Source organism: Cupressus sempervirens, chromosome 2 (assembly GCF_028749045.1).
Source record: "Cupressus sempervirens isolate cs-2001-9-10 chromosome 2, ASM2874904v1, whole genome shotgun sequence".
NCBI lineage: Eukaryota > Viridiplantae > Streptophyta > Pinopsida > Cupressales > Cupressaceae > Cupressus > Cupressus sempervirens.
Window position 1 is genome coordinate 782,016,583 of NC_143119.1, and position 72,089 is coordinate 782,088,671.

At 32.9% G+C, this 72,089-nt stretch overlaps 2 protein-coding genes and 1 long non-coding RNA gene across 3 annotated transcripts in view; 2 read left to right on the forward strand and 1 right to left on the reverse strand.

Annotated features, from left to right (window-relative positions):
• The window catches only part of LOC149575811 (uncharacterized), a 4,575-nt gene extending 1,934 nt beyond the window's left edge, over positions 1 to 2,641 (forward strand). The window contains exons 2-3 of the mRNA XM_089815612.1: positions 995 to 1,124; positions 1,372 to 2,641. Coding sequence (XP_089671738.1) covers positions 995 to 1,124; positions 1,372 to 2,344 — 1,103 coding nt within the window. The 3' untranslated portion in view covers positions 2,345 to 2,641. The remainder of the gene's footprint in view (positions 1 to 994; positions 1,125 to 1,371) is intronic.
• A 2,114-nt stretch (positions 2,642 to 4,755) lies between these two features.
• On the reverse strand, positions 4,756 to 22,349 carry LOC149575812 (uncharacterized). Its single transcript, XR_016360239.1, has 3 exons — positions 22,235 to 22,349; positions 22,021 to 22,146; positions 4,756 to 5,480 (listed from the first exon to the last, which is right to left on the reverse strand). It is a non-coding gene; the product is annotated as an uncharacterized LOC149575812 (long non-coding RNA).
• Positions 22,350 to 64,255: 41,906 nt separating this feature from the next.
• The window catches only part of LOC149575813 (uncharacterized), an 18,784-nt gene continuing 10,950 nt past the window's right edge, over positions 64,256 to 72,089 (forward strand). Inside the window, exon 1 of the mRNA XM_089816073.1 lies at positions 64,256 to 64,343. Coding sequence (XP_089672199.1) covers positions 64,256 to 64,343 — 88 coding nt within the window. The remainder of the gene's footprint in view (positions 64,344 to 72,089) is intronic.

A 72,089-nucleotide genomic window follows, 5' to 3' on the forward strand; every position in this document is an offset into this window, starting at 1 on the left:
TCTCTTATAGAATTAAATTCTAATAGCAATATCACAATTTGACTTATTGTTTGAAAATATCTTCTACATATCGATTTCTGGTATGTTAGTCTTAGATTATTATGATATTTATTGTAGAAAATATCTTCTACATATCAATTTCTCTTATGTTAGTCTTAGATTTGATCTTATTTGCAACAATTACTTTACACTCAGACCCATTAAAACTTGGTCAGTTACAACTAAAGGAGTGGATTTGGTAATGTTACAATTTACAGTTGCAAATTGTAATTACAGCAATTCTATTGATAGTGAGAGGAGCTAACCAGTCCAACATGAAGACATTCGCTTAAAGTTTAAGATATTTGAAAACTTGCCACTCCATCCAACATAAATGAAGTATCTTTTAATCATTTTTATTTTGAGGACTCATCAATTTAATATACTTTCAAATTTCCTTCACTGAATTGTAGAATAACCCCATTTATGCTATCGATCCTAATGCTGTGTATTATCTATCAGACACTATACTTACATAGAACCTCCAATATAGCACATTATCATATTCGTGAATTGTAATGTGACATAAACAGCCAAATAAACTTGGAAGTTTATTGGCGGTTCCTACCAAACGTATTGCAGCATATAAACATATAATATATCTGATTGAGAGTTTTATATATTCTGCTGATTCTGTATCAGTATGGCTGATATGCTACCTATATAAGGAAATGATCTCTTTCAATTGGAAGGCTAGAAGTCTATGTAGTATTGTCGAAGAAATTGATTGATTTGCAAAATGCTTTTGGGTCTTTACATCATTTTAATTCATTAAAGAATCAAAATGCTAGAAATCTCCAACCAGCATATTTGTTTGATGGAATAAGAATTAATTGGTTCTTTGTTAACTCTTCATTTGAATTATCCATATATGGATGTATTTATATATAGTATTACAATGGTTAAATTGCTTCAAAGTAAATTCATGACCTCTTGAACTATAATTTGCTGGCAGGCTTGCAGAGGTGTGGCAAAAGCTGTCGACTGAGATGGATGAATTACTTACGACCAGATGTGAAAAGAGGATACATTTCACCTGATGAGGAAGACCTAATTCTCAGGTTGCACCGGCTCCTTGGTAACAGGTAATGCATCAAATTTTTCCAAAAAGCCTCAAGAAAGAAAAGAAAAAGAGAACTTCATGGAATCCATATAAATTATTTTCTTTTGAAATGTATATTGATTATACTACAATACATTGTTTTTTCAAGACTTATTTGAAAACTATTTTCACTAACCATAATCAAAGGTTTTAAAATCAATGAGAGGAATAACATGCATTTATTTCAAAACCTACAACTGAATGCATTTGATTTTGGAACAAATATGCAGGTGGTCTCTAATAGCAGGGCGTATACCAGGGCGAACTGATAATGAGATAAAGAATTATTGGAACACCCATCTAAGCAAGCAGCTTATAAGTCAAGGCATAGACCCTAGAACTCACAAACCCCTTTCAAACCCTGATTTCATAGAAAATCCTAACCCCATAGATGGCAGCATTGATAAATCTGATATCTCCACTGTGAAAAGAAACTCTGATCTAGTGGACTTGACAAGCACTCAACAATCTGATCATCATCTACATGTAAGGAAAAGGCAAAAGACGGCCATGAATGAAATGGAAGCTTTCAGGGGCTCTACAACAACCGGTACACCATATCACAACAAGCAATCTGATCAGATATTTGAGTGGAAATATCATTTAAAAGCTGGTGGGCTTGTGGGAGATCATCACATGATGTCTTCAACATTTGATGGAGCTGACAAACAATCCTTCAATATCCCATATCTTGGAGCTGTAGAACCAGGGCTGATAAGCAATGGGTTTTCACCATACTTCATGAACAATCCTGTTCCTTCAACCCAAACTGGTGTCTTTGACATTCAATCGAACCAAAACATGTGTTCAGATCATTGTGATCAAATCAGCAGCAATGCAGTAAATCCTCACTCCATCAGTAAATTTCAATTCAATGAATATGAAGGAACTTCAAACATGTTACAAAGTGCAAGTTTTGATAGACGTTATCACTTGCCAAAGGCAGAAGTTTTTCTAGATGCAAACTGTAGTTCTATCAACAATGGTGTTCATCAGATTTATGTTGGCCCAAGCAACAGCAATCAAGAGTGTTATGGCCAAGCTTACTTTGAATCAGCTGTTCAAGAGGAAATATTGCTCAACAACTTCAATACATCATCTTCAAGCTCTCAGCCTCTACAGCTTCGCTTGGAGGCGGAAAATCCAAACAGTAATCCCTGTGATTTGTGGTCATTATATCAGTATAATCATCATTATACATAAGCTTCAGAAGTTTTTACTTAGATTTTTTTTTTGTGTGTGAGATTAACAGATTGTCATGTAGGTTTGTGAGGCATATCATTGAATGTTGAGAAGGAAAAAAAGAAAGAAAAAGAAAACAATTGTGGTGCTAAGAGTGAAGCATAAATATGAGTCTATTTTAGAAAATAGAGAGGTGATCACCTTTTCTGGTGAATATATAGTGATAATGTTGTGAATAACATGATTTGGTTCAGTCCAAGGACTGATTTATGTAGTGTTCATATATCTGGAACAATAATATATGTTTATTTCATCTTATGCACATTTTCTATGATGTATGGATTGCTTTCTTCTTGTCTGATTGACTCAACACTTGGATATCAGCTTCAGGAATATTGTTTTAGACTTTCAAAAAGGATGGGTTAAAATTTAACTGAGCTTTTGCTTGGATGTCTAAATTATGTACAATATGGGCTTCATTACTAGCAAATACTCATCTGATTTGAAATTTTTGAAAAACGAAGGCTTTAGGCCAATGAATAATAACAACCCATGTCAAACATTTTTCTCAATAATAATCATGGATCATATATTATTGTCAAGGATAATCAATAGCTTTTCACTTAATCTTCTTTAAAATAATTTCAGCCTCTGTCACAGTAATTATCTCACCATCATTTTGTTTCCACGTACATAACATAAAGATTGTCCTATGACATTTTCTCACTGTTCATACTCGATGCCACTGTTTATCTCCAGTAATATTTGTATAATTCACTTATGTCACCTTCCATTTTTTCACTTAAAAAGGAAAATATTATCATATAATTCTTCCTTTTCATATTTCGTAAGAAAAACAAACAATTAAATTGGATATTATAAACTGGAATTTATATTCAATCAGTACAGATCATCTTAGAGTAGTATTTTTTAATTATTTATTATTAGACAAGTAACTAATTATAATATGATTTTTATTTTCATATTTACAGAAACTAAATTATTCTTATATAAATATAATTAAATCATATAACTAAATAATAAATAATGTATTTTTAATATATATTAAATTACAGATACGTACTATAATATATAAACTTTTAATTAGAATTCTTATTTTTTGATAGGCAAAAGTAGTAAATGGAGTGTCAAAACTATTCCTTAAACACCTATATAATAGCTGAAATTGTGAGGTCCTAGCAAAAATGGAATATACTATAGTTCATTATGTAAGAATTAGCAAACCCTAACCTAAACCAAATGTCGAGCTTCGTAAACACAATTAGCACCATAATTTGCATTGTCTTCTAAAAATATAGGCAACCTTGACAAGTTTGATGAGTCTCTATAACACAATTGTCACCAAACCTTCCATCATATTCATTCTCCACACTTTTTATCTTAGACTTTGAGATTTCCTTATCAAACCATCCTCCCTCATATACACTTATAGATGACCCTCTTTTTCTTTCTCTTCCAAACTAAGAATAAGCTTTAACAATGAACCATCACGCCTCATCATTTTCCTCCCATAGGGGGCCATCAATAGATCATGATAGTAAACTATGAGGTATTTAGTTTCCTCTCACTCACATCTATTCACTGCATAGAAATCCATTGGTAGCAGAATGCTCAAGTTCTGATTGAAATTCTCTAAAATATCATCCAATTCACCCAAGACAATTTATTGAACACCTATTTTTACAAACCTTTGTTGAGATCTCTTTCATCTAACTAGTAGATCTAGAATAGAGGCCAAAAAACATCACCTCCAAATTAAAAAATTAACTATGTGCCTATGATTGGCTGAAAGTTAGTCCACGGTCTTCACACGGTCCTAATAGTATGAACATCAAACAATGGCTTCACTTAAAAATATGTTTGAGTTGTCAATGAGCCCTTGGTCTGTTGGTGAAGTTGAATGGTTGAAAATGAGTCCACCAGGAATCAAGTGTTGCCAAGTACAACATCACTAAAATTATAAGGGATGAAATTGAGATCATTCCCTTTTTGGTGGAATGGATACCCTTATTGCTTGGCTCTTAGCCAAAGAGATTTTGAACCTCTAACCAAAAATAAATATGATGAAGATTTTTTTGTAGGAGCATTTAAACTAAACAAAAAATTTATGAATTCAACAAAGAAATCATACCATAATATATCCATCACTATTAAAATCTCCCTTAACTAACAAATTTCACTAGAGACACAAGGCACAACTCTAGGACTGAACTTTTTAAAATGGAAAAAGGTTCCTTTGAGCTCAAAAGTTCCCACTGGTAATAATGACACTAATAGTCTAGCTTCCAATAGTTTATGATTATTTAATTTTCCTATGATGAGGTCAACCAACTTGGCATTTGTATGTCCTTACAGTAAGTGACACTCGATAGAGATTAGTTAGAAAGGTGAACCACATGAGAAAGAGTTAATAACTAGCAAAATATCACCCCAATTTGTCATCTCCAAACATTCTCCAAAAGGAGTTTAAGAACAAATTTTCAATGCCTCACACATGCCATAAGATGAATGAGGCAGAATTTGTAATCACTCACCCTAGACACTCACATCATAAATATTCGTTAAATTCCTATAGTATTAATTTTGACACCCTCTTAGCTTTCCCATCATCCACATCATTACCTTATCTATATATATGGACTGCATGGAATTCCAAAAATGTATCAATTAGCCTCTAAATCTCATCAACCCACATCTAGAGTTTCTAATTTAGATTCTATCTCTTCTTTTTCTATTAGAAATAAGAGATACAAAAAGGAGGAGAACCAAAAAGGTCACCATGAGAGAAAACAAGGAGGCCAAGCCTCACCATAGAGAATCAGAAACCACTGTACATTAAGTCAGAAGAATAATAGAAGAGTAGAGGAACAATCTAGCCAGGAATATCATAGGGCGTATCCACCCACGCTATCCACCCTAAGGGGCCCTCCATCCAAACAATTCTTTTGTGCTCTTGAATGTGCATCAGCATGAATAATTCCTCTTTTCTGGCATGCCCTTTCTCTTTGATCTCCTTGGTCAGCCTATTACAAGCATGTATGAATACTTGCAAGTCATCCAAAGTTCCATGTCATTGGTACCCATCATGTAGGAACCTTCTCAATTTCTCCTGCTCAATCAACATGGTAGCCTACACCTACAAGTAGATTTTAAAATAAGTGAGTTTTTGAAAAAACTCAATAAGACCCCTTTGCTTACCTTGGTACCTTTCCTTGTTCCTACATTTCCAAATCTGCCAAAGAATGTTAGACGACAAAATATTCCAAAATAAATTGGTATATTTAGGAAGACCATCAATATGCCTAGAAATAATATCAAGAATAGTAACATCAATAGGATAGACAAAGCCAAACATATTCCATAATTCTAATATCTCTTCTTGATCATCACATTGATTATTTAGAGAGAATCATCTTCCAAATATAATTCATCCACTTTTAATTTGATCCCAATTTTCACCCCAATCAATTCAGCTTTGAGTTCCATGTCATTGTTCATTGTTACATCAAGGGGTATTGACTTTGATCCCAAAGTCACCCCAAATCAATTTTGTGCCACACAACCAATTTCACTCATGCATGTATTTCCCCTTGAGGTGTTGTCAAATTTTTCATCTCAATCCACCCTTCTTTTAATGAAATTATTTTTCCCCGTATCCTAGGATTCAAACAAATATTAAACTTTTGGGCCTCATTAATGAGGAAATTTTAATTAGACCTCTTATGAAATAATAACATTGTGAATTTTTATAGTCATTTAATATTTTAATTAACATGCATTAACATACAAAAAAAAATTAGTATACACATTATTAAATTTTACTAATAATTTGATGGTTTGAAAACTCTTGAGGATGGCTCTATTACACAACATCCCAAGAACCCTAAGGTTTTCCACAAGGTATGAACTTTGACATCTATTCGAATGTAGTACTTTTCATCCTAGATTTTGATCATGCCAATAAATGGCTTAAGAATTTTACTTTGATAAAGTTACTTTGTTGGGAGGATTACATGCCTCTTTAAAATGTATGCATAGAGATTTGGGTCAACAAGACATGGGCCACAAGTGGAATATATCTTGAGGTTGTGACAAGATTAATAAGGGGTTCTTTTTGTTTCACTTTCCAAAATCAATCTACGTGAAAGTCATTCTTAAACATGGTACAACTTCTCCATGATTCTCTTTAAATCTTCCAACAATAGACTTGAAACCTAGTGGTCCCTGAAAATGGGTACTTTGTTAAATTGTTATTTGGGTAGAATATTTGGGTTTGGTTTTTATATGTTGGAGTTTTATACTCACTATAGCTATCTCTTTGACTAAATTTGTTTGTGTCAAGTTAGAAAATTTCTTCGTATATCATCCTCAAAAATGATTTCATGTCAAGCTTGAGGTCTTTCTAATTATTTAAAGGAAATCATTGATATTTGAATTGGGACAATGCCTCATACATAGCAAGTTCTTTATTGTAACTTACAATAAAATACTTGTTTTATGTCTTTATCTTTTGATCATGAGAGTAGTTTGATGAGGGAAAAAGGCCTAAGTATAACAAAATATTTGAATGGGTTTCAATTTTATTCATTTATTGAGATAGGATTTTTCAACATCTTCCTCTTCCTATTCTAAACAATTGTGACATTCTCATAGTCCTCCTAGGTGACTAGATCAAGAGGAAAATTATATACCAAAGAAAAGGAAATTTATTAGAGCAATTTCCTCAATAAATCATTTTTTAGAATTACTTGTCATTTTTAATGAATTGGACCCTACAGCCTCAACCCCCTTAGTAGACATATTATATTGGTTGGTGGAATAGTTATATCAAGTGAAATTCTCAATTCCTTTAAAAAGATGGCTTCACGTTATCTCAATTCTACCAGCGCTTGTATGAGGTAACTATTGCACTTCAAGATTGTTATTTGCACTTAATTTATTGATACAAATACTCAAGCTTCATTGATAGAAGTAAATTGTTGATATCTTTATAACCAAAGGAGCTTAAATTTGTCAATTACAAGGAAATATTTTCATTTGTATAAGGAATGACACATTAAATTTTATTACAAGTCATATCTTCTTTAGTATGTCCTATTCACTATTACTAAGAATGTTATAAAAGAATATTTATATAAAAATATTCTAGGTTAAAATTTATTCTCCATCAATAACTCTACATAAAAATATTTTGTCACTTCTAAGTTTTTTTTTTGCACAATTGAGAGTTGAAGACCTAAACTTTATCCAACATTAATTATAAGTCTATATTATATATATAGTTTTAAGCAAATTGAATCATGGTAGACATGAAGATCAAACAAGAAAAAAAATCCTAGTCCAACAAAAAAAATTTAAATCTTTTTTGACATATCATATAACTTTCTTTAATTAGAAACACTTATTTTGAAATATTTTGATCAATTGAAAAAGATTGTTTCTAACTTAAACATGTCATAAAGTGTTACAATTTTATAATTTGTATTTTCTCTTTATCTATATTGCATGATATTAATATTGTATAACATACATACTTTGTACATTTTCTTTAAAAGAAATGATGAAACACTAAAGTGGCATAAATGGTTGAATAAGAAGATACAAGTTAAATTATTTCTACAACTTTAGTGACATCCTTTCATCTTCTAAAATTGTATAGTAATATTACATTATACTATTTTAAGATATTGACATAACTTTTTACATTGATGATATGTGGTAAACATCAATCAAATGTTTTGAAATGATCATATTCTAATGTGTATCATCAATGCTTAATGATATATGAATGTCTTTCTTTTCAATGTGCATATGATGATGTTTAAATAATTACTAAACTATTGTAGTTTCTTGAGTTAGATATAGGGTGATCCATCTACCCTTGAGGATAAAGAGGATAGAGAGGGGGAGTATTAATGGAGAGAGGGATATAGGTTTGATGATTAGATGAGTGGTGTCATTTGAATTTTCCCACATAAATACATAGGCTTAAGTTTTCTTTTCTTTATGGCTATGTAATTATTTGAAATATCTTATCTATCTCAATATGAACATATTTTGATCAACTGTTATCAAGATTTGGTTGTATTATACTCAAGTCAAGGTCATTATTCTCTTAGCACGATATATATATATATATATATATGTATATTTACATGTACATGTACATATATATGTACATGTATATGTATGTATGTATGTATGTATGTATGTATGTATATGTATATATATATATATATATATATATATATATATATATATATATATATATATATATATATATATATATATATATATATATATATATATATATATATATATATATATATATATATATATATATATATATATATATATATATATATATATATATATATATATATAAGTATAAGTAAACATGTTTTTATATGTATAATATACATATATACGTACACACACATATATATTTAAGTAAACATGTGTATATATGAAATCGTGTATATGATTAATATGTAGAGATGAATAATAAGAGAAAAAGTTTAATGTATGTAACATTTTGTTATAATAATAGTGAGATTAAATTTTGTGTGGCATAATTGTCTATATGTATTACTCTATTTTTATGTAAGGTAGAACATTTATGACTTTCTATAAATTTCATTATGATATGTAACTCCTATACCAACACATTGAACAACATATTCTATATGGAAAAATATCAAACAATTTTGAGTGTTTAACACTTTTAGCCTCTTCAAGCACTTCTTCTTAGACTAGCTCAAAGAGTTGCAGAAGTAGTGGTTTGGTCCTTCGGTCTTTTGCCTCAAGATAGTTTGTGTTGCGTGCTCAGTGGATTTTAGCAATTGGTGGTGTTTGTTGGTTCATTGCAGTTGGTGTGATTGTCGCTGGTTGGTGCTTATTGGTTTGGGTGGTGGTCTATAAATTTTTGATAGCAGCTTGGTCTATTTTTTGGCCTTCTAGGTGGTTGCTGGGATTTTTGTTTTGGCCTCCCAACCTATTTTGTTTTTCTAAATTTTGGCTAGTTTAGTTATTTTTGCTGTTTTTGTTTTGGTTTTGTATGGTGTCACAGCTCATGACCTTATCTTTGTATCTTAAAGACTTGATGTTAATTTTATTGTAAGAGTTCGGACCCTCTCTCACTTTACTTATACATAACACTTTTAACCTAAAAATCAAAAGCTTAATATGTATAATTTACATTGTTCACACAATGTATAACTTGTTTTGATTGGTGATTTCTTTGCACTTACACTCTACTACCTTGGTCGATATTGGAAAACTTGTATCGATGCACTGATGATATGATGTGCTTATATTTAAGTGGATAGTAATCCAAAATGGCTAAAAAACCATGGACATGTTATTCATCGCGCTCCTTGATGAGAATGGGAGTTAAAAATCTGCGGAGTATATATGCATTTGAAGCGCATCTTTCTTAAACCATTTTTCCTTGCTTAGTTAGAGTGGAAAACATATCCTTTGAGGTCCAAGGCGAAATAGTGAGGGACTTCCTTTATAGAATTGTTTCACTCATTCATAGTTATGCATTTGTTGCTTATTGCAGAGATGTTGAGGATAGAAATGGGTATATCTGGCGTTGCACGCTTTTCTATTTTCTTCTGGGGAAGGATATAATGTGAGCTCGAAAGGGAGTTTAGGTTTCCTTATATTATTCTTGGAAAATTTTGAGTTTGTGGAAATTATTGGTATGATGACAATAGCAATTGTAGAAATAGAATAAAGGAATTGAGTTATGTTTCTTTGTCGCTTGAGAATAAAGAACTCATTATTAGTATATTTTTCGATTTGGTGAAGTTTCTTCATGCATAGATGTGATAGGAGCTGACTGACTTAAATATTATGTATTAAGGCTTGATTCCTAAACTAAAAGTGTTAAATAGTCAAAGTTGACTTATTTTTTGCAAGCTTAATTTCTTCCTCTGTGTGTGATGTTTAAAGATGGCTTGATAAGAGGAAGATTTCAAGTTAGACATTCTTCTCAGATTGCGCACTTTTTAAACATATGCTCTTTGTTACTAGAATTTTCTCTATTTTAGTAGCAGATATATATATATATACACACATAGTGTAATTACAGGTAATTCAAAATTGCATTTAAGCTATCCACTCACTCTCTTATATGAATGAGAGACTAAAGAATCTTTCTAAATCTAGTTTTCAATTGTTGGTAATTAGACAATAGGCTAATAAACAAAGTTATAGAACCCACACATGCATGTATGTATATATGTATGTATGTATGTATATGCATATGCATAGAGATATGTGTGTGTACGAGCATTTAATTTTTGAATAGGAATACAATGTATTTATTAGGAAAGTATCTGAATCTTATTTTAACTAAAATTGTATTTAATTAGTATTAGCAAGTTGTATTTGAGGAATTCTTCAAGATTTAAAAAGATAAATTAGAAGTAGTATAATACAAAAATAGAGTCTAAATTCAGTATTCTACTTATTGGAGAAAAACAAGTAGAAATAGGAAAAGTAAATGGGTCAAATCAGAAGTCACACCAAATACTCAATGAGTCAAAATAGAATCGACACATTTTTTGACAACTCTAAATGATGACAACTTGCATAAACAAGTGTCAAATATGCATAGACAACTATTAGTCTTAATAAGCCTAAGTGTAATTAAATAAATATGCTAATGGTAATTGTCTTTTAGTTGTTAAATCAATTATGATCACTTGTAAGATGATTTTTAATTGTGAAAATAGAAAGAGTGTGAAAAAGTAGGAAGTTAAATGAAAGCTTGGAGAAGATAAGGAATAACTTCAAAAAAAGTGATAAGATCATAGGAACCCATCTCTTATATTGAAAGAGAAAGAATTTTATTTTTTGTGATTTATGCCTAAATGATTTTGTAGACCATATGTGTTTTTTCATCATCTCTTGCCTATATATTTAGTGGTTGAGTTGAAACATAAGGATGTAAGTCACAAATTATTGAAGCAATGAAATGTTGAAGTAACTCAAAGATAGAAGTTGTAGTGATGTAACTCAATTAAAGCATCAATACAAGACTTGGGCTCCTTTGGATGTAGATTTATCTACAATACTTATTAGCATATTTTTTGTTGTATGTTTTATCCAAATTTTTAACATTTTTTTTTTTTAAATTAGTACAAAGATTGTGTAGGCTATTCTCTTTAAAAAAGGTTATTCAGAATCAAGGATGTCTTTCTTATGATTAGTCTTTAAATGAATTTACATTTTTATGTTGTCTTATCATTTACTCTTTTGATGATGAGTAATGCAATTTATATATATCCATGCCATGGGCATATGTAATACCCTTGTTTTGGTTAACTCTGAAAAATAAACAATAACCTTGTAAACTTAATTGCAAGAAATTAATTTTCTAAAAGTCTTAATTAGTTTTGATATTGCTATCAGGATTTAACTATGTGATAGCAATCCTAATAGCAATATCACAATTTGACTTGATGTGGAAATTATCTCCTACTTGTCATTCTTAATTAATAATGAATAATACTTCTTATGAGTACTTAGATAGTTAAATCAATGTTGTTTCTAATGTGAAAAGGTAAATTATGCAAGATGATTGTTTGTTAGAATTTTTGAATGTTATATAAGAATTATTATTGAGTGCAAATATTTAGTTTGGTATAATATGATTCATGACATTAAGCAATAAGCAAAATGAATTTATTTGACAATGTTGTGTCTAATATATTGATATGTTGAGGAAATCACAAGGAATTGTTATGTCTGGTATGACAATCTACACATGCAACAAAGATGGTCATATCACTTAAATTGGTAAGGGGGTTGTTTCTAATCTATATTGGTATTCTAGCAACAACAATGACATCATCTCTAATAGATAACTATATGCATGGAAGTATACATGTGAATAAGATAAATGTTCAATTTGAGCATTATCCAAATGAGATGAAATAAAAAGTCAAAACCAAAAGGTAGAAACCTTAGAGCTTTAGGAGTCATGACTTCTCCTAGTTGTATCCTTCCATAAAAATCATTTGTGTTGATTAGACATCATAATCATTGTCTAGTCTTTGCGACTAATTCTCACCTTTCTCTCACACATATTTCACCAAAAAAATTAATTAAATTAAATTGTTTGTGATAATATTTTCCAATAGAATCATTTGAAATTTTTTATATCACGAGAACTAGGGGAAGTTTTTTGAAGTTGATGGATGTGAGCACACATGAGTATAGATTGTGTCTGAACTCCTATTTGTTTAAGAACCATATGTATTAGTTTTAATAAATGTACCTAATGAATGTAGTAATCCAATTCAAGTAGGGGTATGTAAATGTTTGACTTCACTTTTTGATAAGTGATTTCTATTTAAATCTTTGACCAAAGTGATAAAAAGGTATGATTGTGTCTATTCAATTCTTTGTTTTTCAGTATAGTTCTTTCAACTTGGCCATATGTTAGCCCCAACTGATAATGTAATAGGTAATTCTATGAATATCTATAAAAGAGTCATATTGCTTTTTATATTTTCATTGATGTCATAGTATTAGTTGGCTAGACATTATGCTAACCTAAAGTAGAGTGCCAAGTGCCATATCATTTGATTGATGAAGAGGATTTGAAGAAAGTTTGATGAAGACAAAATTAATAAGTATGGTATTCAATGGGTACTTGAATGAGTTGGACAATGATAAAGCAATATTGGTTTGATTATTTTATGATCATATAGTATTCCAAGTATTGAAGAACACAAGCTTAATTGAGTGACAAGATTAATGAAGGGAAATTGTATTCACCAAGTGACTATAGTGTTTCTTGCATGATTGACAAAGAAAAAGAGAAATTTAGTATTGCCCAAGCGAGTCTAGTATGGTTTAAATTCTATATTACCCAATAAAATGTTATGTTTACCAAGTAAAAACTGGAAGAACAAGTTTGGAGAATTGGAATCTAAGGCAGACTTTTGGTGGAAATATGGAAAATTTGAGATGGTCTAAGACACGAGTCAAAATTTGTTACAAGATCAACGATTGAAAAAATTCAATAAGAATTTGATGATGAAGATTGGAGAAGGATAACGATTAGCACAAATTTCTATGTAAATTATATTTTTTGAGTGTCTAGATTCATTGTATGGAGTTTGAATCTAGAAATTTGGCAAGAACCTGAGATCGATGATTGTAATTAAGTGGCAATAGATGGAAGAATCTAGAAGATCGAAGAACATTATTTAAGGAAGTGCTCAAGATAGTTTTAGGTTGCTGATTATGATGATGTATATGCTAGTTGATTAAATGTTGGTGATGTTGGTGTAAGTACAAAGTATTGAGAAGAAGTCAAAGCAAGGAAAACCAAGTAGAGAAGAAGAAAGAAAAGAGAAGAGCTGGAGAAAGAGAAAGAGTAAATGAGTCGAGTGATAGAAAATAAGAAGAAAGAGAAAAGAATAGAGATTTGAACAAACAAATGTAGTCACGCTATTCTTAATAGACCATTTCTACTATTACTTTCTAACCTTTGTAGCAGAAAATCTCATAAAACTAAGTGGACCTAACAAGTCTTTGAAATCCTATTTGGTAACATCAATTAATGGTGTTTGTAAGTCCTTTAGAGTAGGCCACTCTTTAGACAAGTTCAAGGAATGATAAGGTCTAGATGATCCTTTAGTGAAATCATGTAACAAGGTCACATTAACAATGTGTATGTAACCCTTAACAAGGTTGGCTCCTAGCATAGCTCACTTTGAAAGATTAAATTTTTTTGGGTTGTCAGTCCCATATGATTTTCCTCTTCATAGGGTTTCCACGTTAAAATCATGGTGTCAAATGTGTGAATATTATTTGTGTTGCAAGTTGTTTTACATGTTTTATATTTTACCGCAACTTAGTAATAACTAAGTTATTTTACTAACACTTAGCAATGCAAAGAATAGTAAGTTAACAATCTAGAATTTAAAGTCATTGAAAGAGTTAAATTATGTCTTGAATGATTATACCGAGTGATTGCTAATAAATTTTATGAAGTTTTATAATTGGTATTGAAATTTTTTGAAGGGATTGTATGATAACTAGACATAATTGATGCACCCCCTCCCCCCTCAGTTATCTAAAAATTGGTTTCAGAGCATAGTTCTTGGAAAAAGATGTTTAAAGGAACTTGAGAAAGAGATAGAAGATGTATAAGAGAGAGCTACCAAAGCTAAACGAGGAGATTTCTTTCCTAATGGAAAGATAGAATGAAGCTGCATCTTTCTAGCATTGGAGACAATGTCACACATTGGTTGGAACATGAATATTTTACCCTTGTTGGCCCCCTAATTGTGGAACAAATGAATAAGAAGAGGAAGATCACAATAGCTTGATGATTGAAATTGCATCTTCTCTCAATGATGTCGAGTTTGATGATATCAAGGACTGCACTAATGCTAAACATATGTAGGATAAACTAAAACTTGTACATGCTAGAGATGAAAATGTGCTAAGAGATAAGTCTAAAAGATTGAGAGACAACTATGATGATATGAGAATGAAAGAAGGTGAGAATGTTGCACAATATGTGAATCAAATCAAAGAACTGCTAAGTGCAATCAGATTTCTTGGAGGAACAATCCATGATTATGAAATTGTAAGTAAAGTTCAAGATTAGGGCTCTTTTGTCTATTTATGCTATTAATATTTTTACAATTCAAGAAGTAAGATCTATGCCTAGTAATGATTTGACACTTGATAGTCTAGTTGGTCGATTGACTATGTTTGTGTTGATAAATTATGATAACAATATAGTTACAATGGGAAATTAATTTAAGTCTTCATTGAGCATCAACAATTCAAAGAAAAAGAATAAAAGTAAAGAAGAAAGTTAGTCTGAATCTGAAGATGATCTAGATGAACTTGAAGCATAGCTTGCAAGAAGATTTTCAAGAGTTAAGGATAAACACAAAGGTAAATTTCCCCTTATAATCTATTTCAAATGTAATGAGGTTGGCCAGTTTGCTACTAAATGTCCTAACAAAAGTAAGAGTGATAAAATTGACAAGAAATATTTCAAGTATAGGAAGAATGAGGACTATAAAGAAAAAGGAAAGAAGTCAAGCTACATAGTTGAGGAAGAGCATAACAAGTCTAGTTCTGATGATGACAAGGAAGTACTTGAAATGGTGTATATTGCAATTAAGGAAGATCCAAATGGTGAAAGATATGAAAGTGAAACTGCCCTTATTTAATATTTTAGTAAGAATGACTTGTGGATTATTGATAGTGGATGCTCAAATCACATGACTAGTGATCTGAGTAAGTTTGATAATTTTAAGAAATTGATGATGGTGGAACAGTTAAGCTAGGTAATGATACTCCATACCTGGTGAAAGGTAAAGGATCACTAATGTTGAATGATAAGATCAGATGTGATGATGCATATTGCGTTCATTAACTTAAATATAATCTTTAGGTGTTGTATAGCTGAATAACTTAGGTTAAAAGCCAAATTTTCAAAATAGAAAGGTCAAAATATTTGATAATGAAGGTAACATGATTAGAAAAGGAATGAAACCAAAAGGTAACTTATTCTATCTTGGGACCCTATAGTTGAGACACCAGGTGAAAATTAGTAGAAATAAAAGAGTAAGAGGCTTACCGAATCTACAAAAACTAGAGAATGCTATGTGTAAAGAATTTCAGCTCGATATGATGAAAAAGTCTAGTTTTTCTAGCATGACACACACTTCAAATAATATCCTAGAATTAGTGCATACAGATCTCTCTGGTCTAATTGGTGTTGACAGTTACTATGGTGATAAATATCTCATATTATTTGTTGATGTTTATTCAAGGATGATGACTATAATGTTTGTGTTCAGTGAAATCACGTGTTTTTGATATGTTCAAATGGTATAAAGCTAGATTTGAAAAGGAAACTGGTAAACCTTTGAAATGCTTAAGATCTGATAGAGGCGTTGAGTTTATGTTTGTTGAATTCACTAATTTTTGTACCAAGAATGGTATTAAAAGATAGTTATCATAGAGGACACCACAATAAAATAGGATTGTTGAAAGAAGAAATAGGTCAATTATGGATTGTGCAAGGATAATTATGATTGAGAATGAGGTTTGTAAGATATTCTAGAGAGAAGCAATTAGTACTATTTTTTACACCCTTAACCAAGTTTAATTAAATAAAGGAACAAATAAGACACCCTATGAACTTTGGTATGGTCACACAATGAATGTAAGTTATTTCAAGATCTTTGGAAGTAGGTGTTATATTCACAAAGATACAAGGAATGGTAAATTTGATGTTAAAGGATATAAAGGTATGTTCCTTGGTTATTCATCTAAGATTAAAACTTATAAATGTTTGAAAAAAGCTACTAAGAAAATTATTGAAAGTAAAAATGTAAGATTTGATGAGTTTGCAAAGAGGAATGATGTGGAAATCAAGAAGGAACCTAAAGATTACAATAAGTTTGTATGTGTCTATGAAGAGGTACTTGATACTCTACCCAAGTTACAACACAGAGCTACTGAGAACCAAAAAATAACACCCAAGTTACAAAATTCTTTACCTGAGCATTAAATAGTTCAACTTGAGCAAGAAGATGAACCTCTATTGAGTGAAGGAAATATTGAAAATCAAAGAACTAAACCTATATTGGCCAAATATGTGAGGAAGAGTTATTCACTTGAACATATAATTAGAGACAGAACTAACGGAGTACACACAAGAAGTAAGTTTGAGAATACTTGTTTAATTGCTGATTTTCAACCAAGAATAGTAAAGGTTGCATTGGATAATAAATATTGGGTTAATGCTATGAATGAAGAGATTAATGAGATTGAGAAGAATAATAAGTTTGGACATTAGTATTGAGACCTGCTAACAAATATGCGATTGGAACCAAATGATTTTTCATAAACAAGTTAAATGAAAATGGAGAATTGGTTAGGAAAAAGGCAAGATTAGTTTACAAAGGTTATGCACAAGAAGAATGAATTAATTGTGGTGAAACTTTTGCACTATGACAAGATTGGATGGAGTAAGAACATTGTTGGCTTGTGTTACATACAAGAAGTTCAAAGTATATCAAATGAATGTAAAATCTCCATTTCTGAATGGGATACTTGAGGAGGAAGTATATATTGAACTACCTAAAGGATTCATTGAACTTGAAAATAAGAATATGGTTTGGAAGTTGAACAAAGAACTATATGGACTGAAATAATTCCCAAGAGCATGATATGAAAGGTTACATTCTTATCTAATTAAGATTGGATTTTTTGGAACAAGTTAAAATAGTACTCTATATTTTAAAAATGAATCTGAAGATATGGTGTTGATTTCTGAAGTATTTGTCGATGACATAATATTTTGTGGAAATGACATGTTGAGTAAGACATTTTCTAAACAAATGAGTATTGGATATAAAATGTCAATGTTTGGTAAGATTTTTAAAAAAATCATTGGATTGAAATTCTATCAAACAAAGAAAGGTATATATGTGACTCGATCTAAGTATGTGAAAGAAATCTTGAAAATATTTGGCATAGATTAGTCTAAGGAAATTGGTACACCTATGGTGACTAGAGTGAAATTATCAAAAGAAGACACTATTGGTGAGGTAAATGAGACTCAATACAAATTTATGACTAGAAAATTATATTATGTTGTACATAGTAGACCAAATATTGCACTTTTTGTTAGAATTATTGCAAGGTTTTCATCTAATCCAAATGAGACTCGCATGAGTGATGTGAAAAGGATATTCATATATGATCTCAAAGGAATTGAAGATTATGGCATGTGGTATAAAAAAGAGGATATCTTAAGGTCTACATAGATGTTGATTGAGCTAGTAATGTTGATGACAGAAAAAGGACAAGTGGTGGAGCTTTATTTTTAGAAGAAAGATTGTTAACATGAATAAGAAAGAAACAAAGTTGTATTTCACAATCTATTGTTGAAGCTAAATATGTTATTGTTGTAATAAATTATTCAATTATTGTATGGATTAATAAATTTTTGGAAGGAATGCAAGAAGAGGTAACCGAGCCTGTTACTATTTACTGTGATAATACTGGTACAATAAATATTCAAAAAAAATCTAGTGATGCATACAAAATAAAGCTCATGTCCATCAAATATAATTATTTGAGGGAGCAAGTACAAGAGATAAGTGTGAGGCTTGAATAGGTGAAGTCTAAAGAACAAATTGCTGATATTTCTACAAATCTATTACCTAAGGATGCTTTCAAGTATCTACGAGGTAAACTAGGGGTCTTTCCCCTATCCTAAATTCACTAGGTGAATAGGCATGTTGCATCAATTCATGAATGACTTAAAAATCTTAATGGAGTTGATGCATACGATTTCACACTTTAGGATCACTTATGAAGTTGTGAAAGTAACTATGATGAAACTAATGTATTTAGTACATGCAAGGTACAAGGGTAACTACAAGGTTTTATAAATTTCACGTTGAAATTCATAATAACCTTTGAGATTGTTGTCAAAGGGGGAGACGATTGTAAGATTACCCAAAAGAAATGAGAAATGAGAAAAAAAAAAAAAAAAAAAAAGATTACTATAGTAGCAGAATAAAGAGTGAATGGAGATCATATCCTAAGGAGGAGAAATGTTGAAAAGATTGTTGTTGCTACTAGAGATACAGACCGAGTACATCTATTGTGGAGAATATGAATCTCTTTGTAATGAAGATTTGTGAACTAAAAAGTTGTATTATTAACAATGCATACATTTGATTACCTTATGTAATATTTTGTAATGTAAATTTATATGTTATGTATTTCCATCAATGTCAAAGGGGAATATCATTAGCCCCAAATGATTATGTAATAGGTAATGTTATGAATATCTTTAAAAGATTCATATCAGTTGTTATATTGTCATTGATGACAAAGTTTTAGCTAGCTAAACATTACACCAACTTAGTAGAGTGAGAGTGTCATATCAGTTCATTGATAAAGAATATTTGATTGATGAAGATGATTTGGAGAAAGTATGATGTAGACATAATTGATAAGTATGGTACTCAATGGGTACTTGAATGATTTGGGTAGTGATATTGCAATATTGGTTTGATTTTTTTACAGTCATTTATTGTTGCAATGCATTGAAGAACAAAAGCTTAACTAAGTGATAGGGTTAATGAAGGGAGATTGTATTCACCAAGTGACTACAATGTTTCTCAAGTGATTGACAAAGCAAAAAAGAAATTAAGTACTTCCCAAGAGAGTCTAGTACTAACCAAGTTCATATTACCTAAGTAAATGTTATGTTTACTAAGTAATGACTAGAAGAACAAGTTTGGAGAATTGGAGCCCAAGGCCAACTTTTGATGGAAATATGAGAAGTTCTAGATGGTCTAATGCACGATTTAAAGTTTGTTACAATATCAATGACTAGGAAAATTGATGGTGGGGATTGGAGAAGGATAAGGCTAAGAAAAAATATCTGTGTAAGTTATATTTTCCAAGTATCTAGATTCATTGTATGGAGTTTGAATTTGGAAATTTGGTATGAACCTGAGATCGACAATTGTGATCAAGCAACAATAGATGGAAGAATGTGGAAGCTTAACAAACACTATTTAAGGAGGCGGTCAAGATAGTTTTAGGTTACTAATTATGATGATGTATATGTTGATTTATTATTAGAATAGTAGGTTAATAATTTGGAATAAAGTCATTGAAAGAGTTAAATGACAAGTTGAATGATTACAGAAAATGATTGTTGATAAAGTTTATGAAGTTTTATTGGTGCTCAATTTTTTTGAAGGGACTGTATGATAACTGGACATAACTAATTCACCCCCCTCCCTCTTAGTTATCTAATAGATAGATCATTATAATGAATTGTAAATTTGTATGGTTGATAGGGAACAAGTATTCCATAATAGATTTAGATGAAATGCCTTGACCAATTCCCTTTTCTATACCTTCATCATGAAGGGTAGGACAACTTCTAGTTGGAAGGTGTTCAAAGGATTAGTGATCTTTGGTTGGAAGAAAAACACTTGGTTGATGCTCTTCCTATTTCAAATTCACATTAAGACTTGAGATACAAATTAGTTAATACAATTATCTATCTAGACTAAACTCTAACTCTTTTTATGTTATTTCAATTGAATGTATGACACTACCTAAAAGGAAAGAAAATAATAAGATTAAACTCATGATGAGATAATCATAGTTGTTTCATGGTTTCTTTAGTAATACATTGAATCATATTGATACATCTTGAAAATTAATTTTTAAAAAGTTCCATATGTAAACAATTACTATTTAAGGTTATATAGAGTGAGTTGCTACATATAATGAGTAGTGTACATAAAATAAACATTGTGTAGAATTATTCAACCATTTAGATTTATATAAAAATCATAATTACATAGAGAAGAAATATATGATGACATCAAGGAGTCCCGTGAACATTTTTGTAAACATAAAAACTAAAACACAATATAAATATTTTTTTTTAAATAAAATTATGAAATCAAACTTCAAAATTTATATTTAGTAATGAAATAACTCATAAATAAATCAAATAGCTCTTAGGATACATATATGTATGTACGTAAAGACATACATACATAGAACCATTCTTATTCTCGTCCATTAATTAAAAAAACCTCTAAATCATAATCTAAAATGAAAACTTCATCCTCCTTTAAAGAGCAATATATTAATCATTATTTTATTTTATTTTTGAAAAAAAAAAATTGAAAATAGGCTTACCCTATGGATAGTTTGAGACCAATGCTGATATTTAATGTAAGTTTTGTCTATATGATGACCTAGCTTCAAATTGGACTTTCAATTGAAGAAATTATGGTTGACAAAATAAAGTGGTCAAGAGTGGATTTAGCCAACATTTTATAAAAGCTGGTAGATAACTTTCTACAGAACATCCCCTGCAAAGTAGCTGTTACAACTACCAAGCTACGTATTTCTCTATGTGACAAGTCCAATCTAAGGATACTGCAGAAATGGAATGTTTTTCATCTAAACCTAAATGACTACTACACTTGACAGAAATGAAAGATAATACTTATAAAAACATACATGAAGGTGTATCTCTTATTAATTAATCTGAATGTTTTGAAACGTAAAACTCCTAGGCTCCTAAAATGAGAGGAAACAAGCAGCGCTCTAATAACATAATGCTTCTAAAAATCTAAAATGGTAAAAAAAATATAATAATGATTGATCATTGAAAGATAAAAATCATTAGAATACTTTGAATAAACTGTGTAGAAATTCTTGGTACTGAATATTGGATCACGTTGTTGTGATAGTTTGAAGAAAAGATTTCAGAATACATATAAATTGTTTTCACAAAAGCTTACTTCTACAAAAGACACATACAAACAATGTTTTACAAAATAAAATATAAAAACACCTTAATATTCATAACTATAGTCAATACAGATGGTATTGGAAAGCCCAACGTCTTGTAAAAATGCAACAATAGAATAAAACAGTAGCAAAGTAACTATTGAGATAATCACAGTGATTCAAAATCCATGACAAGATCAAGTATGAAGTGAATGAAGCAATTCTCTGTGAATTATGCTCGACCCATTTGGAAAACTCAATTCAATGGGCAAATGAAAGAAAACAAAATGATTGAAGAAGTTAAAAAATCATGCAGCAAGAGCATAACTTACTTGTTCATCTCAACTTCAATGCCATATTTGATCAATTGTAGAGTAATGTTGTCAAAACCAGCTGAAGTCCTTTCAATCAGACAAATTTGTAATCATTTATAAACCAAAAACAATATGCCCACTCTTCTGCAAGAAATAACTGAGTTAAGACTCCATAGTTTTATTGAAAGAATATTAACTTAAAAAATGTTTAGTCCACAATTTTTAGACTAACCTAGAGAGCTGATTAAACACCACAATCTTTGGCTCAGAGAAATTTCTGAATGCATGTACTGAGCTTTTTTTTTTTCTTTTGAACAAGTGTTTAGAAAGATCTGACAAAAATTGTTAGAATGGGTATTTGAGCAACTCATAGCAAAGCAAAAGCATTTAATATATCATCTGCCACTCTTTTAATAGTACTACTGACTGTTAGAAATGGTTGTTTGTGCAGAGAAAACATTATAATCGCTTACTTGTCAAAGGAATGGTAGGCATATCTTTTTTGAACAATGTATTGACCTGCTGTTTTATTTGGAATAGATCTTTTTCTTTGTACGAAGAGTTCCTTAGTTGAAATGTCTGTGTTGCTGTTCATAGCTTTTTTGTGTATTTTAATGGTGTCCTTTCCATTTTCAGCCCAACCAAGCGTTGATGCTGTTTTGACTTTAGGATGAAAAGTTCGCTTGTAGGAAGGAAAGATCTCTGAAGTACTCCTCAAGGTGGGACTCTGATGTAAACGTGATAGAAGTACAAAGTGTGGTGTTTATTATAATGGTGGAACTGTTTAAGATGTGATTATTCTTTATATACAGTTGTACTATTTGAAAATGCAAATGGGTATAACTTATGTAGTTTAATTTTATAGTTTTGTAAATTATTGGGAAGGTTGCAGTAAATAAATTATGAAAGTACGTTGTGTTGTTGTATGTGAAGATGGATAATGTATCCATGTTATGGATATAAATCAAAAGTTGGGAGAGTGTTGTATTTCAGTGGGTGTTAGGGTGAATAGGGTTCTTATGAAACCCTATTCAACATGAATCAAAAGTGTAATAAACTTTGGGTATAGTTAGAAGCAATATTACCTATTAATTATAAATAAGATTGTAAGCTTATATAAAATTCATTAAAAACAATATAATATAATAATGTAATACTAGAAATATTGAAATGTAACAAGTGCCACATAATGGCTTAGTACTTGCCTTTATGTTAATATAAATATAGTTTTAATTTAATAAATTTATTATAGTTTATAAGATATTTTAATTAATAAAAAATTAGATAATTATAATTTTCTATAATAATATTAATTTTAAATGTACTTATTAATATATATGTTATATTGTATATATGTCATTTGATAATATTATATTAGAAATATATTAAAATGTAAAAATAATAATATTTTTATAATAATAATATACAATAGTATTTCTTAAACTATTATATAATATACGAAAGATATCTTTTTAGTATTTTTAATTGAATGACAAATATTATATTATAAAAATATATAATGTAAAAGTATAAAAAAATTAAACCAAATCATTTACATTAAAATTATTAAACATTAATGAATCATATTCACCTTAATAAAAACCAACTCTTAAAAATTTTTAGTTTCACAACCCACGTGGCGAGCTAAATGAATTCAACCAATCAAATCTTAGAAAAAAAAAATTCTTCAAATCATGCATCTATGCTATGCAACGTATTAGTTCGATAATTTTTTTAAAGTATCACAATAGTACTTAGCCTACTAGCAAGTACTAATAACAATTATATATTGAAACATAACAATGTAATTGCAATATCAAAATATATAATAACCATTTAATATTACATGCAGTATAATAATATAATTCTTTTTAAATGTGATTGATTACAATACAATAATATAATTATGTTCTAGGTGTGAACAAATATGCTATCTTTAGGCATATTTTCTTAATTACAATGTAATAATATTATTATCATTTTATTATTTATAATACAACAATCTAATTATTTTTAAGTATGTCAATAGATATTGTACATGAATACAAATTGAGTGATGAATTTTATTGTTAGAGGTTTTCTTATGTGATTGTTTTTTCATAATTTTTTATGATTTTTTTTATAAGAATATAAAATGTAAATTTAAGAAATCATTTTACAAATTATGGTGTTCATAAGTTTATTTTAATTTAAGTTCAAGTAAAATATCATAATTGTTCAATCTCTACACTCACTATCAAGGTCCTATTAACTTTTACAGGAAATCACTCTTAGCTATAATACATATAGATCCTTTATAATCTTATGGAAATATCCTTATGTTGATAAGGAGTTTGTAATGGTTATTATTAATGTTGTAGTGTTTAATGAGATTATAAATGGTATGTTATAGGTGGAAGTTGGCAAACGATTTGATCCCATTTCACACATTTTTTAGGATGGGTCATGGTTGAAAATTCAAAGTTTTAGGTTGAAATTTAAAATAAAATTCATGGATTCCATGTCTAATTAGATGTGTTGTAAGTTAATTAAAACACACAAAAAAACAATACCAACATGTTATATAAGAAAATATTTAGCATAGTTCATTATTAAAAATTTAGAAAATATTGCATAGTTCTATGAGATTTTAGGGTCCCACCAAATGCTATTCTTCCTTTAATAAAAAACATTATATAATTCCATGAAAAATTAAGCCATTGCAAGAATGAATTATATATTTCTGTCATATTTTGATTAATGTCAAATATGTAGGTGCAAAGACCAACTATAAAGTCATAAAAAATTATATAACATTTTGGTGCTCTTAAGGTGTTCACTTAAAGGGTGTTTTTTAAAATAAAAAATTAGCATTAGTTGGTGATGTAGATATCAAAATTAAATTAAATCAAACTAAGAACTAACACTATTTTATTAAATTTTGATCATTTATTTTAGTTGCATGATCAATATCATCTTTCTATTATGTTAAATTGTGTGTTCATTGTAATTTATAGAATAATTTATTTAGTTTTTTATGTGAGATTTATTGTATTTTCTTAGATAAATAGAAAACTTGAAATTCTTACACCTCTAGAATCATATATTTAGTCTTTGGATCTTATATGTTTATTTTAGATCATAGACCATTCTTTTGTGCTTCATTGATATTTTCTTGATTGGGATTTGGACCTTGATTATATGATGTCTAATTGATCTCTATTTTCCCATCTTTGGAATGAATATTATTGTAAGAATCTCTATCATGGGTCCTCGTCAACCACTTTCAAGATTATTTCCCTAGATATATCAATGATTGTAGGGTAGTTTGTACTTCATATTCTTACAGTTAGTTATCCTTATTGATAATGCTTCCTTTTTCTATAATGGTGATGATGTATTTTATGAGAGGGTCTTATTATTATCTATACAACTTATCTTACTTCTACGACCTTCTTGGTTATTTTGAATCCGTCCCAGAGATTTTTTTATGTGTATATCTAATTCATGATGACTAGCTAGGACCCACTTGTGATATTTAAATGATGATGTTGAACCCTAACTACTAGGTCAATGTATGTAGTAATGAAAATTTTATTTCATAGAATGTCATAAATATTTAATAATCATTCATATTGTGTTGATCCATCTATGGACATCTCATAGTAACCATATTTACGTGAATTTAGACTCAAACATCTTTCATGATGCATAAATTATGAGGAGTTGCGGTATGATGATTTATGTGAGTTGTCTTATTTTGTAAATGATGATGATATGTTCTACAATAATAATTATTTTACATCTATTGACTATAGGATAATCATGGTTCTTGTTCTTTTTTATCTAAAAATAAGACACGGACAAAAGTAAAAGAATTGGACATGATTAGAAGGTGCCTTGGTCACAAGGGAAACCAAACTAATAAAATTAAGGAGTTTTGGAATTGTGATGTCATTTAATTTTATCTCTAGGAAAAATAGTCAAAATTTGTGTTAGACACATTTGGGGAACACTCTACTCTAGTTTTTTTCACTCCTCTAAAATCTAAGAGGTCCATCCTATGATGTTGGATCAAAATTGTACACATAAAAATAAGGGAAAATATTGTGTTATATAGGGTATTTCCTAAGTCGAAACTTATTTTGGTATTATGACCGATCCAAACTTGGAGAGTATGGAGGCTCAATCATAATTGAAATGATTACAACCTAGGATTTACAATGTTAATGATTTAATGTTCTTGACACAACTCAATTCACTCATCATGAAAAGGGTCACCGTAAATTCCTTTTTTAAAATCTTGTTTGAATATTCTTTGAGGAAATCAAAGAGTTTCATGGTGTCTCTAAATCCACCAAATATTTGTTGCAAAAGATTGAGGAAAGTGGTTGAGCAATGCATTTAACATACTAGCCAAAGTATGCAACACTTTGCATACCCTTTTTTATTTCATCATGGTCCCTAAGGAGGTTCACCTCCACCTTCAGGGCTATAACTTCCTCAAAGAGCTTAAGACAAACTTTGTAGGCTTTTTTAGTGCATTAGGCATCATCCATATGGTCTCTGTTCATTTCACCATCTTAATTATTATCAAAGTTGTGAGTAATTAAATCATTCTTGAGCTCTTTCAATTAGAGTTGTGAATATATCCATCGTGCATTCCATCCCTCTTGGTCGTTTTAACACCCCCCTTTGATCTTCATCTTTCCTATTGTTATGTATATTGAACTTGGGATTTTTCTTTTCATTGGTCTCACCTCCAGATCAACCAAAATATTTGGTAACCCCCTTTTAGGCCCTAACTCATCATCTTCCTTCATGGTTGGAAATATATTATACGGTAACACTAATTATCATTAACTAATGTGTGTTTGTTAACATTATATGGTTGATACTAATTTAACATGAATGATTACTATTATTATTGCAAGAATTTTCCTTAGGGAAAAATTCACCCAAGACCAAGGAACTCAAGTACAAGCACAATAGTAGACCAAAAGAGTATGATCAAAATAATGATATGATATGATATTCAATGTGTAAGTACACTAGGAGTGCCTGTATATAAAGGCCTCTAGAATGCTTCTAGATTGCCTAGGAATAAGCATCATGATAAGTCATAGAACAAGGCACATGTCCACTAGAAGTGGATTATCCTCCATTAAGCATAGGAGTAAGTGTGATGATGAGAGGATAAGCCTACAAAGGTGTAGCACACAAAATTATGTTGTAGACACCATGTGCTAAAATAGGAGTGTGAATAACTGTGTTGTCTACATGACAACTCAGTTAATTATACAAACTCCAGTGTTGTAGACACCATGTGCTGAATTAGAGTTGCTTACTCCAGTGTTTTCAACATGAAAACTCATAAAAGTACGCAAATTCCTAAGTGTCTCACTAATAAATAATAAAATAATGCATTGACCTAAGTAAACTTAAGTGTAAATAGTGAATAATTATTTACACCAACACCCCCTCTTAAGTGCAACTTAGGGGAATGCACTTAAGCTCACAAAAACTAGGATGAAATGCATAATGGGTCTTGGCTACTAGGCCATATTAGGTACCCATATACATAATGAAATGCAATCTCTCATAAAGCAGAGAAAGAGGGAAAACCTCATGGGAAAAACCCTCCCCCAAAAAGAGAGATGAAAAGACAAGATGTATGGATGGATGGAGTAATCAAGACCCCCTGCATTATGACATACATCAAGTATATACAAAAGCGAAGTATGAGAAGAACAAAATCCCATATGAGGAAAAAGTCCCCCCATAAGAGAAAAGAAGGAGAGAGACAAGATAGTCCCCCCCCCCCCCCCCCAATGTAAAGTGTCGATCAATGATAGCTACTCCAAGGTAGAAGCTAGTGCATGAGTGTTGAATAATGTTCCTCCCCTTAAGAAGAAATAATGACAAAGGTACAAGTAAGATGCTTCCCCTATGTGTAGAAAGAATCTCGATGATGAATGGTGTCTCTGAAACCTACTCAACTGTCCCTGTGTCGATGTTGATGGTCACCCCTTCCAAGACTGCTGAAAAGAACAAGTGCAGATCTAGCAAGGATGGATGTAGAACCTATCCCAAAGAACCAACTATCTCCTTAAATGATAAAGAGACCTCCTGCAACTATTGTACATAAGGATCCACAATCATATCAACCTGTGAGGACTGATCATGTAGAGAATGGACAAGAGGGTCAAAGTGAGCCCTCGCAACAACTGAAGAAGGATTGTCATCATCAAAGAGAAGATGTATATCATCAATGATGTTTCTTAAATCTGCAATGTATGACTCCACAAACAAACTTGAAATATCTACTATGTAGTCATCCCTTGTAGTTGGAGCTAGAAGACAAGGTGTACCCTACTATGCTGGACCTATCACTATGGAAATGTATGCATGTGGAATGTGTTGATGTTGTGACATCAAACTGCAACTGTCAATAGGATCCCACATATCTAAGTCTATTGAATCATGATTGTTGGTGTCACTATCAGTTTCCACAATGTATGAAGTGCAAAGAGGATTAGAGGATAAGTTGGGTGAACTTTCCTCAAAGTGAACATTCCTTTCTATAAAAATCTCATGTGTCTCAAGATGCATAAGTTGGTATGCCTTAACACTCTCTTCATATCCAATGAAAGTACAAGGCCATGGTGGTGGTCCCTTACATTCCCTGGAAGATATGTTTTCCCATGCTGGACAACCAAAGACTCTGAAGTTTTCTCACAACTGGTTTTTTGTTGCACCATGCCTCAAAAGGAGTCTTCCCATCTAAGGCATTATGAGGAGACTTGTTAAGTATGTGAGTGGCACTACTTATAGCTTTGACTTCAAGTGTTGGATCAAGAGATTTGGCTTGTGTCATGCAACTTGCCATTGCCTTAAGAGTTCATATCCTCAGCATTGCAACATCTGTCTTGTGCGGACTAAATGCTAGTGGATTCTGAAGATCAAAACCCTCAAGTCTGCAAAAGTCTTTAAGTCTTGTGTTCACATATCTACTTTCATTGTCCATCTGAAGAACCTTGATGGATTTCCTTGATTGTTGTTCAACATGACTCTTGAAGTCTTGAAGCTTATCAACCACTTCATTCTTGTGATGAAGAAAGTAGACCCATCTAGAGCATGAAAAGTCATCAATGAAAGTAAGAATGTAGAGGCCTTGGCTAGCTGATGTCACTATAAAAGGAGATGCTAGTACCATGTGAACCAATTGAAGAACAACTGGTGCTCTTGAAGATTTCCCTTTATCAAAATTATCCACTAAACATGATGAACACTCACCTTTGGAAAAGTTGATTGTAGGTAGACCTTTGACCATATTTTTTGAGAAAAGTTGATGAAGATAGCGGAAGGAAAGATGTCCATACCACTCATGCCATAATTTGGTTTGTGAATGAGATTGAGTTAACAAGGCATGTGAACGAGACTTAGGCACAAGGTGGGAAAAAGAATAAAGCCTTTTGTGATGATTGACTTTACCCACTGTAACCAACGAATCATCTTTTAGATTTCTCACCATTACATAATCAAGAAGGAACTCAACTTTGTTGCCATCTCCAAGGTGAGTGATTTGGTAAATTGAGAGGAGATTAGAGCTAAGGTTTGGAACATAAAGGATGTCTTTGAATTCCCCATTTTCCATCTCCACTTGTCATTTCCCTTCAACTTCCATTTTTGTATCATCTCCTACAAAGATGTGTGGTACCTATGATTGCTTCAATGAAGAAAAGTCTCCTTTTGAAGAACCCATATGATATGAGGCACCTAAGTCAAGAATCCATTCCAACAAAGAACTTAAACCAGCCATAAGTGCTTGCCCTTTTCCCTTTGAAGTGGTGGGAGTTGAATCCTTTGAAGCATTTGGCACATTGATTTTGTTCTTCTTGAGTAGGTTTTCGAACTCGTCGATTCTCTTAGTCTTGCAATGATGGTCATCATGATTCAGTTTCTTGCAATATGCACAAAAGAGTTTGTCCTTCTTTTCATTGTTTCCCTTCTTGTTGGAAGAAGAACTGCCTTGTTGTGAGGAGGAAGAGTGTTGTGTCTCAAATTGTGATTTTTGTTTCCACTATTTTTTCTTGCTGTTGTTAGAACTTTTTCCACTTTGACTTGATTGATTCTCATCACTAGCCACCAATGCTATGGTCTTCAATGACATGAAAGTCACATATCTATCAACTTGGTTTGTTCAAAAATTAACATTTCTATAGATGCATCAAATGTAGGCTTTTGGAAAGAAAACCCCATGGTCAACATGTGAGTGTTATAACTTGAGACAAAGGAAGCATACTCTGAAGGTAGCCTCTTCATGATGTGATGAATCAACCTATCATCCTTCATGGGATCACCACAATCTTTAAGTAGTCATCTAAACTCATTGGCTTTGTTGATATAATCTTGAATTGTGTCAAAATTCTTTGGATCCAATAGAAGTAGATCATCCTCAATTTGGAATCCTTTTTCCGCATCCACCTTACCATACAATGCTTCAAGTTTGTCCCAAGCAAGTTTGGCTTCCTTGAAACTGGAAATGTGGAAGAAGAGATCTCTATGTACACAAATCCTAATAATTCTTGAAGCCTGATTGTATTTAATTTTCCAATCAAAGAGTGTTGTAACATCAGTGGGTTTTACAATTGTACCATCAACATAAAGATTTAGACCTTTCTACATTAATCTACTCCATACAATATCTTTCCATGTAGAATAATTGTGTGAAGTTAGAAGTGGACCTTTAGGTGAACCCATGATGCAAAAAATGAAAAAGAACATAAAAGAGAGACACAAGATACACCCCCCCCCCCCCCCCCCCCCTATTCACTCAATCAAAATACCCCCCCAAAAAAGATGTTTTTGGCACTTTATATGTAGTGCATGTACAATAGGCCACTTGTCAAAATGTACGAGGTGGACTTCTAATTTTTGCTATTTGCAACTGCCTTTTGAGGCTCAAATATGTCACTAAGCAATATAGCTTAGATGTACAACAATTTTGAAAAGTAATCAAAGCATTGCAATGTAGAAAAGGTCCTAAGTCTGAAAGTGAGATGTATGTCCACACAACCCATAATCTGATTGCAAATCTGGAAAGTAGACAAAAAAATTAAGCACTTTCAAAAAAAATAAAACTTGTTTTTGAGTCTAGATGAGCCTGTACGGAGCGTTTCAAGTTGCAAAATGCAAGATTGGACAAGTACAGTCACAAAAAATGCAATTTCTGACAAATCTGTGCACCAAAACTAGAAAAGAACAGCACCACTAAAAATTTCAAGAAATTCTACCCAAAAAAAAAAAAAATTGGATCCAAATGACTGAGTTACAGCCTCCGAAAGTCAGACTATCAAATCAAAACTGCATATGGAGAGGGGCATAGGCATGAAACTGTGAGGTTAAAATTGACAGTCAAATGGTTGTCATAGAAGTTCAAATTTTCCTAGAAATGACGGTCAAACGGTCATCAAATTTAGGCTCGTGCCTAACTGACGTCAACGAAAAAAGGCTGCCTAGGTGATGTGTCAGATGATGTCAACGTACGGATGCGATGATGTCAATGTACGGATGTGATGATGTCAACAAGTATAGATCCAACATGGCGTATGACATGCACAAGTGGACTATACAGTAAGTGATGTATCAGTACACAATGTCAATGTTGATGTGTATAATCTGACTTGACTCCTGTACTGATGTGCCACTTTTTATTGCATCTGCATGAAAGGGTTTTTGCAATCCACGTAGCACACATTGTTGTTGTTGCATGTCTAGTCAGGACCTACACAGAGGTTGAGACGTGTGACATATGTTTGTTGGGTTGTGTGGTGGCTTAGCTAGTTGGACTCGTTGGCGATGCGTCAGGGTCCACTGCTCTGTCACCATCAGTAGGTGACAGTTTGGCGATGAAGATTTTGACAATCGAGAATGTTAATCGGTGGCAGGTGAACAGCCTGAGCTGGAAAATAATATCGCAAATGCCAAAATAAATAATGATGATAAGAAATCTATTGACGTAGTCGGGAATAAGAAATGACCTTTGCACAGGCAGGCAAGAAGGAGGTGCCAGAGAATTTTTTCTATAGCGGTGGCCATGAACGTGGCCAAAAGGATTTAAAAGGGTCGCCAGTGGAAATTATTGCCAACAATGGCATTTAAAAATCCCACAGTGACGTAGGGAAGGTTGTGCGCTTTCTTTAAAGCAAAGGTTGCCGATGTAATAAGCAAACAAGCCCACCATGCTTGAGGCTAGTGCTCGATCGATGGGTAGTTGGATGGTCGCCGAATTTGGAATATTGTGCCCGTCAATATGTAGTGTGCTGAGTTTGAACTACCACTAAATTGGAATATTCTACGAATCAGAATGGAATATTCTGCACAGGGTCGGGGTGTCATTGCCTAGTTCTTGCAAAAAAATTCTTTGTAGCCCCAACGGGCTAAGAAAATTTTGAAATCGCAAAGAAAATAAAATAAACAGATTCGAAAATAAATTTAGCAGATTGAAACATGATCATACCGTACTTGGAAATTGGGCCTTTAGGTTCTAGTTTGGAAAAAAATTTGCCTCAAAATTGACTTTGGCCCAATATAAGTGAATTTATAGTTGATTTTCATCGAATCGATGTTCTGGACACAATGACAAGGTTTGCTTCAGCTCTAGACACTCCCAATGATTGTGATACTCCAGATTTGGTTCAAGGTGCTATAGCAACAATATGGTCTCAAATGGCTATGTGAAGATAAATTCTCCAAACTCTAATATCGTGTAAGAATTTTTCTTAGGGCAAAATTCACCAAGACCAAGGAACTTAAGCACAAGCACAACAATAGACCAAAAGAGTATGATCAGAATAACGATATGATATTCAATTCAATGTGTAAGTACACTAGGAGTGCCTATATATAAAGGCCTCTAGAATGTTTCTAGAATGCCTAGGAATCAGCATCATAATAAGTCGTAGAACAAGGCACATGTCCACTAGAAGTGGATTATCCTCTTGTAAAGGAGTAAGTGCAATGATGAGAGGATAAGCCTACAAAAGTGTAGCACACAAAATTATGTTGTCGACACCATGTGCTAAAATAGGAGTGCGAATAACTGTGTTATCTACATGACAACTCAGTTAATTATACAAACTCCAGTGTTGTAGATACCATGTGCTGAATTAGAGTTGCTTACTCCAATGTTGTCAACATGACAACTCATAAAAGTATGCAAACCCCTAAGTGTCTCACTAATAAATAATAAAATAATTCATTGACCTAAGTAAACTTAAGTGTAAATAGTGAATAATTATTTACACCAACAATTATAACATTTAATGTCGCGATTATGCTGACTAAAAAATTGAACATGAGCATTAGATGTTGTCCTTATATAATTTTTCAAATATTATTGTTTATATATATATATATATATATATATATATATATATATATATATATTTCAAATGGCTCTTTTATTGGATGAGATTTGATTGGAATAGTTGTTTATGACTCTTTATTGGTTTTTTATGAGAAAACAAATAGTTTTTTCTTTTTCTTTTAAGTGCTTGTGAGATTTACCTTTAAGAGGATGAGTTTTCAGATTATGAATGTATCTTGGAAATGATTTAGGGAAAGGAGTTTTAGAAAAATAGGATTTGCATTCACTTGTCCTCTTCATCTTCTTGGTTGTATTGAAAAAAAAAAAGTTCAAGTTTAGATTTGCATCTTTTATAGTAGTTCAATGTATCTTGTTGAATTTGTTGTGTTTGTCTCCTCTTCCTAGCTACTTTTTGGTCAAAGCCTTCTTCCAGCCTCACTAATTTATTTACATTTTATTAACTATAGTTTTTCACATTCATATTTGTTGGATTAAGAATCGAATACATTTCCATGGTTGAAACTTGAAATCATTCCAAGATTTTCACATATTATTCTAGGCTTATATAGAGGCATTTTTTTTCACTTTACCTTTAATGAGCGTACCACCATTATTTGGTCAGATATGTTATATCATAGATTTATTTTGGTAAAAAAAGTGGTAGCTTGACTTATGTTAGGCATTAGTCAACTTATAATTATTTATTCTTTCTTAGTCTCATGTTAGGCATTACTCAACTTATAATTATTTATTCTTTCTTAGTCTCATTATAATCAGTTTTGTGTAATCATATTTTGAGGAATATTTGATGGTTATGTATTTTTTATTACTAGTTCCTATGTTTCTCATTTTCAACCCAAGGGATGTTATCCATCTCCTACTTATATTAAGACATTACTTAATAATCCTTTTCATTTTGTATGTACACCTTTTGGTGGTAATATTATTTTGTATTACATGTTGGTTTTTGATTTGTTTGAGCATTGCTTATAATTTATATTTTAACATTCTATACATCTCTTTATAGCAACAAAAGTATTGGCGTAAGTTAATCTTTGAATTTTAAATATTAATAATTCTAGAAAAATAAATTAAAAAGGATAATGAGAGACAAATTTATAGTGGTTTGGAAATTGTCTACATCCATTCTCAAATAGAGAATTGTTATATTAACTCATCCAAACTATGATTAGAGAACATGACTCCACACATCCTTTTATACAGTTATACACAACCTAAAAGCGAAAAGCCATAAGAAGTTAAATAGTCAATGTGATCATTTGCCTTAACAATCCAACAATATCCTTGGTAAAGTCTCATTGACATAGTTATACAAATTGTCATCCCCTTCTTTCTTTTTCAAATTTTAGAGAATAATGAAATCTTGAAAAGACATCAACGTTGTGAGACTTTTCTGAATCTTCTCTACATCAGATTTAGAACTAAAAACCTTTCTCCTCTTAAAAATTCACCATAACCAAAAAAAGACAACTTACTACAATTAGATCATAGAGGCATGAACAATTAGATCCTCACATTTCTGAAACTCTTTAGAAACGATGTCCTCATTTCCAAAACTCAAAATGACAATGTTATTTTCCAAACATTGAAGGTTGCTTTATGATTGAGCCTGTCTATTATTGGACGCTTCTTCTTCTTGAAATGACTTGTCATTTCCCATGGATGTCATGGACGCCTGATCTAATGACTTGCCCCACTCTATAAGATAAGGTTCATTTAGATTCATGACGGATTGGAAACCATTCTTGGCCATATCAAATAATTTAAAATGACTCTTAATGTCTCTCAAAAAATTATGTGATGGTATCAAATAATTCAAAATCATTCTTAATATCTCTCAAAAAAGGGCATCTCTCCCAAAACCATGACTATCGCTTGAGCGATATTCACCGCAAAACTGCATCTTTTTACATAATGTGCAGGGAGATTGTGTATAACTATGCAAATTAATCTAGACCATGTGAGAAAAAACCACCTTGGAATAACAATTTTAGGGAAACATCAATTTCAGATCAGAAATCCATCCCATCTCCCTTGCTAAAATACTTAACACAGGCTAAAACACACCTTTCCTTAAAAATTCCATAACTTTCCAATCTCGTCTCTTCGTTCAAGCTATCCATGATGAGTCATGCCTTGTCAGTTTGAAGGGATTCATCTTGATAAGAAGATCCAAAATCAAATAATTTATGGAGATATTTATGTTTTAGGCTATACCATCTATACTAGTTATGAAGTAGGTGAGTCTTCCAAATTCAAAAAGGCCAAACAAGATGCCAAGTCTAGACCAAAGGTAACCAAAAGAAGTCTTGGATAGAAATCGTACAAACATGTGTTTTAATTGTCATAAAGTGGAACATACTACTAATGTATTCAAAACTAGACCTAGTTCTCCTATGTATTATTTTTGTCATGAGATGGGACATTATGTATGTTTTTGTAAAACTAGATCTAGATCTAGTACTTATGATTTCTATTGTTACAATTATAACAAGTATGGTCATAGATATAATTAGTGAAAGACAACAATGAACAATCAGAATTCTTATGTGAAATGGAAAAGCTCTTATCAGAATGAGAACTAGTAGGGAATTACATGCTCACATTGTCATAGTTATGGTCACATATACATTAAGTATAGATTAAGCACAAATAGAGGTAATGATGGCCCTTGTAGATCAACTAAAATAACATGTTTTCATTGCCATAAGATTGGACACATTGCAAGGTTCTCCAATTCAAGAGACAATAGAGAAAACTAACTAGTTAACTAGTCAAATGATCAAAGGAACAAGCATATTGAAATAGTAGAAAAGACTAGAAGGTACATGAATCAAGTATGGGTAAAAAAGAGTGATGGTAAACCATTGAAAGGATATGCATCCTTACCATCCATGCAGAACTCGTTAGCTAACTAAGTGTGCATTTGGTTTAGAGGGAGAAAGATTTGTTAGATCTATTTCTAGGACCCCTACAAGTATGTGTGGTAAGATTTATCAACATATTCAGATGTGTAATGATGTTTCTATTAGGATATATAGTCCACCAATATAACTGAGAGGGGAAGGGAGGGTGAATTAGTTATACAACTAATATCACAATTATCAACCTTATTAAACTTTGACCATATGAGCAATATAATTAGAAAACATAACAAGATAATAATGTGTGCTTAAAATGTGAACACACTTCTATAAGTCATTATATCCAAGATTTTTTAAGAAGGAGGTCTCAAATGGTAGCTTATTGCTCTCTATTCATGGAGTGTAAGGGTTAAAGGATGGAGGCTCTTATTTTTTACCAAGTTTGTGCCCTTGCAAGTACACCATAAAATGAGAGATTCAAATATCTAATATGCATGCAAATGGAGATGAAAGATAATATATATGATTACAAAACAAAATAATGCAAGATCTAATCTATCAATGCAAGATCTAATCTATGAAAGAAAGATCTAAGCTAATATGAAAATGCAAGGATGGATCATGATGATGGAAGCCATAGATGCATGAGAGAATAAGACAAGATGATAGAAGTTCTCCAAAAAAGCTTTAGTATTCAAATTCCTTCTTCAAAAATCGCTCTCCAAACCTACAGCATAACAATAGCATAGAGTGTGTGTGTATATAAATTGAGGAGAGGTCTCTCCCTTATAAAGAAGATTGAGCAATCAAGATTACGAGACAAAAAGATTTAATCAAGGGTGGAGAAAGAATGATCCGTGTGAAATAAAGATCCACCAATGAGAAAATAGGGAAAAAATTAAATGGAGTCCCATTTATAAATATGTCCATTTAAGTGTCGAGGAATTTTTAATTTTTAATTATTTTATTTTCTCTTTAAGTGGGGATTTTTTTAATTGAAAGGGAGCAAGTTCTTTTAATTAAATAAGAAATATTTAATTAAATTAAACGAGGGGTTTTTCTCTTAATTAATTAAATATGAATGAATTATTTAATTAAAAGAGAGGTTTTCTTTTAATTAAATGGGGACTTATTTTATTTAATCAAAAGGGAGATTTTCTTTCAATTAAATAAGACTTAGGATATAATGATCACCCTTATAAAATATTGAAATAATCAAATTTGATCAAGGAAATTGATTTGAATTGATTTAATAAAATATTGCAAACCATTGATTTAGAAAATTGATAAATTGATGAATTGAATAATGGGGGCCTATAGTTTGGGTGACCATTTTAGGGTGCATACATTTGCCCCTCTTTGACTAATGTGTGATTGATTCAGGAACCCATGTAGTCAAAGAAAGAAACTGAGGTGTGAGGTCAATTCGAGATCACAAAACAACCCAAATGTGTGGTTGATTCGGGAACACATCAGGATAAAGAATACAAATAAATTTTGACTTGAAAAAAATTTGAGGATAAAATTGGTAAAACTAGATCAAGGATTGAAGTTTGATAAGTACTACCCCCTCATGATCAAAATCAAAATGAGATAGAGGAGAAATAAAAAATTGATCAAATTGATCAAATCAAACAAAAGATAAAGTTCTTGATGTAAGATGAAAGATATAAGAATCACAAGACCAAGGTAGATCATCAAACATGAAATATTATGCCCCGAAGTTGAATTAGAAGAAAAGAAGTGGGGTGAAAGTGAATGTAAGGTAGAAATTTGGAAGATATGGAAAGAAACAGAAAGAAGAAAAGAAAAATTTTCATAAGAAATAGAATGCCCCAAAATCAATCAATTGTTTAAGATAGAAATTTTTATTGAGATTACAAAAGAAGATAAGAAAATGAAGATCAAAATATGATCATAGTTGATTAAAAGTCCCCAAGAAAGATGAAGGGAAAACCCTCTCAAACTCATAATGCAGCCTAAAAATGCGAACTAATGTGAAGCCTAAAAATGCAAGCTACATGACACTGCAAAGGTGTACTTGCAATAGAACAATTGTAACATAGGATTGTCTGTTCATCATTTGTTAGAGAATGCAAAAGAACTTATTTTCATCATTGGGCCATTATTAACAGACATCGAAAAATCACACAATCATCACTCGTCACAAGCGCAACTATGAAAATATGAATGTGATTTATATTGGATTGGAATGTGGAAAGATTCTAACATAAGCATCAAAGACATAAATTTCAAGATGACTTCGATGTTAGCTTACCCAATTTAATGTAGCAAATAAAACATATGCCTTATGCCCCAAATCCTCTAGCTATGCATCCTAGAGAGACTTAGGAACAATGACACCCAACGAAAATCAATAACAGTCAACACACAAAGAAATGATCATGACATAGCTCAAATATTAAGTGTTTATATTTAAAAATTTAAGTGTGTTAGCTGATATCGAATTCTAAGGATAAGAATCGAATGCTTGAAAATAGGTAACATTACATGACAAAACTGGGTAAGACCAAACCAATAAGTGTTGAAAAACTCTCAATGTCAGGAGTTGTATTGAAAAGTACAATTGAGGTGGTGTTGAAAAATATCATTTGCAAGGTGTCCTAAAGACTAATGCATCCAAGAGACCAAAGCTAACACAGTTACTCCCCCTAGACAAAGACCAATTCCAAACCAAGGCAACAAGGACAAGGCATAAAGGAGAAATGCTAAGTATCAAGGACGCGTGCTAAGAAACAGGGGTTCAAAGGCCTCAAGTAGCACCCATTTCCAAGTTTTCACCACTTGAATTTTTTTTGAATTTTTTGAATTTTTTTATTTTTTTTTATTTTTGAAATATATAAAAAAAATTGGAGATACATCAAAGCGCCTATTGCTAGGTTTTCACTAAGATGACCATTTTTTTCAGGACATTTTCCAATTTTTAGAATTTTCACAATATAACATTTTTATTGGATTTTTGATATATATGATTTTTTTTTGTATTTTTTTAGGATCAATAAATATATACAAATAATATACAATGCCTCTAGATAGAACAAGGACCAAACTCTCAAGCAAGATCACATCATGCAGTCCCAATGTCTAGCAATGTAGAGGACAAGAGTGATTAGCAAGCTAGTGGAAGAATGATTAGCAAGCTGGTGGAAGAAATGAAAGACAAGAGAACGAAAGAGAATAAGGGGAAGAAATCCTCAAGGGAAAACTCCTCAACAGTACTTAAGCTAGGGAAAAATTTCATGTAAAGCACATTTGGACAAGAAATGAAAGGCCAACATAGGATAATTCACAAAAGCATAATGTAAAAGTGGGAAAGATGAAATCCAAAGGAGTAGATATGTCAAGAGGCTTCATAGCATCGTATTTTACTCTTTTTTATTAGATCAAGACCAAAAGGGTAAATGGGAAAAGAATAGAAAAGGACTAGAATGAATGGAGAAAAATATATATGAAGGCTAAACATGAAAGGAATGAAAACAAGATCATCATAAGATAGCTCTCAAGATAGCCAAATGTTTGTGTATAGGTCAACATTGTCAAGATCAAAGAGAGAAAATGGAATGGATGAAAGATGTAAAAGGACTACGCATGATACCTGATTGTCAGATTTTCATCATGATACTTATCCAAAGTGCCACACGGGAGTGGTTTTCATCATAGGACAAATTTATTTCTCTTTACTTTTGCTACCAAAGTGCCTGATTACCAAGTTTTCACCAAGGCACATTTTCAATTTTTTTCTTTTTTTCTTTCTTTTTTTCAAATGTTTTCAATTTTTTTGAATTTTTTGGAAGAAGTCAAGCTTTTTAGATAATGCTCCTTGAAAGTCTAAACCATGACATGCAAAGGAGTTGAAATAATATGCTCAAAGATGCTCATAGAAAAAGGAAGATGGAAGACAAAAATGGAGGATATGGCTTTATGTAAAGCGAGTGATATTGGAAGTTGGAAATGAAGACAAGATTAATGTCAACACACACCTTGAAGGGTGGATAAAGGATGGAGAAAACATGAATGAAGGAATATGTGAAGGAATATGGTAAGTGGATAGAAGAGGTTGCAGTTTAGGCGTATGGAATGGAAGAATGCTTTTGGAAGAAGATGAAGTGGAATTCTTTGGAGGGTTGAATGTCACCTTCAATTGTTGTTCAACATTAGACACTCTCAAGAAAGATTTTGGAATCCATATAGCCATAGGCTTCTTTTCATTTCTTTTTGATGATTTAGAGATAATATCTTCAATGGTGGATTTTAGAACCCATACTTGTCTTATAATTTTTTTCTTAGATATCTCTTTTGACTTTATGCCCCCATGTCGATTAGAGGAGACATGGTGGTCTTCTTTTTTTATGGATTCTTGAATTGCTTCTTTTTCTTGTATTGAACATTCAGGATACTTCCAAAAGACTTGGGACTTGTGGAAAAAGAAGGATGATATGACTGGTTTAGGTGAGTGGGTGAATGAAAAGCATTCAAGGATATGCATCTACATTGATCATGAGGAAAGATGGGAGAGGGAGGGACATAAGGACCCAAGATGGATCATGAATTAGGAGAGCTGGGAGGGGAAAGTGGATGGACATAAGGACCCAAGATGAAAGGAAGATGTGAAGCATATAGTATTGGTGGGGGAAGTCCAAGGATGGATGTGGAAGATGCAAAAGGGCAATCAATAACTTCATCAACATCTATATGACAATCAAAGACATCAGCATCTTTAGAGTGAGCATTAGGATTTTCAATATGATTATGAACATCTTGAATAGGAGAAACTTCTTTGATAGGAGTATTTGAAGCTTGAGAAGACTTAGGAAGATTAGAAACTAGAAGGGAACATGGAGTGGTAGAACAAGAAGATGGAAGACTTTGATCTTGACAAGGATCTTTAGATAGCATAAGTGTAGATTTTTTCTCTTGATTTTTAATAGGCTCAACATTGGAAGTAAGAACACTATTTTTAATAACCTTAACATAAATATCATCTTTGGAAGGCACATCTGTGTTAAGGTCATTTTGATTGTCAATAAGCTCAACAGTGTAAGTAGTAGCTTGATCTTGCTTAAGAGAAGACTTAAGACATGGCAGAATAAATGAGGAAGGGTGCAGAAGATCAAAACGACTATGAAATGGATTAGAGATATCATGAAAATAATTGGATGACATGGAGGGTTCTTGATCTTGATCCTTCTTTATATTCTTTTCTTTATCATTTTTAGAGATCTCTCAACATGAATCCACTTCTAAGGAGAAAGAAGCATGTTGGAATTGTACGAAAGACTTTGGAATAAATGATGAAGGACAAGTTGAAGTAGGCATTATAGTGTATGAAGGCTTAGGCTCTTTAGATTTAGTATTATCAAAAGTATTTGCAGCCAAGTGAAGGTTAGCTTGAGTTTCTTTAAGAGGTAGCCTTTGAGGATAACTATAGGGAACCGCATGAAAAGCATTAGGATCTTTTTTGGAAGAAGGATTGGTAGAAAATTTGAGAGACTCAAAATCTTTAGGGGATGTATGGAGAGTGGAGGAAGTAGAAGGTGGAAGGGGAGCATCAAAAGACAAAGGTCCAACATTAACATGATCTTGCTCAAGAGTTTAATCTTTATTTTCAGCATGAGAGTTCCTAGAAGAGGAACTCTTATGGCATTGGTGTTTTATTTCAACGCAAAAAAAAGCTTTCTCTTCCTCAAAAAATGCAGATTTATCATTTAGGTATTATTCAAAAAATTTATCAATGTTGTTTTCAAAATTTGATTCATATGTATTACCATCAATATCTATCCATGACTCATCCCCTTTAAGCACAAGCATAAGACTAGAATGACTTTTAGGACTCATAGGAATATAATAATCATCGTCATCATAATCATTGTCACTATAGGCATTATAGATAGGCATATCACAAGACTTTTCATGTTGTTCATTATGGTATGTCTCAATAGGAGGAATAAGACTCTTGGTAGAAGTAGAATAGGTAGGGGAAGACCTACACGAATGATATTTAGAATAATCATGGTAAGACTTGGAATATGAAGAATGTGAATGATATTTAGAAGAATCATGATAAGACATAGAAGATGAGAAACATGAATGATATTTAGAAGAATCATGGTGAGATTTGAAAGATAAGGAATATTTGGAAGAAGGATCTTGTGATATGATCTTGCATATGATCCTAGCAAGAACGTCTAATTACTTGCCTTTTTCCATCATTTTTTCTCACAAGGTTAGCATCCATATATCTATTGGATTAATGACACTTTTCAAATTCAATAAGGAGATCAAGTTCATCTGTGCTCAAATGAGGGTCCCTAACAAGATATTCAAGGTCCATGGTTCTAGAAGTAGAAGAATCAAGCATGGAAGAAGAGAAAGGATGAATAAAAGAAGGTAGACTATATGATAATAGGAGGAAAAGAATCAAGACGAAATGAAGAAGAGGAAGAATGGAAATGGGAGACTAGAAAGACATGGAAGATGAAGGAAAAAAAAAAAGACCAAGAGTCATTTTGTGAAATTTGATACCATTTAAATTCATTTGAATGCTGAGCAACATGTAATAGCACTTGTAACCAACATGAAAGAAGAGGTACTAGTTGACAGGATAATCCTAAGAACCATTGGTACTAAAATAGGATAGAAAAGGCTCTCACTTGTCCAAAAGAGAAATGATAAGATAAAATATTGCAATAGGTGTAAACCAACACTGCCATAGAGGTGCCCACAACTTTGGGTGAATATTCTAGCACATGGACTAGGAGGATGATTTACCCAAATTAATTAAAATTGAATTTTGATGAAAGTGGATGAACAAGATATTACTAAGACTCTCCAAGCAGAATATCAAAGAATCCAAAGTACATCTTTCTCAACAAGGGTGGTCTCTAACTCACCAACTCCAAACAAGGTCACTTGCAAAATCAATGATTACTAATTCAAGAAGTCAAAGGACCATAACCTAAAGTGAAAACAAGCTTCTAACAATGGGGTAAGTAACCTAATCTGAACCAAATCAACCTAGGGAGATTGAAAATAACAAGAGAACAAAGCAGTTTGATCGTAAAGTCTTGACTCAGGAACTCAAATTTTGTTCATTTCAAATGTCCAACTAGGTGTATCAATAGATTTTTAATCATGAACCAGACACGCAAGACAACAATTAGGGATTTCAAGCAAATGTCTTCAAACAATGAGCAAGGGATAAAGCAACCTTGCACATGAACAAGAATGGTGTCATAGTATCAATCTAATCCCTAGAACCACTACTGTATATGTTCTCAAAATATTTTTCAATCATGCACAAAATCCTAGAAAAAAAAATTTGGCAGCACTATGGTTCTTAGTAATGTTCAACTCTACAGCTTTTGCAATCTAGAGTGGGCGAAATACAATCTCGGCACACTAGTGTTTTGACATATTTTGAGAATTTAATTAATACTGAGGAGATCTGACAACCCAACAAAAGATGACAGGGTATGCGCAGGATCATGGTGTACCAAACTATGGCCTTAAGTGGCAGTGAAAAATCAGCAAATCTGGGTTATGTCAACTTGACACATAATTTTAAAGTGGTTATGGACTTTATATCAAAAAGTTGTAAGAAAATAATCTATAGGAAATTGAATGTAGTTTTTAAACTACTAGGCCTTATCGGGAGAAAAAAATAATTGATTGGTCAAAAGTTTGAATTTTAATGCAGTACTACGAAAATTTTAGGGTGAAAATAAAAAGTAGGTGTATGTCTAACCACCTTAATCAAAATCAAATGATAATATTTTTTTAATATAACTATAGATATAAAAAGTAGACTCATGCCCAGATGTGACGCATATTTTTTGGTATTTTTATTCCAAATAAATAATTAAATATGAATTTTCTACCACAACATTTTCGAAAAAAAAAACTCCCGTGTCTAACCACCTTAACTAATAGAAAATTTTACCAATTTTTTTTTTTTTAAAATTCTTATACTAGATGAAGCATAGAATGTGACGCAATTTTTAGATTTAAAAAATGTTATATTGTTTGAAAGTTATAGCTATTTTTTAATCAATATGTCAATCAACACTTTGCAATAATCTTCATTGATAATTAACTAATAAATACTTATTGAACTCAGAATTTGATAGAAATAATATCGATGGAATCTCGAGAGCAATATTAAAAAACCCTTTTTGTTTCATTCAATTTTGATCAAATATTGTCAGATGGCTATCCAAAGTCTAAGTGTCACTAAAACCCTCCTCAAACACCTTTTTTGGGTTGACCAAGTAGGGTTGGTAAATACTAGGCCTAATAGAATATCCGATCTCAAATCGAATATCTGATTTGAGATTGGATATCCGATTTGCAATCAGATATCCAATTAGGCTTGGTGACTTCCAATGCCTATTTGGTGGGAAATTTCAAAAGGCAAGCTTTTTTCAATTTTAAATATGGAGGGAAACAAATTTAAATGGAAATGAACATAAAACAATAACTTTAGACAATTTTAGAAGAAATTATATATTTCGTGACTGTGTGAACATTAATATTATAATTATTATTACATTATACTAATATATATATATATATATATATATATATGATTATTATTAAATATAATATAGTTTTAAATATAATATAGTGATATATATAATATATATTATTATTATTAAATATATATAATAGTATTATATGACAAAATTATTCTATATAATAATATATATTGTTATTATTATTATTAAATCTATAATCTAGTAACATATATGATTATTATTGTTATATAATCTAATAATATATTATTCTTATATTAAAATATACAATATAATATAATTATTAAATATAATATTGACATGTAATGGGTCAAAGGGGGTCATAGGTCACCCTATGACCCCCGTTGACTCATAAGAACAATTCTAACATGTCCCTAGCAGTCCTAGGACCCCTAGGGACATATGTCATCATGTAATGGGTCGAAGGGGGTCATAGGTCAACTTATGACCCCCTTTGACCCATATGAAACATTCTAATATGTCCCTAGGGATCCTAGGATCCCTAGGGACATATGTCATTATGTAATGGGTCGAAAGGGGTCATAGGTTGACCCACAAGAATGATTCTAATATGTCCCTAGGGGTCCTAGGACCCCTAGAGACATATGTCATCATTTAATGGGTCGAATGAGGTCATAAGTCAACCAATGATCCCCTTTGACCCACAAGAATGATTCTAATATGTCTCTAGGAGTCCTAGGACCCCTAGAGACATATGTCATCATGTAATGGGTCGAAGGGGGTCATAGGTCAACCTATGACCCCCTTTGACCCACAAGAATGATTCTAATATGTCCCTAGAGGTCCTAGGACCCCTAGGAACATATGTCATCATGTAATGGGTTGAAAAGGGTCATAGGTCAACCTATGACCCCCTTTGACCCACAAAAATGATTATAATATGTCCCTAGGGGTCCTAAGACTCCTAGGGACATATGTCATCATGTAATGGGTCGAAGGGACCTATGACCCCCTTTGACTCACAAGAACGATTCTAATATGTCCCTAGGGGTCCTAGGACCCCTACGAAAATATGTCATCATGTAATGGGTCAAAGAGGGTCATAGGTCAACCTATGACCCCCTTTGACTAATAAGAATGATTCTAATATGTCCCTAGAGGTCCTCGGACCCCTATGGACATATGTCATCATGTAATGGATCGAATTGACCTATGACCCCCTTTGACCCATAAGAACAATTATAATATGTCCCTAGGGGTCCTAAGACCCCTAGGGACATATGTCATCATGTAATGGGTGACCTATGACCCCCTTTGACCCATAAGAACAATTCTAATATGACCCCTAGGGACATATATCATCATGTAATGGGTCGAAGGGGGTCATAGGTCAACCTATGACCCCCTTTGACTCATATGAAACATTCTAATATGTCCCTAGGGGTCCTAGGACCCCTAGGAACATATGTCATCATGTAATGGGTCGAAGGGGGTCATAGGTTGACCTATGACCCCCTTTGAACCATAAGAACGATTCTAATATTTCCTTAGGGGTCCTAGGACCCCTAGGGACATATGTCATCATGTAATAGGTCGGTGACCTATGACCCCCTTTGACCCATAAGAACGATTCTAATATGTCCCTAGGGGTCATAGGACCCCTAGGGACATATATATTATATTTATAGATTATAATGCTAATAAGATAATATATTATTATATATTAATAACATAGCTCATAATAATAATAATATATTATAGATAATAATTATTATTATATATATATATTACATTATTATATTTAATAAAAATATAGGAAAAATAATAATAATTTAATTTAATAATATATATTATATTTTTAGATTATAATAAGAATAACATAATATATTAATAGATTATATGTTCTATCTTTATGTTACGTTATTATATATATAATATATTATAATATATTTTTACATAGTAATATAAGTGAAATAATTGATAAATTATAAACTATTAGCTCACAAACTCGATTTTCCCTCCAAGATGTCCCTGAGGGCATATCAGATATTTGATTTGAAATTAGATATTCGATATTAGTGGCATCAATTTCCAACATATTTTGGGTCATTTTTCAAAAAAAATTACGGGTTTTACAAAAAGTTGCATTTTGGAGCCCAACCAATCAAAAAAAGTTCAAAAATATAACACTAGGTGTCCGATATTGTCATCTGAATGGGGACCAGCAGTCGTCGAAAGGCTAAACACAAAAGAAAGATATCCAATAAAGACATTGCGGCATAGGGAAAGGGACAAAATGGAACACCGAAGAAAAAGATAAGGTATGCTAAATATCAGTCAAGTTGACGATGAATTAGTCGAAGGTGAAATCATAGAGTCAGATAATGAATATGTATAGTTGGGGAATGAAAATGTACCTATTGAAAACAATAATGCCAAAATTGAAAAAGTAGAGAATAAAAATTTTGAAGACGAAATGCTACCAAGTCATAATCCAAATTGCATAATTGACCATGTCGAACATGACAATGCATAGGAACCTAATGCACAAGAACCTTACATATCTCCTAATTATAATCGACATGAAGGTTCTAAATGACCAAAATGGATAATTGAAATTGATGAAATGATTATTACTAGTTTGAAAGGGAAAAAATCAGAAAGAACCATTCAGTTATGGGCTTCAAGACTATATAAGATGTTTTTCAACAACAAGATAGTGGTAGAGCAATGTCAACTTTTTATGCACTTATTAAAGATGCAAAAGATGAGCCCTGTGCTTTCCAAATTGAAAATTCGTGTCAATAAAAAGTTGGAAAGAAATACCATTATTGTGAAAAATCTTTTTAGTGCTCTCAACAGCATTGGGAAAAATAGTAGGGAGAAGGATAACAGAGCTGCTCGAAAGGTTATTACAACCTCTTTGGTAAGTCATCATTTGAGAAAGGGTAGATATATGAGACAAACTTGTATTGATTTGAATTTAAATCGTACTACTTTGAGAAGAGCACTTAGTCAACGAGAGAAAATTGATGATCCTTTTCAAAATGAAACATGGGCATTTGGTGGGAGACTTCCACATTTTGATAAGAAGTTATTCGATGATGTGAAGGAAGAAATTACACAATTTTGGCACTCTAACTCACGAGTATCACCCAATGCTAAAGATGTGTTAAAGTTGAGAATTAGCATCAGAGACCACACGCCACATCCTAAACACTATTTGGAGGTAAGTCAAACTATGTTGTTCAAACAATTTAGAGAGAGTCATCCAAGTCTTCATGTATCACAAAGGGCTTTTGAATCTTTGAAGCCATTTTATTGTGTGCCACTCAAAATTCAAAATACATGTTGCAAATTTCATATTGAGTTTTATATACACTATGAAATATTACACTCCATCCGTTCTACTTTGCATGGTAAAAAAATGTTGGAGGATTGTGGTGCTAGTGGGCTTCCAAAATCATCAAGAGACTTGCTAGATCAACTTTTATGTCGTAGAGTTGATGGTTGTTTCTTTTATAGAAATACTTGCTTAAATGAGAAGTGTTCAGAACGTGGTCGCTTATCTAAGTTTGACACATGTTTCCATGAGGGGTGCGAAAAAGATCTTGGAAAGACAATAGTGAAAAAAAAGGTATATGAAATGGTGAAATACACATTGAAGAGTGGAGGTGTGAGCTCTAGATATGAATTGGTTGGAAAAGATATCAGTGTGGCTAGTTTTATTTTAGATTTCAAGGCAAATCTTTTTTACAAGTATGCAAGGCATAGTCACGGGTCTCAGCGGTTGGATGAACAATTTAGAATGTGCAAGGAGACTTTTCCCATTGGCACTATTATATCAATTGTTGATTTTGCTAAGAACTACACATTGTAACCTCAAAATGAGACACAATCTCAGTATTACAACCTATTCAGATTGCTATTTTTGTTCACATAACATATAGACATGCCCCTGATAGTGCGGAAGATAATTGAAAGATTATTAGAGAGTATCATTTTTATATGAGTGATGATAACTCTCACAAGTTTGTGCAACATTATTTCAAGAATTATTTTGATTTCTTACATGAGCATGCAATTGCTATGGATAGACATATCATTTGGTTAGATAACTATATAAGTCAATTCAAGAATGCTCGCATGTTTTATTGGTTGTGTAGGATGCACATAGAGAGAGGGGTGCCTCATATTTGGAGTTTTTTTGAGTCTGGCCATGGGAAAGGGGAACATGATGGAGCATGGGGCATGTGTAAAGAGAGCTCTAGTTAAGGAGCAACTGAAGATTTCAGCAGCAGAGCTTCTTGAATCTTGTAGCATTGTTGATTGGTGTAGTTTAGCATTATCACAAGGGGGGACTCTTGATTCAGTGGTACGCAGGTTCTTTTAGTTGGTTGAGGAAGGGTCAATAGCTGATAGATCATATTGTGCTATAGTGAAAGACTCATCAAAAATGTATTCATCCCAGAGCTCTGATTCTAGTACATGGACCATTTGGACATGACAGCTAGCTTGCTTTTGTCCTAGTTATTTTCAGTGTGATTGGGATCACAATGAGTCAAGTGAGTGGGTGGACACATGGGCTCCACATTATCTTACTCCACCGTGTATCATACCCTCTATTAGAAATGATGACATGGAAAGTTCACTTGAGCATAACCATCTATCAGATCTACTTTAGCCAGGACATGTCTTTGCATTGGTTGCACCATAGGGGAATGATGAGAAATCTAATTATTGGTTAGCATGTTGTGTAAGAGGTAAACAAAAACTTGCACAACCAATCACGGATGATGATGGATTCACATATCCTACTGGTTCAGTGGTTGTCACTGGAACATGGCTACGGACATGCATGCTTAGAAGAAATAGAATTCTTGCATTCGAAGACTATCAGAAGCACAAAATAATTCTCATATATTTGCATCTTATTATAGCAACAAATGTAAAGTTGTTGAAGCATCAAGGAAGACCAAAAGTAAAAGAACTTTTTACTATTGCTAATGTTGATCATGAAGCCCTGTTGGAGACCCTAAAATAGAGAGAGGACCCTATTGGAACACTCAACTAGGTATATTTACTTCTTATGTTATTTTCTTCATAATGATTCAATGAACTGATGATTATCTTGTTTAATACAATAAGTTACTAATTTTTTTATGATATTGGAATGAAGAGTTGGGGGCAGGGGGATGGGGGGGTGGTATTGGGGAGAATTCCTAAGATTTATGATGTATTATGATGTAAAATGTGAACTTTTTTTGTATATGGTTTTTATAATAATGAAAAAGATGAGTTAAATTAGTTGCACATTCTAATTTGTATTTTGGTAGGTTCTTTGTAAGGAATTATAAGAGGAAGATATTGAACAAGTTCTTGCAAATCATATTTGCATGTGATACAAGGCTATAAGGACAATTTTAAGAGCATTTATAACTATATGAAAGATAATTGCTTGTGGATATCTTATTACAAGTTTGGTTTTTTCCTTATTTGACATAAAGCTGACATTATAATTATTAAAACTATTTTTATCAAACTAATCAAATAAGAAAAATCTAGAAAGTAGGATGAACAATTAGAATACTTGATTTCTTCCATTTTGCAACCAATCATGGCATTTGAAAGCATAAAGAGTCATAATATTGTATAATGTTTTGAAAGACTTTCATATTGAAAAGTTGTAAAGGACCATGAGATTTGAATTTTAGTAATGTCTAGGTTTGCATAGGGTAAGTGAGTCATTAGATAGGACCTAATAAGGTCTCATAATAATCTCAAGTCATTTCATAAGTTGAAACATTCAATAAGTCACTTAAAATTTAGCTTATTACTTTAGAAAATTCAAATCTTGAATGTAACGGCTACATGAGCATTTTGGAGGGAAACTCCATAGTTTAAATTTTATGAAGCAATAGGAAGTGAAACTGATTGGAGGTGGTTGAGGGGGTTATTAAGCATCCCCTGAAACTTATAAATAGTGTTTATACAGACTATAAGGGCAGTATGTACGGACTGATTCAGAATTTTGAATAAAAATGCTTGGATTTTAATAGCAATTTGAAGGCTCTTCGGAGTTTCTAAGTTCTTTATGATATTCTAATGCATTGAGGCATCTTCTAAGATTTTTAAGGAAGTTTAGGACCAAGTTTTGATTTCATTTTTGAAGGGTTATTCATCTAACTTGCTGATTGTTGGCTGTAGCAGTCCTTTTCATAAGCATTTTGACAATTTTTCATCTAATCATGATCATTCCATGAAATGGTTACCGATTCTTCATGGAATGCCATTGTCCTAAAATGTATAATGTCTTCTAACCCTGAAATGATCAACTAACCAAAATAATTGGTGGCCACCAAACATAAAAGGGTGAAAACAAGGGTTGAAAGTGAGGGGACAGTCCTATAGGAAGAGATTTTCCTTAAAGAAGGAAATGTTTGTGAGTTGATTCATGTTTATGGTTATAAAAAATAGATGTCTAAATTTCTAATTAGTCCAAGAAGGCTTGGCACGTGTGAGATTGGTGATGCCCTAGGAACAAGTGTTTTGAGAAGGTGAATTGGGGCTTTTAGGGTTAGGGAACCCATATACTGAAATTGATAGTGGATTTGTCTAATTGAAGTCATTTTAGGAGCCTATGAAAATTTTTGAGTCCAGATCTTAAGTCCTTCTAGTGGTTGCTTTGTAAATGCATCTTTTCTACATTGTTAAAAAATAGGAGAAGTGTGAAAGTTCATTGATATTTTCCATAGGAAGGATATCTAAGTCTTCTATATGTGTTGTGAAAGGATAAAGAGTATCCAAAACATCCATTTATTCAAGGAGTCTTTTGAAAAAAATAAAAGTTATCCACCTATTTGTCTTGCTGCTGTCACAGAATTGTAAAATTGCATAGACAACATTTTGGCATGTTGTTCATTTTGGCTTGAAAAATATTGAAACTCAAGGGTAACTGTTGGAACATGGTGAATATGTCAAAACAAACTCATTGAAGCCTTAAAACCTCCTAGAGTTGACCATTTGTGGGATTTGACCATTAAGACCTAGAAGGGTCACTTGGCACATTGTTACAAATTTACTCATTTTAGGTTGTTACTTGGGTCCATCACCCTATCCTCTGCATCACTTGTATATTGTCAACATTTGGGACTGAAGCAACATGTTGCATTTGATCCTCCCCATAATCATCTTTATGTTCAAGTGCATCATGGTTCATAGTGTTTCTCCTTTTTGTTGGTTCATCATGGTTACCATGCATCATTACAACCATGCCAACTCTTCCTCCATTGATTACCATGCGTAGAATCATTGGGAAAATTGCATAGACTTTGAATTTTTAGTAACAAGGTTCTCACAAAAAACTTTTACAATACTATAAAAATAATTTTCTAAGCTTTGGTTAGCTACCATTTCCAAATGAGCTATTCATTAATATGGTGATTTAACTTCATTCTAATATGTTGAGCTCTTAGGCCCACCCCTTGAAACAAGAGTAAAATAGATAAGAATTTCTTTGCATGCAGTCTCAAGCCTCCCCAAATGAACTAGTCATTACCAAGGCGGTTCAACATCATCCATTAGTGTTGAACCCTTAGGCCCACCCTTCCAACTGAGAGGAAAATTGGTTCTTAGTCCAATAACATTAATGAAATACAGGGAACACTAGTGAAAAGTACCTAATAATTTTTATTTTCTTGATGTAATAAGGTCTAGGGATAGATCTAATGATCTCCCTATGACCATCCACATTTGTAATGGACACAAGACCCCATGGTGCAATTATAAGCCTTGGCCATCAATTGGTCCAATAAAGTGGATTTTTGGTAAATTCCATATTTTTTAGGTAAGCCTAGATGTTTAGAACATTATTAGGGTCCCTAGGAGTTTTTAGAGTCCATTTTCAATCAAATTTTCAATAAAACTTGTCTTAGCGCAAAAATTGCAAAAAGTTGCTTAGCAACTTTTGCAATTTTCTTGACAACTTTTCAAAATTTAACTCTGAACGACTAGAACTATTTGAATTGTCAGTGCCATTAGCTCCAAGTGGGCAGGTGAACCCTAGTGATACCCTTATTCTAGCCACGGAGACCATCCATCGTCCGCGGCCACCCCATACCGAGGAGTCCCCAAGGTTCTCTAAGTGCATTTTGAGGTCAATCTTCTGAGGGTCATAACTCGGAGCTCGTGAGGGCTATCGATGAACTATCAAATGCTATAAGGCAGTGATGTTGAGGCCTAAAATAAACTATCTCATTTTTGAGAGATCACATTCCGTTTGCATTCGGTACAATGATTTCGCTCGATGTCAAAACTCGCAGTGTGCCTCAGTTCATAGGTGCACCACACCGTAACTTTGACACCGTTGATCTTGGCATCAAATTGTCAGTGCAATTATCTCTAGGTGGGCGGGTGAACCCTGGTGACACCCTTGTTCAGGCTATGGAGACCATCCATCATTTGTGGCCACCCCGTACTAAGGAGTCTCTAAGGTGCTCTAAGTGCATTTTGAGGTCAATCTTTCGAGGGTCATAACTCGGAGCTCATGAGGGCTATCAATGAACTGTCAAATGCTACAAGACAATGATGTTGAGGCCTAAAATAACCTATCTCATTTTTGAGATATCACATTTCATTTGGATTCGGCATAGCGATCTCGCTCGATGCCAAAACTCGCAATGTGCCTCAGTTCATAAGTGCACCACAGCGTAACTTTGAAACCGCTGATCTTGGCATCGAATCATCAACATCATTAGCCCTGAATGGGCGAGTGAACCTTAGTGACACCCTTTTTTTGGCCACGAAGACCAGCCATCATTTGCGGCCACCCCATACTAAGGAGTCTCCAAGGTGCTCTAAGTGCATTTCGAGGTCAATATTTTGAGAGTCATAACTCAGAGCTCAAGAGGGCTATCGATGAACTGTCAAATGCTACAGGACAATGATGCTGAGGCCTAAAATAAACTATCTCATTTTTTAGAGATCACATTTCGTTTGGATTCAGCACAATGATCTCGCTCGATGCCAAAACTCACAATGTGCCTTAGTTCATAGGTGCACCATAGCGTAACTTTGAAACCGTTGATCTTGGCATCAAATCATCAGTGCCATTAGCTCTAGATGGGCGGGTGAACCCTAGTCACACCCTTGTTTCGACCACAAAGACCATCCATCATTTGCGTCCACCCTGTACCGAGGAGTCTCTAAGGTGCTCTAAGTGCCTTTTGAGGTCGATATTCTGAGGTTCATAACTCAGAGCTTGTGAGGGTTATCGATGAACTATCAAAGTCTACAAGATGGTGATGCTGAGGCTTAAAATAACCTATCTCATTTTTGAGAGATCACATTCCATTTGCATTCGGCACAGCGATCTCGCTCAATGCCAAAACTCATAGTGTGTCTTAGTTCATAGGTGCACCACAGCGTAACTTTGAAACTGTTGATCTTGGCATCGAATCGTCAGTGCCATTAGCTCTGGGTGGGCAGGTGAACCCTAGTTAGACCCTTGTTTTGGCCACAGAGACCATCCTATTTTTGGCCACAGAGACTATCAAATGCTACAGGATGGTGATGCTGAGGCTTAAAATAACCTATCTCATTTTTGAGATATCACATTCCATTTGCATTCGGCACAGCGATCTTGCTCAATGCCAAAACTCGTAGTGTGCCTTAGTTCATAGGTGCACCACAACGTAACTTTGAAACTGCTGATCTTGGCATCGAATCGTCAGTGCCATTAGCTCTGGGTGGGCAGGTGAACCCTAGTCAAACCCTTGTTTTGTCATATCATCTTCTTTGTTATCAGAATAGGTTGCTCTAACCACAGTTGTCTGTTATGCACCCGACTAAGGATAAACCTGATCCATTTAATTTGAAATTCTTGGGGCATGTGGGGAATATGTGTCAATCCTTTTGCTTCCAAATGTTGATGCTTTGGTTTTAGGGTTCCATCAACACAACTAACCTAGGGTTTCATCCATTTCCAAACTACCAATTTCTTGAATAGTACATTTGAATGAGTATGAATGTCATTAACAAGAAGTACCTTAGGAGGGATTTGGGATTGAGCTCCACTTGGGTTTAGGGTTTTAGTAACCACAGGCATGAGCTTGAAATCTGGCACTTTCCATTCAACTCCTCGAACCAACATGTCAAACCCTTTCTTGACCTTGCTGTTGTTGGATGCCATTTTTGCTCAGTAGCTTGAGAGAACTTCAAAAAACTTTTGTAAGAAATTCACTCAAGTCACTTTGATCACATAGAAAATAGCTCATCACAATAGCACTTGAAAATTCACAATAACAAATGAATTCGATTCCATGCCTTTTGTTAAAAATTTGCCATTAATGCTCGATACAAAGGTAGATAAGTTGATAGACTATCATCCACTATACGGCATTGATTACTCGGCAACATCTCCACGATTTGGTAACCATAACTGCCTTTGTTACTCTCAACCTTGCTCGATAGAGTCTATAACCTGACCTTACTTGGTAGAGAAGGTAACTTAGTAATAACTGATATTTGTATATGAGCAATGTTAGTATGCTAATAGAAACCAAATTTAAATAAAGCTTCTACAAACTAAACAAAATTCATAAACTTCAAGATAGACTAAGATGAGCTCTCAATTGAGAATATGAGCCATTAATGGACTCTCTCAATAAGAAGCTCTCTTGTTGAGTAGCTTTATCTAAATGGATAGGATGTATGCTCAATATGCTTCCAAAGGCTTCAATGGATGATTGTGGATTTTTGGTGTGGATAGATGGCTTTAGTATGGATTTGGATCTCAAAATAGCATTATAACTTTACTTCATGGATTGTGTTATTTTGTAAAGGGGAAGGATCCAATTTATAGGCAAGAGGCTTGAGGGATTGAGGGCTAAGATGCAAGGATGGGAAAAAGCTTATGGAAGGCTCAGATTGCATGAGAGGAGAGCACATGGATTGTGCTTCCTTATAGCCAATCAAGGAGTGACACATGTCACATGGTGAGAGGATGGAGGAAAGGGCAAGGATGAGTCAACAAAGGAGGCTCAAGAGATAAAATCTTCATAAAGACCCTCATAATGACTTGTAAGAGCAATAAAAGGGCTTGTAAGAGTCATTTATGACCTAGTGGACTTCATAAAGTTTTATGGTTGAGATATTTTGAGGGTGATGAGAGCAAATTCGACTTGGACTTGATTAGGAAGGTTTTAAGCTTGCTTAGGCTTGTGCAAATGATTAGAGGATGGATTAGGATGGTTTAGGATTAGCTTAGGGATAGGCAAGTGGATGGCATTTAATGAGGGTGGGTGAAGGAGGAGATATTTGTTAGCTTTGGCTTGGGTTAGTAAGTCTTAACCCATGTTTAGGGAATGTGACAAGGTTAGGAGGGGATTAGGATTAGGTTTAAAGACATCTTCTAGAAGAGTCTAGATTTTGGAGGAGGATAAAGACTTTCTAGAATAGTCTAGAATTTCCTAGGATGAGGATGGAGACTTTCTAGAAGAGTCTAGAACTTCTTAGGATGAGGATAAATTAGATTTTTAGGAAATAAATAAAGTTTTATTTATTTCAAGGGTTTGGGTTGAGGAGATATTTATTAAAACTTTTTTAATAAACATGAGGATTAATATTTAATCTTAATTAAATATTTTGAGTTGGGATTAGGGGTAGGAAATGATGGGATTAGCCTTTAATCAAAATTAAAGAAGGATTAGAAGATTTTGGAAGAGGTTATTGGTCATAAGGAAATTGGCCAAGTTTTTGGGCAAAAAATAATTTTTTATTTATTTTAGGATTTTTGGTCAATTTATTAATTAAATAATTAATAAATAAGGAAATAATGTTTAAATAAGATTTAAACATTTTTGGGAGGGATTCCTTAATTAAATATTTTTAATTAAGATAAAAGGATTTAATGGCATAAAAATTAATTAATTAATTAATTAAATAATTAATTAATTAATAAATGATGATGTCATCAGGAATTTTTCAGAAAATAAAAATACTTTATTTTCTAAAGGATTTTTAGGTGTCTACAATATTGATCTTGCTCAATGATCCCTTTGTATGTTGTATACAGATTTGGATCTTTGTCACCTTTCAACTAGAACTTATTTGGGTGTCTTCTTTGATAGCCTGGTTCTAGTTCTTCCTTGAGAACTTAATTAGAAATGGTTGGGTCACCGAATTCTTGAGTGACTTGACCATCATTGCTCAAACCAGTATCCTTAGTAGACTTAAGAATCCGTTGCTATCTCATCTACTTTCGAATGTTATCAACCTTTGCTTTCTTCTCATCTTAAATTCTACCAGTATTCATACAATTCTTGGCAAGATGACCAAGTTCTGTACAAATAAAACATCTTTTAGTGGTATCTCTTTTCCTCATATGATGTTTAACACATTTCATACCAATATTGTTGAGATAATGGGTGTTGCACACATTGCATAATATTGTTATTTTATTATTTTATTTTATTATGTAATGTTGTGCCTAGATGGACGTGCAACATGTAAAGATTCCCATGAAATATTCTTGATGAGTTGTATTGTAACATTGTAAAAATATTTCATGTAATTATTTAATATTGGGGAAAAGAATTAAATGCCCAATATTAAATGTGGGGTCAGTGGGTTAGGTAGCACATGGTTTTAGCACATGGTTTTAGCACATGGTTTATGTAATACCACTTGGTGGTTTTGTGGGACTTGCTACTATATAAGCAGCCACAAGGGTTGTTGTTGTAGAGAGAGAGAGAGAGTGAAAAGGAGAAGACAAAAGGCAAGAGTCGAGCGGGACAAGGCTTGACAGGTTAGCCAAGGGAGCATTTGTGAAGGTTGAAAGCATGGCATGGGATGTGTGGATTCATGCTTGTTCACATAGTTTTCCCGATTGTGGCTATGGCCATGAAGGCTTCCATGGTTATATGGCAATGGTATTTTTTGTTGAATAACACATGATGATGGATGCTTTTGGAGGCTGGGTTTTTCCCTCAATGAGGGTTTCCCAGGGTATATCTTGTGTCACAATTTTTGTGGGTATGTTGTCTATTCTCTTGCATGTGGATTTTTAATTCCGTGTTTATTTCAGATCTATTATGGGTTATGTCGAAATGGTTATATTCTTTATTGCCAAGTTTCCTTACAAATATGTCCAAATTCTCTACAATAATGACATCTACACCAGGTATTGTAGTCCCAACCAAATATTGCTTTCACATTTTTTTCTACAAGGTTCATTATCTTTGTTTTGCATAGAAATGGCTTGTGTCCATGTTTCTTACATTTATGACAGTTGCCTTCAAATCTTGGTTTCTCTTTGCATTCATTAGCCCTGTGACCATGATGATTGCAATTGTAGCATTTTTCGTTGAATTTTGCTTTTCCATTGCTCCAACATTTGTTTGATGTATGGCCTATCTTACCACAATGATTGCAAGTAGGTCTCTAATTCTTTTGAGCACCTTGTTTTGAGGATTCACCTTTTCCTTTGTATCCAATTCTTTCTTTTCCTTTTTTCCTATAGAGGTTTTGCTCATTCAGTTGATCCATGTCTGCTTGAGATTTCATTATTCTCTCATTGATTTTCTTCTCAGAGTTTAGGTCATTCCTCAATCTTTCATTGATTTTTCTTTTCAGATCTCAGATCATTTTTTATTCTTTCATTGATTTGCCTTTCAAAATTTAGATCATTCCTCATCCTTTCATTTTCAAATCTTAGTCTCATAATTTCCTCATTTGCATTGGAGAGTTGATCAATAAGGTCTTCTTGCTAAAGGGATTGGTTTTAGATTTCATTCCTCCTTCCATTCATTTCTTCCTTTATCTTTTTTCTCTATTCCAAGACTTCACATAACCTTACTGACTGAATTTCTTGTTCTCTTTTTAGCTTTCTTACTTCTTGCAAGGAACCATTGTTCTCTAGGAGTTTTTTGATTGCATCATTTTCTTCATCTGAGATGCTTGAATGGTGAAAGTCTTCAATTCTTTCTTCAATGCAAAGATGATCATTCATTTGATTTGCAAGTTCATTTCTTCTTTTCAGAGATTGGGAAAGTTGCTTCTTAGCTTTCTTGAGTTGGGAAATGGCTATTTCTAGATCCAACTTTTCATTGTCAATAGCTTTTTCAAGTTTGAATATCTCAATATCTTAATCTTTTCTCAAGCTGTTAAACTTTCTCCTAAGAACCACAATGCTCTAATACCAATTGTTGGAAATATTCAAGACTATGCTAAGTTACTAAGAGGGGATGAGTGAATCGGTAACTTCTAAAACTTTACCAATTTCAATTCTTAATCTAATAAATCAATTAGTACTTAATTCATCACATCTAATCTAATTGTATGCATGAGAAACTGAGAACATGAAAGCATCCATAACACTTGAACACAAAGATTTGGTGACCCAAAAACCTTTCAAATAGAAAGTAAAACTGGAGTGGGCATGATACCCACAAACTTTAGTACTACAGCATAAAGTTAGCCTGTTAAGGCTTACATTGATCATTTCTAATGATCCACCCTATTAGCAGCAATTAGGACTACTAGATCCACCTTGTGAGAGGATTTACAAACACACAATAAAGTATGCACTCCGTAAAGAGATTTATGAAAGATTGATAGGTCTACCTTGTTAAAGGATTTTGACTGATTCACCTGTTAGGATGAAGCAGTAGATCTCTTATTTGGAACTAAGTTTGCTAATACAGATTCCTCAGTGTACTTATCACCTTTCTATGATAGATATATCTTTGCTGCTCCTTATACTATTATGGCCTTTACAATTTGTTCTTTATCTATTGCATTCATAACTTGAAATTTTTGCATCCACATTCACATTACAATACATATGCTTACACATTCGCATTCTTACTCATTTGATATGATACAATACATTAAATATATATACCAATCCAAATTACAAAACTACAAAGTCGGCCATGATACAAGTTAACACAAATATTACAAAGTCAATCCACATGAAGATATTCAGGTTCTGAAGACTGACTTGATGAGGTTCTTATACTTGGCATCCACTGTCAATGTTCGGCATCATCATGCACTTGGTAGACATAGAAGCACGGTCCATATTGATCACTTTTCAAGTAGTCTTGAACTCGGTCTGCACTGGTGACTCGGTAGATATTGTGCAACTCGACAAACACTAAATCACTTGGTTAGCATAAAGTAGCTCAATGAACACTGGCTTCGCATCACATGAACTAAAAACTCGGTAGACACTACAATGCTTAGTAACCACTGATAAACTCAATGTATACTAAAATGCATAGTTTGAACTGTTGGACTTCACACTGACTAAATTTACTCGATAACCACTAGGATTAGTCCATAAGACTCGATAGAAACTATAGAACTCGGTGGCTGCTGAATTACATGGGAAACGCTGTGAATTGTTCAATGAGCTCAGTAGCTATACAAAATTTGAATAAGTGTGTGTCACTAATAACAAACTTGACTGATATGTCAACAACCATATCATTGAAATGATGAGATTAAAGTATGGAGAGAGGGTGGTATCCAAATTCGAAACCATAAGCGTTCCACAATTCTAAGTTGTAGCTCTAACATACTTAGCCCAAACTAATTAGCCTCCTCTCATTCCCCAACCATAACAAATAAATTTCATTCCTTGTTTATATTAGTTGGGGCATCATTAGCATTTATGAGGTCACAGGATAGCATTCTTTGTTGTATACCCTATGAAAGGACATATGTTGTCATGGAATAGGTCAAAAGGGGTCATATGATACCCTATGACCCCTTTCAACCCATTCAAATAAATATAGTATGCCCCTAGGGACCCTAGGACCTCTAGGGATGTATGTTATTATGGAATGGGTTGAAGAGGAGGAGGAGGTGATGCAATGGGTATTAAGAAGTTCATATAGATATGAGGAAAAATATATATATAATGGATAGGGAAATGAATTCTCTTATAACAAGGAGATTGAATGTTGGTATTGGAGGAATTGGATAAGCAATCTTGTAAAGTGACTATGATGAAGCAAACTACTAGGCACATGAGTTTAAAGACAAGGCTGACCGCACCATTTTTGCATCAAAACTCTTAACACCTCTTTTGAACCATTAGAATAAATATAATGTTTCCTTGTTTTGTCATCCTTCATGGAAAACCCATATTCAAAACCCTGTAAAAACCAAACCTATGAAGAACCATGCCTCTTTGGGTTAGTGATTCATACCTTGGGATTCGATAAGGTTCAGTGATATCGCCATATATATTTTGAGTGTGCTTGAGTTAGTATAGTTGACGTGCATTTGTAATCGATGGATGCATAATTGAACTAAAATTAACCCACAATTAAGTAAATTAACGTGATGTAGGAAAATAAGAATGATGGTTCATGCAATGATATATTTTATTCAAATCATGGTTGATGTACCTGTCTCTCAAAAAAAATGATATGTTATCTCTCTAGTGTAAATCAGATCTAGGCCCAAAGTTTTGCGTTTTATCTTCAAAAATATCAAGACTCACGAAGAATTGTTTTGTTTTCCTCATCAAAACTTGATGTATCAAACACCCAATATGTTGGGTATCTGATATATCAGATACCCAATTGTTTTCTACCCAAACTAGTGAAAAGAATCACATGAAAAATGTAGGGTGTGGACTCAAACTTAATGAAAGGCTTAGATTCTCCCCTCTATGATCCATGTGATTTTAATTCCATTGGTCAAGTATGTGCTTTTTTTATTTTTATAAATGAGATGAATCAACAATAGTATATAGTCTTTCAATTCTCTTTTCAATTACAAATTATTGTATATATTTAATATATAGTTTATAGGTATTATATTATATTATATTACATTACATTATATTATATTATATTATATTATATTATATTGTATTAAATATTATATCATATCATATCATATCATATAATGTTGTTTATAATATATATTATAATATAGAAATCATATGTTGTCACAGATTGGGTCGAAAGGGTCATAGGATACCTTATGACCCCTTTTGACCCATTAGAACAAATTTAATATGTCCCTAGGGGTTGTAGGACCCCTAGGGGGATATGTTATCATGGAATGGGTCAAAAGGGGACATAAGATACCCTATGACCCCTTTGGAACCACTAGAACAAATCTAATATGTCCCTAGAGGTCTTAGGACCCCTAGAGATGTATCTTTTTATGGAATGGGTTTAAAGGGGCCTTTTTGGCCCATTAGAACAAATGTATTATGTCCCTATGGGTACTAGGACCTCTAAGGATGTATCTTGTTGTGGAATGGGTCAAAAGAGGTCGTTGGAAAACCTATGACTCATTTCAACCCATTAAAACAAATGTATAATGTCTTTAGGGTCCTAGAACCCCTAGGGATGTACATTGTCATGGAATGGGTTGAAAGGGGTTGTAGGATACCTTATGACCCCTTTCAGACCATTAGAACAAATGTAATATGTCATTAAGGGTCGTATGACCCATAATGACATATGTTGTCATGGAATGGGTCAAAAGGGGTCATAGGATACCCTATGACCCCTTTCAACCATTCAAACAAATGTAATATGTCCCTAGATGTCATAAGACCCCTAGCAATGTATGTTATCATGGAATAGGTCAAAAGGGGACATAGGATACCCTATGACCCCTTTTAACCTATTAGAACAAATTTAATATATCCCTAGGGATTCTATGAGCTCTAGGGATGTCTGTTGTCATGGAATGGGTTGAAAGGGCTCATAAGATACCCTATGACCCCTTTCAACCCATTAGAACAAATATAATATGTCCTTGGGGTCTTAGGACCCCTAGGGACATATGTTGTCACAAAATGGGTTAAAAGGGGTCGTAAGATATCGTATGACCCCTTTCGACCCCTTAGAACAAATGTATTATGTCCCTAGGATTAGAAAAAATGTATTATGTCCCTAAGATTCCAAGGATCCCTAGGGGTGTATGTTGTAACAGAATGGATCAAAATGGATGATAGGATACTCTATAACCCCTTTCGACCCATTACAACAAATGTATTATGTCCCTAGGGGTATTAGGGATGTATGTTGTCATGGATTGGATCAAAAGGGGTCATAGGATACCCTATGACCTCTTTCAACCCATTAAAACAAATTTAATATGTCCCTAGGGGTTATAGGACCCCTAGAGATATATGTTGTCATGAAATGGGTTGAAAGGGGTCACAAGATACCCTATGACCCCTTTTGACCCATTAGAAAAAAAAATTTATGTCCCTAGGGGTCCTAGGGATTTATGTTGTTGTAGATTAGGTCAAAAGGGGCCATAGGATACCCTATGACCCCCTACAAACATATGTTGTCATGAAATGAGTTAAAATGGGTCGTAGGACACCCTATGACCCTTTTTCCAACCTTTGGAACAAATGTAATATGTTGTTAGGGTTTCTAGGACTCCTAAGGACATATTTTGTCATGAATTGGGTTTAAAGGGTTCATAAGATACCCTACACCCCTTTCAAACCTTTAGAAAAAATGTAATATGTGCCCAAGTGAAGCTCTAGAAGTTGCTAATTTGAGGATGAGATAGGTACACTAATGAATACCAATAATTTCTTATCAAATTGGAAACCCAAATGTAAAACCAATAGCACCACTACAAGATTCAAGAAATTATACCCCAAATGATAATATAAAAAATAGGTGATTGTATAACACCCACAATATCAAAAAAAAAAACTGCTCCAAAAAAGGAGCATATTTGAGCAAGTTATGAGCCTTTGAAGACGAACTGCAAAATCAAAAACTCCATTATTAAAGGAAAAAAAAATTGAATCAATGGATGACATCAATAAATATTGTGATTAAATTTGATGCTCATATGGTAGTCATAGGAAAATAGCCCCCTAGTCCAAAATGATGTGTTGATGGGTGTCAATTTAAACCTAGTGAGACTAGTACAGTGGCAATTGACTATAAAGTGGTGATGTCTTAGATGACTTGGCACTAATGTTAAAGGTGATTATGTGGCACTATGAGACTCATTTTAGGGCAAGGAAAAGGCATGGAGTTTTGAATCTACTTCTCCCATGAGCTACAGATGCAGACTATGAATAAGAACTCCAAACAGGTCTCATGCAATTTGGTGTTTTAAGAATTTGATTGTGTAGATCATGGCTAATTAGGGATGTGCACAAAGACCAGTAGATGGTGCCTTTTTATATAATAGGTTCAACATCCACTCCATTTTGGGGGTCTTGTTGAAGAAATCAAAGTCATTAGGAAGATATGTTGCAATGGGGGTGTGTCCACATAAGCAGGGTTGTTGAAGGACACTGGAAGTCGAGGGCAAGTCAAGAAAACGATTGAGCTCGCATCAATTAGTATGTTGCAAAGGAGTAAGGATGCCAAATAGGACTAGTACATGATGGGGTCATGTGAGCTGGTGAATTGCACACAAATCTTTGACTATGGAAGTATGGGAAGTCATGCTACTCAATTTTTTGGAAGCCACAGAAGTCATGAGCAATGAAAATGACTGTGGATATGGATCACATCTTTTTCAATATCTGCGATGGCTTGCTACTTGAGGCAAATCTAATTGGGATTGTGATTAGTGGCAGTATGTATTGGGTGGCTCGGATAGTGGTGTCCTAGTTAGGGCCTTAGTCCCACATGTGTAATATTGTATTGTTTAAAGGCATACTTATATGTGTACTAACTATGCAATCACAAAATTGTTGTGGGTGCCTCCTTCATCGATCTGACTATAATTTTTTTTGGTCTTTCTATCACCATGATCTTTGAGCAGTGACTTAAAATTTAAAAATGTATAGTATAGGGTTACGAAATCCCAAACACATAGTGACACAAAGAATCTATACATAACTGAAAAATTAAAATTATTAAAAATCATAGAAAAAAATATATTTTTTAATAAATTGTGCCACATAGGAGAAGATCAAGTCATATGGCTCAATCTGCTAAAAATAATTGCCTCAATTTTGACTTTCGTTGAATATAGGCATATTTATAGTCTATTTAACTGAAACAACATCCCAAATGCAATGGGGATGCCAAAATTGATAAATTATGCACCTATAATGAGAGCAATCCAAGATTGATATCTTGAGAAGAGGTATTCACACCTTGAGATCTTTGATACCATGTTAGAATTTTAGGTGTCTCTACAACACCCCTAGGATCAAATGAAAGACCAAGATAATTTCCACAAGATTTTGGTAAGATAATTACATTAAGATGTGATAATGATATTATTGGTAATGGACTTGATTAAAATTTAAATAGCAGGCCTCCTTATATAGGAAAGGCGATAAGAGACAATGATAAGGAGAAGATAAGATATCACCTACATAGGTGGAATCACATGTCAACCAAAGATGGATCATCTTCTATTATGCAATGAAGTGTGTGCAATGATGAGGATGAAAATGTGATATGTGCACTAAAGGTGGATTGAGATAACAACTATCACCACATAGAGTGGAATTCTCCTACACCATATGCTCAATTGTGAAACTCCTAGGTGTCTCAATGACAAAGTACTATGCAATTGATTATCCTAAGGAGGATTAAGTAAATGTAATTAGTTAACATTTAATTACACCAATAATTTTCCCCTTGGAAATTGTTCTGTCTCACAAGTTATTTTTTACCAAAAAGAAACTTCTCGAACAATCCTCCTTAAACACATACATCAATCAATGTGTATTCAATCCTTTTTCATAAATTACAAAAATACCTTCCTACTTCTCAAAAATTATCACCAATCCTTATAATAATTTGAAATTTATGACAACTCTACAAATCTTCATAATCTATTCATGTTTACATGTTCACCCTTTACCTATTTTCCTATTAGTATCACTGAACTACCTTTACCTATGAATGTTATAAGGTTCTATAGTAACCAAATCATCTAGAAAATGTTATCAACCATGTCTTACGATCAATCCAAATAATATTGTACTAATCTGAAATAACAATCAAATCACTTATCGTTTTTCATTGACCATTTTAGGAATTATCTAGTTTAATCTCTTCAAAGATAAATCAATCAAATATATGCATCAACTCACCATGAAATGTCATTGCAACAATAATCTCTTCATTAATTATCATCGCTGCATCAATTATGCCAACACAAAGGTTTGGAAACTTTGATGAGAAGGACATGGAGATTATTTGAAACTGAAACCAACTAGTAATAGAAAATATGATTAAAAAAGAAAGTGGAGCAGTCTGCATGGAAGAAAGGATTCACCATAGAAACCATAGATGAGGCAAGAGAAAGGCATGAAGAAGACCGAGTAGGGACATTTTTCACAAAAAAATAAGTAGAAGTAGTTTTTGCAATAATTGGTAGAGCTCATGCCAGCAGACAAACTAGAAGTGCCATTGTGAAATATGAGAAATTTTGATGCAGATGCATCCTTGGGTTGTAATCTTGCATCATCCAAAAATAGTTTTCTTTATTTTTTGTTTTCAGTTCCAAATTGATTATTTGTGTTGGCAATCATTGGATTACACGTTCCAATTTATGTAAACTTGGTTTCTTAACAAGGACCTATCATGGATCATCTTTCTAAGCTTCCATGTCTTTATGTTTTGTATGCCTGGAGATCTAATTCATTTTTCTAGGTAGTACTATATTGTTTGTTGGTTCATTAGGTGATGCTTGGTAATTTTCCTATGCGATGTTCATCTTTTCTTGCGAGGTTTTTTGGATTTACATGTGGGCTCAATGATCGTTATAGCACCTATATCTAAGGTCACTAGTCCTCTTATGCTTAGTTATGTATTTTCTCATCTAATGTAAAGGGGTTATGTAACACACTTCCTATTTTAAGAAATTATGATCTTTAAGATGACATGTGTGTCTTGATGGCTATTTATGTAATGTAAGATGTAAAGAAGAGAGCATGGAGTAATAGGAAGAGATGATAGATTTGGTTTGTAATTTGGATCTTTGTACTGGCTTTAACTAGGAAGGCCTTATAGCCCAACATGTTTAATGATCATTTGATGTAATTGGATCTTCTATTAATAAATAAATTATTTTCAGTTATATCTCTAATTTTTTTCATTGTGTGACTCTTAGTTGGGGGTTTGCTAATCTCTTTTGGGGATTCACCATCCTTGTATTGCATCAAATTCACTCCTACAAAATTTATAGTGAAAAGGAAAGACAAAACTACTAAAGCTACAAAGTTCCGAGTCTTCAAAGGTGTAGTTGCACTTTCAATACACCATTTTTAAAACTTTTAAAGTTGCCACCCATAAAGAATTTCTTAAAATTGTTCTCAGTGTGTTTAACAAAATTTCTATGAAGGATTGAATTATTTCTGAGTCCAGATATGCAAATGTGGAAGCAAATAGAAGTCAAAATTCATTTTTCCACCATGGAGAAGCACTTTTCTAATTTTCCGCAATGGAGAAGTCAACTTGGGATTTTCCACCAAAGGAAAAATGAAGTGTAGTGGAAAACTCATTTTCCACTACGACTTTCACAGTCATTTTCTAATTTTCCGCAATGGAGAAGTCAAAATTCATTTTTCCACCATGGAGAAGCACTTTTCTAATTTTTCCGCAATGGAGAAGTCAACTTGGGATTTTCCACCAAAGGAAAAATGAAGTGTAGTGGAAAACTCATTTTCCACTGCGACTTCCGCAATCATTTTCAAATTTTCAATTGGAGAAGCAAATGTTTCATTTTCCACCAAAGGAAAAATGCGTAATGGAAAACTCATTTTCTACTTCGCTTTTCGTAGTCATTTTCTAATTCTCCATTGGAGAAGCAAATATTTCATTTTCCAGCAAAAAGAAAAATGCATAGCGGAAAATTCATTTTCAACTACGACTTTTGCAGGCAAAGTCCAATTTTCCACATGAGGAGAGAAAAGGCAAATCTCAATCCAAGATGAAGGTATATGGGGTTTAGCATCAAGATTACTCCAGAAAAATAATTTGTGAATCAATCTACATCAAAATTGTGCCCACTACATGGAAATGGAAAATTCATTTTCCACTGCGACTTTCGCTGTCAAAGCTCAATTTTCCACCAAGGGAGAAGACAAAAGTCAGATTTCCGCTATAAGAATTCCAGAGAATCTCTCCCAAATTTTAGCAGAGAATTAACATTGTAAGCATTGAAGATAACATTGTTGCATATTGAAGACATGGATTATAGAGCATTGAAAGAACAATGGCTGGAAATTTTATTTTATTAATTCTGACTTTGTAGCAGTCATATAGAGCAGAATTCAGAAATTCATATCTTTTTACTCATTGATTATTTTTCCGATCGCTCCGGTCAGGATGACGATAACTAAGTTTGGAAGAACATATCTAAAAATGAGCTCAATCCAACGGTGGAATAAAAAGATATGCCCCACGAAAAATGGCTCATTTTTACCTAGCAGAGCTATTTATTTTGTTGTCCACTCAATGAAGGAAAGATTTTGATATTGATTTAACATATTTAAATGTCAATTGTTAACATATAATTTAAATATGTTAATATCTATCATTATTAACTTTAAAAGTTAATAAGCATATTAGTTTTCAAAAGGAAAAATATGAGAAGTCAAAGAGACAAGATCGGTTACAGAACTGAAAAGTCACTGGAAGAAACCAACAGTTGCTAGAGAATGTATTTATTGTAAAACCTTTTCCATTGATGTAGTTCTTCTTTTCTGCAAGAGACAGAGAGCTGGAGGAGGGGGAAGGAACTTAGTTTAATTTGTTTTGCATTTTCATTGTGCATGTTAAGAGTTCAAGTTTTTATAATAGATTGAGCATAAGTTGTGAGCAAATAAAATATGAGTATTCTTATTTGTGATGTTCAAAACAACAGGGGTTTTATTCTAAAGCAGAGCATTTAGTATTTCTCCTTTGATTATTATCAATCAGAGTATTGTTATTTTCAGTATTGGGCATCATCTTCCATCTTGTGTTGAATTATGAATGGGTTGTAGATCAAAGTATTTGCGGACGTTCCTATTACAAGAATTGGGATTATTTAACACTCTCTTTCATTTCATTTTCCAATGCATTTTCATACATAGCATTCACATTGCATTACCAATGTCGGGGAGTCATAGGAAATGTGAATTCCTGGGGTTGGTTAGGTGTAGAACTGAATTCTCTGCCTAAGTTAGTTCTGTCTAGGGCTGTCTTGGTTTTCCTCTTTCGTTCTCGGGTTAAGAACGTACCCAATTAGTTTAGGAACAAACAAATTCATTGAATATCATTGATAAGGGAGTTGTACCTTTCAATTCAAAGGAAATCTATCAACCTCATGATAGATTATCCAACTGTTGGTATCAAATTATTTCTCACAGGTTCGGGCATTTAAGAGTTACATTGGAAAGAACAATCTGTTTACCAACAGATTTTTGGCGACTCTGCTGAGGAAGCGGAAAAGAAGATTAGTGCTAAATTTTTACTTCCTCAATTTTTATTATTATCTCTACTTGCAGGAGATTGACGACTCTATTATTAAAAGACCATGCCCATTAAAGTTGTGAAAGGAAGAAGGTTGGATCCTTCTTTGATTGAACTTCATCAGACTCAAGATCTAGTCTTGCGTGATCTTTTTGATGCTTTTAGAGAAAGCATTACCCATGGAAGAAAAATGAATTTGAGTGTTGAAGAAGATCATGCACCAGTCCTTTTATGGAAAAGTGTTTGTGCCAGGTATCACAAATTAAAGGAGCTGGAAATAAAATCAAAGTTATTGCAGCATTGTAGAGAAAGGGTGTTGCAGCTAAGAAAAGAATTGAAGGTAGATAATGATGAGATTGCAGAAGTTCCGCACCATCACATCTCCTATAATTTTTCGGTCCTGAGTGAACAAGAGGTTCAACCAAGAAAGAAAACTAGAAGAAAACCCACATTCAAAGAGATAGAAGCTGAAAGTGATTTCAATTTACAATTTCTTTGGATTGTGTTTAAACAAAGCATTGCTGAAGCTGAAAAGAAGAGATTAAGTCACTAATACATTAGGGGTCAATTTGTGACGTTAATTTGCAACGGCAAGAAAACGTAATGTGGTTTTGGCTTTTGTTTTTCAATTTTAGCCCAATGTCGTCGCAATTGCGACGGCAAGCGTCGCAATTGTGACGCCAGCGAGATATAAGAGAAAAAAAAAAGCCAAAAACCCTCATTTGAATGAAATCATGCGACACAGGGTTCTTCTAAAAGGAAAGGTGCGTTGCAGGATAGCCTTTCGCATAACATTGGAAGTGAAGGTACATGGTCATACACAGGAAAGGAATTACCAAAATCTTCCAAGAAGGTTTTTTTAAATAAATATTTAGCTGTGCAAGAACCAGAGGAATCAAATTTGTGTTCAGAGGATGTTCCATTGGATAGGCATTATGGCCATAGCTTTCTTACAGAAAATCTGGAAAGTCTTGTAGATAGAAATAAAGAAGTAAAGCACCCCATGGTTCATAAGAAAAGCTATCCTGCAAATGCAACAAAGTGACTTGCAAAAGAGATTATTGGAGTGGGAAGCCCTCGGACCCCTAATCAAGTTTTTCCCACTCCCAGAGTAAAAACAGATTCTATAAAGAAGGCACATCTTACTCAAGGCAGGCAATCTGTAAGTTCCAAAGTTTTAATATTATCAAAATAAAGGCATTTTGAAAGGCACTAACTCAAGACCACGTACATTATTATATTTTTGTATTTGAAATAGATATTTATATTAGCTAACACCTTACAGGAATCACTAATAACAACATTTTGTCTGGTTCAACGACACAACTATGGACATTCTATCAAGTTATCTTCGAATCAGGGCTTATTCAATTCTCCTGAAATCCTTAATATTACTACTAACTATAACCGTCTCCTACATATATGCTTAAATATTTCTAAATGTTTATTGATACCCACAAAAATAGAATTTAACACAATGAATAGACCAAGCAAAGAGTAAGAGAACAACTCATTCTCGGCAAAAACTGAAGAAAGTGACAGAAAACTAATTCACATTCATAGAAAGAGATATTTATTATACATAGAAAATCCTTTCAATAGGCATCAAATTGAATGTAAATCAAGTGAAAAGACAGCATCGTAATAGCATACTCTTCATCATCACCATAATCTCTCTTAACGTTTTAGCACTTTAAAAATAGCAAGTACCCTAAAAACCTGCTAAGTAAACAAGTACAACTCAAAGGTACTATGAAAAGAAGCGGCAAATGAAACATGAAAAGAAATATTCAAATTCAGAGAAAAGACACGGTGAACATGCTATCAGTATTACAATTCAAAATAATAATATGTACGATACAGGAAAACATCAATGCAAGAGAATGCACATAATTATATTCTACATCTAGGTTCTACATAATTATCTCTCGCTCACATGCATCCTACTTGATTATTTTACTTTGGCATATATGGAGCATGGTTCAAACTTCAAACAACTTGGCAAACTGGTGATTAAATGCAGAAAAACTCAGTAATAGAAAAAGAAGTGGTTCTGGCATTTTCCTTTAGAGCAGAATCAAACTCAAAAATAGTTGGTTACTTATTTGTACTGTGGCTGTAGTCTCGATCAGTTGAGGAATGAGAAGAGATCAAGTATTTCAAAGATGGTACCCAATACAAAGAGATAAGATCTCATAACATCATTAGATGTATTCCAATGGTGCCTTTGGAGACATGCACAATAGGATTTTACTTTCCATGAGGCAGGGCATTCAACATCATCATATTCGACTTTAGGAGTAGCAGCCCAAGAATTTCCCGCCCACACTTGTTAGTGCAACAAAATATATTAACTATTTGTTGGTAAAAATCCTTCTATTTGGTGAATTAAAAACAACTTTCTATTATACATAACAATTTTTCTGCTATCCAAGATTTTACTTGATGTTGTTTCTAGAAGAGATTGTATATGTTTTTTGAATCACAATGTTTCAGATCTCACTCTATGACAATCATATGGGATCTAGTTATGATCCTGTATATTCATATTAGAGGCTTTGATGTTGAAATTGGCTTAGCAAATAATTATGATGATGACCATAGGGTCTCTTGATAATTTGTTTGGCGACTAATCTATTTATGTTAAAGCAGGATGTATCAGCATTGACTGTAGCAGAAAAACAAGTTACACAGATGAAAACTTGCATTGTTGCACTTACAGCTGACATTTGACACTTGGAGTTGATATGCACGTTTCTTTGAGGTGGGTGATAACAAAGAGCTCATCAATTTTCACTGTGTTATCTTCTGGCTACAAGTCTACACCATTCCTCACTATTTTTTATTTATACCTAATACAATTTTATTTTTCAAAATGTTTATCACTGCCACAGTTTTTGAC